The sequence below is a fragment of the Quercus robur genome, chromosome 5 (genome assembly GCF_932294415.1).
Source record: "Quercus robur chromosome 5, dhQueRobu3.1, whole genome shotgun sequence".
In the NCBI taxonomy this organism is placed as follows: Eukaryota; Viridiplantae; Streptophyta; class Magnoliopsida; order Fagales; family Fagaceae; genus Quercus; species Quercus robur.
This window is the reverse complement of record NC_065538.1, coordinates 19,592,777-19,647,885: the sequence shown is the minus strand read 5'-3', so window position 1 is coordinate 19,647,885 and position 55,109 is coordinate 19,592,777. Positions and strand designations below refer to the sequence as shown.

At 34.0% G+C, this 55,109-nt stretch overlaps 2 protein-coding genes and 1 pseudogene across 18 annotated transcripts; 1 reads left to right on the top strand and 2 right to left on the bottom strand.

Moving 5' to 3' along the window:
- The first annotated feature begins 11,406 nt into the window (after positions 1 to 11,406).
- LOC126725417 (uncharacterized) lies at positions 11,407 to 41,779 on the top strand. Of its 17 annotated transcripts, none has more exons than XM_050430140.1 (14): positions 32,518 to 32,668; positions 32,949 to 33,003; positions 33,735 to 33,879; positions 34,482 to 34,723; positions 36,711 to 36,748; positions 36,823 to 36,902; positions 37,123 to 37,190; positions 37,487 to 37,805; positions 38,270 to 38,385; positions 38,464 to 38,529; positions 39,046 to 39,136; positions 39,251 to 39,318; positions 41,217 to 41,254; positions 41,385 to 41,676. In XM_050430140.1, exons 3-14 carry the CDS (start codon positions 33,774 to 33,776, stop codon positions 41,569 to 41,571), a joined length of 1,419 nt encoding a protein of 472 aa, XP_050286097.1. In that variant the 5' UTR covers positions 32,518 to 32,668; positions 32,949 to 33,003; positions 33,735 to 33,773; the 3' UTR covers positions 41,572 to 41,676. The 17 variants fall into 17 exon arrangements, 16 of the variants coding, with proteins under 16 accessions (XP_050286099.1, XP_050286101.1, XP_050286102.1 ...); XM_050430138.1 differs by having other exon boundaries at positions 32,542 to 32,705; positions 41,440 to 41,676; XM_050430151.1 differs by having other exon boundaries at positions 32,542 to 32,705; positions 39,046 to 39,150; positions 41,440 to 41,591.
- Positions 22,936 to 44,374, bottom strand: LOC126725420 (protein JINGUBANG-like). The gene is made up of 2 exons (XM_050430152.1): positions 42,751 to 44,374; positions 22,936 to 23,057 (listed from the first exon to the last, which is right to left on the bottom strand). Exon 1 carries the CDS (start codon positions 44,269 to 44,271, stop codon positions 42,922 to 42,924), a length of 1,350 nt encoding a protein of 449 aa, XP_050286109.1. The 5' UTR covers positions 44,272 to 44,374; the 3' UTR covers positions 22,936 to 23,057; positions 42,751 to 42,921.
- On the bottom strand, positions 23,138 to 23,928 carry LOC126725421 (protein JINGUBANG-like; annotated as a pseudogene).
- Positions 44,375 to 55,109: the final 10,735 nt, after the last annotated feature.

Below are 55,109 nucleotides of genomic sequence, written 5' to 3'. Positions count from 1 at the left end.
TTTCAAGCCCAACACAATTAAGTTGCTAGAGAGTGGGTTTTTCGAGTCAATTGCAATGCTAAGTAAGATTCGAGCTTGATGTTAAAATGTATAAGACTTTTAATATGAACGGATGAAGCACAAATTCAGCATAAACACATCTTGGGGCTCGTCCAAGGATGGATTGTTCATTAACAGTCAAAGCTAATTTCTTTACAGTGAGATCCTTAGTTCTCTCTTTTTAGGTTCTCAAAATGCTCATCCCCTTTTCTAGAGGAGTTCCTTTCCCTATATAGTCTTTTCTATTACATCTCAGCCTTCCACCTGTATGTCTCAGGAGAATCACTTGGATGCTTGTTCCATCAGGACCCTTTTGGGGGTGGTAGAGAGAGTTGTGAGCTGTGGAGTCACTGTTTAGGTGTCTTTTCCTCATAAATGCGGTCAGCTTAATTGGTGTGGAGAGCATTGAATGTGGAGGAGATGGCCACCTTTCCAGATATTTCATTTTTTTTCTTGTTTGCACGACTCTAGTGTCTTCCACAGTGCTTTACTTTCTGGTGCGGGGAGCTGTATAAGGTATTCCCGAGGTGTATTTTTGATCCTTGGGCTCCTCGGACAACGGGCCTACTAGCCTCCTTTCCTTGGACCTCTTCTCATTAGTTTAGCCCGAGTCAGAGTGGTCTTCACGTCTTCTCTCCTCAGTCTTAGCCCACGTGTCAGACCTGGGTTGACACATGAATGGGCCTTTGATCATCCACGAACAGGGCCCACGAGCTTTAGAATGTCCTCAGACCACTTGCTCCCACAATAGCCTCTCAAAACTTCATTCCTTCCTTTTCTAAGGAGAATAGGGTTTTGATAAAAATCTGCAAGTTTCGCATGCTTTGGGAGCGTTCCCACTTGGTTACGTCATTTCATTTGCTCTGCACACGTTCCTGATGCTTAGGCATTTGCAACACTCTATTTAATGCCTAGTACGGCGCTGTGTCTCCCACGTTTTATGGTGCAATGAAGATCCAACAGCTTTGATTTCTCATGGGGTTTCAAGCAGGAATTTTCCCACTCATCTTTTCTTCTTATATAAGGTGGGTAGGGGGGTCCATCTCCTCCATTTTATCAATCTCCTTTAAACAAGAAGCGGTCTGAGGTGCCCCAATCTCCAGTTTTGTTTGTCTTTCAGCTTTCACACAACATTTAAAGTCCTTTCTTTTCTTTTATCTTCCTTAGAGGGATGGATAGATAGATTTGCTAACTTAGTTAATACACCCGAGAAGAGGCAGACCTTTAAAGCCAAATACAATATTGCTATCGGGGCAGAGATAGAACAATGCCACTTATGGGAGTGGCATACCAAAAGACCAAAAGGTATCGTAGTCATATCCATGATTGCCTTTATAGAGGGTGGGATGCAAATCTCTATGGGTAAAGTGACAAGAGATTTTTTAATTTTTTATAGGCTCTATCTGACCTAGTGTTCACCCAATTTATTTAGGATATTAGGTAGTGTAGATATGTTAAATCATAAGATGGGAGTTAATCTGACACATCACAATGTCAACTGGGTGTATAATTGCCAAAATAGCAAGGACACGGGGTATTATTTTAAAACTAGGGTTCCCTCGGTCAGGCTAATCTCCTGCCTTCCCAAAAACAAAGGCATGGATAAGGACTTTCTAATAATCTCGGGTGAATAGCATGAGCCATTTGTCTTACCGTTAGGCTCTAGCAACCATTTTGTCCATTTCCCGCTCTTTCTTTCTTTCTTTTTTTTTTTTTTTTTTTTTTTTGCTTATTGTCTTCAGGCTTCTCATTCATTTTCTTTTTTGTATTGCAGATAGACTATTCACTGCTCCCAACTTCAACTTGGTGAAACCGTGAGGATCTCAATAGAATCTTATAGTCCAAAATCTTCCTCCACAAGGACAGTCAGTTGTGGGCTGCCCACATTATCCTTAGGTATACTCCTATCTCCTCTAGCTTCCAATCTCCTAAGTATGTGATTAAAGTTAAGGATTCTTGACTGGTTCAGATCAATATTGCCATTCCCAGATTTCTCACTGGTCCCTCTCGATAGGAACTTATATCGTTGCTCTAACTAATCAACAAATAGCTAAGATCCTACAAGTCGAGGAGGAAGTTATTCCATTGGACGAAGAGTAAAAGGAACCTGTCTAAGAGCCAAAACCTACCAACTTAGAAGAGGACTTCAGCATATTTGATTAGCCCGAGTTTGTTGAATCCTTGGGTGCTAGCTCTAGGCGTCAATCCACTATTCGAGTAAATAGTGATGAAGAAACTACCGACATCCATGAAGCCGTGGTACTGCAAAGAAAGACCCCAAACCTGCTGGCCCTACTAGAGTCCCACGTAAAGGGTACAACGCCCAAGGTGGCAGTTAACCCTTGTCCCCCCACTCCTCTTCTGTCATGGGTTTCCCCTGTTGAGCCTTTAGAAAAGAAAAGGAAAAGGGACAAGAAGGCTGGGAATGAGACGTCCAAGGAGGGCGAGGTTCAGCCTTCCAAGGACCAAGAACCTCCTAAGGGGTCTAAGGCTGCCAAAGGGCAGCAAAGAAGAAGCTTTGTTGAGGGTTCTGGCTTAGAGGTCGCACCAGACTGCCGCCCTAAGGTTCCTGCTTGGAACCTACCATTAGAGTTGGATGGAGCCCCATTGCCTGTTGATTCCTCCATCAGGGATTTCCAGCAGGGAAAAACAAGTTATGTGGCCAATTCCTTGGAGCAAGCTCTACTCCTCCCCCAAGACATGCCCGATTTGAGGGGTTTGAAGAAGTATGAGGTCTTCTTGACCTTGAAGAGGGACCTTGCTATGGTAGGTGTTCAACGCCTTGTTCCCTTCTGAACTTTCGAAACCTTTTTTTTTTTTTTTTAACTTTAAACTAACTTTACTCTTCATTTTATTTTGTTTGCCTAGGTGGTCTAGTCAACTCATATTGTCAAGGAATGGATGGATCACACTCATACTAAGCTGAAGGATGAGAAGACATGTCGAGTCTCTACTGTGAAGACCCTAGCAGTCACAGAGAAAAAATGCAAGTATCTTACCCTTAAGCTAACTGAGACTAAGAAGGAAAAAATGAGTGTCGATGCGACCATGACTGGGGTAGAGAAGCAAGCCGAAGAGTAGCGCCTCCATCTTCAGAAGACCAAGAAGCAGCTAACCATTGCCCACGAGAAGATCAAAGCTTAGCAAAAGGAACTAGAAGGCAAAACCGAGGCAATTATCAAAGCCGAGCAGGCCGGGTATAACGTGGGTACTAAGGAGACCGAAGAGATTCTGAGGTCCCAAGTCACCGAGGTCTGTCGCAATTACTGTCTCCAAGTCTGGAAGGAGGCCTTAGATGCTGCCGGGGTGGATTCTACCTCTGAGTTAAGGAACCTTGAGAGGGTTTTTTTACCCCCTGGCTTTAAGGGAGATTGCTCTTACTACCATCGGAGAGACAAGTGCTACTACTTCGGTCCCTCAACCTACTAGGAAGTCCTCTGATAAAGCCATTCAACCCATTGATAAAACTGCCACGCCAACCCCCCAAGCCAAGGATAAGCCTATTACTCTGGTCTCCCAGACTGTTGAAGGGGGTGAGAATGGGAGGGGTGATGTTGTCCATAAGATTACTTCATAGAGAGGTTTCCTTCCACCCTCCTTTGATCCCTCCTTCTATCCAAGAGTAGCTTAAGTTTTCCCTTGCCCCATTTTTTTTTAATATATTGTGCCTTGTAATTTTTAGTGAAATTTTGACTTTAGTGGAATTGTGTACATAGTTTTCTTCTATTTCTTCCCTACCTTGTTCCCTTTAGCTGATTGTGCATGCATACATGTATTTTTGATTAATTTCTTTTTTTCAATTTTTGTTTTTGGTTACTTTGGATAAATAGTAACTTTTGAAAAATTAAAGGGCCCATTTGGTAGAGGAGTTTGAGTAATATTGTTTAAAATGGAAATGTGGTTTAAAAAGTGTTGTCAAAAATACGTATTTATAGTATTCATAAAGAGAAAAATGTGTTTGGTAATATGTTTAAAATAGATATTTTGGTGTTTAGAAATATGAAGTTGTGTGTTTGATATGTGTGTTATTTGAAAAAAAGGCTGCCACCGGTACTATTTTGGTTTGATTACACATCAGAGGAAGATAACACACACAATGTCCAACATCTCACACCACACAACACCCTACCCTGTTTCTCTCGCCTCTATTCCACATCTCTACCTCACTTTTCACTTCTCCCAAACCAACATTTTCGATACCCATTTGCATATTCAGCTCTAAGAGTGAATCCAATCATCTTTTTCCTAAATTCACTAGGAGCTGAGGCACAATGCAAGTGGCAACAAGATTAGCATGTTGCATACTCTTCTCTCATCTCTATTGACACCCCATTTTGTAATCCACATTTAACCTCACATGGGGGTAAAAGGGTAATTTCGCTTTGAAAATATGCATCTTGATTCTGGTCACTAGTCCTTAATCTCACTTCACCAAAATGATCTTGACGTTGTAACGATTAAATCAACTGGTCATAAGCTCTAATCGGACCATCAGATTGAAAATTATCATCAAATCAAGTTTTAATGGTGTCGAGGCCTAAAAAAGATCACAATGCCCAAGCCCAAAGAAGTGAGCCAAGCCTAAAAGAAAATAAGCCAAGCCCAAGGAAACAGGTGCAAGGGGACCACGAAAGAGAAGAAATGGTAGGCCCAAGAGGCTTGAAGCCCAAAGAAAAAAAGAAGAAGCATTAAGAAGGAAAAGAAACCCACGACAAGAGATTAAAGAAAAATAGCCAAGATCCTCAGCAACCACCAAGAGGTGCGGATCCTTCCAGGCGCATAAGTACAGTCAAAGGAAGATTAAGACAGTTCGAAAGAAAAGGACAAGAAAAGAAAATAAGAAACAAAGTAGAAGCCACAAGCGCTAAAAGACCCAGCAAAAAAAGAGGAAATAACCAGTGACCTCTCATGGCGCAAGTGGGAAACGCCTCGGGGAACCAGAATGGAGAAGTACGAAAAGGGGAATGGTGACGGACGACTTTCAAATCGGCAAAATGTGATTATGCCCGGATGGGAAAAAAGGCAAAAAGGGAGAACTGCCAAACGGTGAGATCGAAAAGGGCATGACCTCAGCACATCTCAAAATAGGTAACCAGCCATGGACTTTCAAAGGAATCAAAGCTGAAAAGAGGGGAAGAATGAAAAACAGGGAATAGAACCTGCTGAGTGATGGGCACGGTACATGCTCTGTTAACCATAAGACAAAACAGGGGAACCAATGGTTCCCCTAGGATTCCAGAATTTCACTATAAAAGGAGGGAGAGGTTACGAAGAAGAGGAGGAGATTTTTTGAGAGGAAAAACTATTGATAAAGTTTTGTAAAAGAAGAGAAAACTGAGGGAAATTTAATAACATTGTTTCCCAGTGTCCTGTGAAAGCCACTATTGCACATACTCGGATTAAAAAAGAATCAAACTTTGCAAGTCTTGAAAGTTGAAATAGCCATTCAAGACTATAATTTTTGAGCTTGCTTGAATCTTGTATCACGTCTTAGTGAGCATACTGTAACCACAACAAAGAAAATCTTAATGAAATATGTCTCACTGATTTAAGGATCCTTATAACATTATTTTGTGCTCTTTTGTTGATCCTGTTCTCTGCATTTACTTTGCTGTTTTGATATGTCTTTCAATACGAATATCCTTAGTTGTCATTTTACGTGTATTGTAGGAAATGTGTCCTGTGCATTACTTGATTTTTAAACAGCCTATTAGCTGCGGTGAATCAAAACCCGGTCCACCAAACCACAACTTATTTAGGCCCAGGATCCTTGGGCCTAAGTGTCACAAAAAAAGGCACTCTCACAAATGGCTAAGGTGCATTATTACAAATTGAGTCCGACTATGTGATTATAAACAATTGATTTCAATTGGTTATAATTATAATCAATTTGAGATTAATAATATGTCATGATTTAATTAGTCAGGACTACATTTTATGATGAGGTTGCATACACTAATTAATTAGATAGATAAACATTAATTATTCAATGAGTAATTTGTGCAGTTATCTTTTAATTAGGGTAACTTTGGAATTAATTAAATCTGAAATAAAAGTGATTGGAACCATTTAATGTTAATTGGGAGCTAATTTGAGACCTATTAATGTTAATTGTGCTGAAATAATTTTCTAACAAATGACCTCTGCTCACCATTTCATTGATATCTCTCAGAATATTTTGAATCTGTGAATGAGGTTAATTTTCCTAGAAACTAGACATCTGGGACTTCAATATGAGCATAAGAATGAGACAATTCCAATTAAAATTGAGTCAGATATGATTTTTCGAAATTGACTCTACAGGCTGTTACAGCAGCTACGGGAAAACTGAATTTTGACTTGCTCCTCACTCTCACTAATCTCCATATTTAATGCACCAAATTTCCCTAAAGGCTAAAATGAGGTCTAGGTTCATCATTCTTTGTCAACCCTCATTAAATGACATTTCATTCATATTTTCTCCACCACTACTATATAAATCCTCCTCATTCATTTCAAGGGACAAAAAAAAAACTCCTCTCTTCTCCTCTCTTGAGTTCTAGTGAAGTTGAGTAATCTTGTCATATCTTGATCTTCCTGAGACTCAAGGTATTGAGTGAGATTCACTTTACCTCTCCTAACTCTTATTTTCCTCCACCCTTATGACCTCCCTCAAGAGTCTCATTCTTCACCATATGGATCTTGCATGAAGATATAATCTTTTTCCCTAATTGTTTTTTTGTATTGCCATGATGAGAGTTTAAGATTAAAGCATGATAGTAATTATTTAAATTCTCTTGAATATGTTTGAATGTTCTTAATTATTTCTATATGTTTTTCACATGTTCTTGGTTGTTTATCACATGTTCATGTATAATACTAATTTTAATCTTAAATCCACATCAACAATATGAAAAAATGTTTGTTTAATAATTCTATCAAATCCTTGGATTTAGGATATCACCATCCACACACATTCACTAGAAATTTTTTTTCAGTTTAAATGACATGCTTAATAAATGGAATTAGGGTTTATCACATGCACATACGATGAATTCAACATGTAAATTGATGGATAACATATTAGATGATGTGATATGAATGTTGGCTACCATAGTCTAGAAGACCAGTTTCACCGGGTAAGGTGGGTGCCTAACACCTTCCCATCTTGTAACATAGCCTCCGAACTTAGATCAATGGTTGATAGACCAATCTTTATCCTTGTAATTTTCAATTTTTATATTATAACTAGGAAATAAAGCTATGTACTTTATCTTAGATTGTATCACGGACCAAAACCATGTAATTTTCCTATGATCAATGTAAATTCAATTGAAAATTAATAAAATGAGGAATTTTTCAATTTTGGTTTTCTTATTTATCCCAATAATTAAATAAGTGACATGCTTAATAAATGGAATTAGGGTTTATCACATGCACATACGATGAATTTAACATGTAAATTGATGGATAACATATTAGATGATGTGATATGAATGTTGGCTACTATAGTCTAGAAGACCAGTTTCACCGGGTAAGGTGGGTGCCTAACACCTTCCCATCTTGTAACATAGCCTCCGAACTTAGATCAATGGTTGATAGACCAATCTTTATCCTTGTAATTTTCAATTTTTATATTATAACTAGGAAATAAAGCTATGTACTTTATCTTAGATTGTATCTAGGACCAAAACCATGTAATTTTCCTATGATCAATGTAAATTCAATTGAAAATTAATAAAATGAGGAATTTTTCAATTTTGGTTTTCTTATTTATCCCAATAATTAAATAAGTGGCGACTCCATTATAAAACTTTTAATTTAAAGGGGAAAATATAGTAAGTCGAATTTCCATTTTGAGAGGTAATAACACGACTCACCCATTTACGTGGGTTTGGTTCAACATCCTATAAAACAGGCTGGGGCGCAGTCTCTCACAATCTCCATCGACACGATTTGAAGGCAGTTAAGGTGATTTGAGATAAATCCTATTGTGGGTTTGACAAAATCTAACAATAAACAGTGTTCAAGAGTGTGGCTGGGCTGTGGGAGTAAATATGGTAGGTGGGGAGGTTGAAAGGCCGTACGATTTAGGGAGATGTTTGTGGTGAATTTAGGGCTTTAATTTTGGGGGATCTGCTCAATGATTATGAAGGAGATGATGGTCGTTGGGACGAATTATGGTGGATTGGGTGGGTGTGTGAGATTAATGAAGGGTGTGTGAGTTATGGTGATGCGACATGGCTATGCGAAAGGGACAGGAGAAAAGTTTACACAGTTCCTTGCTGCACAGACGCGTGGGAGAGCCGTTGTTGAGAGGCCACATTGCATTGACGTGTGGGAGAGAAGAGACCATTTGCTTATACGCATGGGAGAGCACAGTGAATTTACGTCAAGTGGGCCTAGAGTGTTGGACTCTCATGTGAAACACAAACTCAAACAACGCTTGAACACTAAACTCAATCAGCAATAGTTAAGAACCACTTACCAAACACATATTTTAGCATGGCCTCACCTATTTAGGTGTTTAAACAACAAACAACATTGCTAAAGATGGGGTACCAAACGGGCCCAAAGTTTCTTGAGATTTGTATTATTAAGACTCAATGCTAGTGTTTGTTAGAAGAACAAAACACACAACATCCACGACTTAAATGCTTTGATGAAACTAATGAGAAAGAGGAAAATAGATCTCTTTATGTGTTACTCTCTATAACACCACACATTAATTAAATTTATATTACTTGCACAAATGAGCTCTTACTACCTTTATATAGACAACCAAAGTTATGGAGTGAGTTATTTGGGATTGACTATAAGATCACCCATTGGGTCTAAATTGTCCTCTCAATTGGTATCAAGGCAAAGATATACTCTAAATATTAGATTAATTTCTTGAGTGTGATTCTTGACTTTTGTTGTCATGAAAGAAAATTCAAATGTCTTAATAGCCATGGAGATTTTTAATGTGTCTTTGGGATTAAGCTTATAAGCTAGTTTTTTTCTTTTTAGCTTTAGTGTACAATTTTTTAAAACTTTATGATATGTGTGACAACTTTTTTTTCTTCCTAATTTTTTGTTTTCAACAACTATTTTCTATTTTGTAGAAAAAAAAACTTGTTTAGTAACTCAAAATAGACAACCAAAAAAAAAAGCAAAAATTGTTTCCAAATCTTAGGGCCTGTTTGGCAAGTAAGTTCTGACACACATTTTCACTTTTTATACAACATTACACACATTTCCATACACTTTTTCACTCACACGTATATCAAAAACACTCAAACAACATTACTCAAACTCCTCTCCTAACAAGCCCTCAATTTCCAAAGGAAACTAAAAACAGCTACTGACTTGTTTTCAGTCTTGAAAACACGGAAAAACCAAATTCACTTAACAAGATCTAAACATCGAATCTTGGCTGTAACAAAAAAAAATAAAACCAAAAGCACGAGAACAATGTTTGAAACATGCGGCCAAACCCAAACCCAAACCCACCACTCTCTCTCTCTCTCTCCACTTTTTCTTGTCATCCATGAAATCCTCTTTGCTGCACCGCCATTGTTAAACCAACCATTGTGTGCACCACCAAAAGCTCACACCTGTTTCTTCCTCTCGATCCAAACTCCAAAGAACCTCTCAATGACAAACCCATCTTCTGTCAACCATACTCAGATTCTCTAAATTTCTTTTGCGTCATCATCTTCATAACTCTTCGTTTACCTTTTCTCCCTCAATCCCTCTTCATCTTTCCCTATCTCTCTCTCTAAAAATGTCGAAGCTGTATTGTGTAGGCTGATAAACATTGGTTTGTCCACCCAATGCACTTTTTTTTTTTTTTTTTCACTTTCTACTTTCTAGAGCAACCTAGCCATGTAATTGTCTACTATAATGTACAAATTTTAAGGGTTTTTTTTTTCTTCGTAGATATTGGTTTATAGATTAGCCTAAAGAACAATATATATTGGTTCATCACTTATGTAACAAGCCCAAAAATAAAATATTCACTCTTGTTTTGAACTAACCGAATGTGTTTTTAATTTTGGAAACACAACAAAACTGTTTTTTTCTTAAAAACAAAAATTTGAAAATAGAAAACAAAAATAGCTAACAAGCATAACTTTAATTTTCTCACTTTTTCATGGTACAAATATATTTTAGTAAGCTTAATAAAATTTTCCCAAATGAACACTTAAATGTCTCATTGATTTAGAAAATATTTTTTTAAAATTTTGATGGGAAAAGAAAAAATAATTAATTTTTTGCCTGCTTTTTATATTCCTAATAACAATGAAATCAAAACTTTCTTAGAGTAATTTATTAATAATTACCTTAAAAGCAATTCTTAGAGTAATTGAGAGCTCCATCAATTTTGTGCTTCATCGTCATGCTCTCTATTTTTTTTTTTTTTTTACTTGATTCCAGAGGGCATTATGGCAAAAGTGCCGGGAGAGCATTTTCTCTTCAGGCTTTTCCTCTCGATTTGGGAGGAAAAAATTTGTGGGCCCGGGAGAGAAAATTTTCTCCCGAGTTTTCCTTCCTCTCTATTTTCTCTTGTTTGCCAAACAGTGGAAAACAGTGTTTGTCAAACAGTGGAAAACACTGTTTTCCACTCTATTTTCCATTTTTCTCCCTATGTTTTCCATCCTACCTAAATTCACCACAACCAAACACAGCGTTAGGTTCCTTCCTAATGATATCTTTGAGGTCTCTCTTCAAGTACATAAGATTCAAAATTTTTTTCTTTTTGCTTTTCTCGAGAACCAAACAAGGTTTAAGTCTTGAGTTTTTTTAGTTAAAGAAGTTTGCATACATAGCACTTTTAAAATAACAGCTTTTAAAGACATTTCTAATTATAATAATTGGACAAAGTTTAGCTACAAAATCGGTTATAGCTTAAGGCTACAAATTCACTTAATAAAATAAATACTACAACATATTTTGAAAATCTAACTTTTCAATTGCATGTTCTTTACGCCCTTAATACACATGTTAAATTTTGTGTCAATTGGACATCATTTACCATATGATCTATAAGTTTATATTTTGTGCATAATTTTAAATTACAAAAACTTGCAATTTAAAAAATTTATTGATGACATAGCTATTGATCTTTAATTTTCTTGAAATTTTGCAAGCATGGAGGATATAAGAAGAAGATGTAATTCAATGGTGGATTTGTCAAAATTCACATCCAATAAAAAGATATTAAATAAGTTTGTAGCATAAGGCTACAACTAATTTTGTAGCTAAACTTTGTCCATAATAATTTCAATTTCATGGTTAGAAATGTTAATTTTTTTTTATATAATTATTTGAGAGAAAAAAAATGGATATATTATTTTGTTATGCAATTGTTGCAGAGTGGACTGTGTGTTGAAATTTTATGTGGTGACCAGGCCAGTAAATTACTTTCAGGTTTTTGAACTTTGATTTTCTGTGTTTCAATATTCAATTATATTTGAATTATTATTAAATTTTATGTCTTAATTTGGTTAGCATTTTGTTAATTGTAAGTATAGAAAAATGTGAGTTAAGTTAAATAGGGGTTGTTTAGGACCATATATGATAAAAGGTTGGACAAAAATGCATATATAATTTATGGGAGGGTGTTTGTTTAATTTCATTTTAGGATGCAAAGCCTACTAACAATCTCTTCCAGTCTTCCAGACCCATTGCTCTTGCGCATGAGCATAAACTGCTAAAGTCTGTTAGGGGTGAATGCCCTAGGATTACCTGGCAAGTGGTTCTGGCGGGTGGGGTTAGTTACCAATAGATTTTACTGGTTAGAGGCGAGTACAAAGGGCCCTTTTTTAGAAAGGTTCTCTTTATGTTATATAAAAGAAAAAAAAAAAAAAAAAAAAAAAACTCTTCCAAACCCCACAAGAGGGAAAGCCTTGTACACTGGGTATGACATATTAGGAAATTTGGGAACACAATTTTTGTCCTACATAATTGATTTTTTATATTTATTTATGGCTCACTTGAAAACCATTTGTTGGGAAGTTGGGATTAAAATGTCTATCATGAAATCAATCTGGTCCTGCCTTGAATTGCAAAGAGATATGAAAGTGATAATGGTTAGAGAAGTGTATGTCAAACTCTGACTGTAATGTTATTATGGCTCTCTTTAGGCCAAGGAGGGAGGTGTTGTTGGACAAAACTGCTTCCCATGATGCAGCTAATTCAGAACTAGATTTAGATTCATTGGGGGTAGTTGTGAAGCTTATCTAAGTCAGCCATAAGCTTGATTTTGGTGACACCAATTCACGTGACAGGGATGTTGTGCCTATCCTAGACACAACCTTGGACAATTTACTGGGGTGTTTGAATTTGAACAAAGAATGGTCTTTGCAGTCTAGAAGAAGAAAGAAAAAAAGAAAACAGATATATAGAGAGAAGGAGACTCTGGAGAGACAGAGTGGTTGGTCTATGTAACTATGTTGGAATTTGAATTTTTTATTTTAATTTTTACTCAACGAGTCATTATTGTCATTATCCAATGAAAGTTTCTTTTTCTTTTCTTTTGAAACTTTCCAATTTTGACTGCTTTATGGTAACGACACCAGCTCTTTCTTCTTTGATAAATTACAAGCAGGAATTTGAGTTCAAGCAACTTGACAGGGAAGATAGTGACTTCATTCTCCGACCTCACAGCACTGCAGTACTTGTAAGTAATAAATAAATATGGGATTTTATTTTAGCACTGAGTTCCGCTGCCAGTGCACGTGTGATTATTAAATTCAACGTCAAGGAAAAGTTAGAAAAACTAGTCTTTGATCAACAAAGTTGGACGGAGATGAATTCCCCCTTTTTTTTTTTCACCAAGGTTTGAGCTATAATTTTAACTAGCCGCGAACCTGCGCGTTGCGCATGATAACTGTATTTATGGTGGTTTTATTAAAATTTTTTATACAATTTAAACTAATTTAATAAAGAGTAATGTATTTTGTAATTATATATTTATTTATTATAAGAATAATCATAAATGTAATAGAAGAGCAATCATAAATCATAAATTTAATAATTTTTGTCATACTAAAATGAAAAAAAACACAATTTTTCTCAGAAATTCAAAAGGTAAGTTAATGAAAATATTTATTTTTTAATAAAAGTTATTTATAACATTTTGTGAATCATTAAAGAGAGTATAAAATTTGGAAATTATTCTTTTAGTTTTAAACAAACTTTCTCAAACTTATTTTTTCTGCCTACAATCCAAAACACTGAAAAAAGTAACTAAAAAAATTAATAAAACTTAACTATGATTAATTGGACCAATTAGGAAAACAATTTGTTGTTTATAATCTACTAAGGTTATTTTTTTTTGCAGAAATTGTAATTTCGTCCACCCAAAACATATTATCAAATAAACAATTATTAGAAAAATCTAAGAATTAGCTTTCTATATATGCATTGTTATAAAATAATAATAATAATAATAAAATTAAAATTGTGAAAGATAAAATTTGTCTCTCATCCAATAATTTTTGTTTAGCCAACCTTTGCTTTCCTCTAAATAAATGGCATTATAAAGTACTTCTAATACTATTAAGAATACTTTGTCCACCACAAAGGATTAAAAAATAAACAAAATTTATTAAAGTTTTATAGTTTAACATCTAAATTGAGCACTATAAAAATCATGCTATCAAATTATAATAACTACCAAATTAAATTATCCAAATCATATATAGTAGAATAATATTATATTTTTATATTTAATCCTTTATAACGCAATAGGATAATATTTAACAATAAAAAAAAAAAAAACAAAAATTGAATCACATTAACCTAAAGTAGATTAAAGAATATAAAAAATTATCAATCTAAAGCGAAGATGCAAGAAAAATAAAAAATAAAAATCCACTCAAATTTTTTTTGTGTGTGTGTGTGTGTGAGAGAGAGAGAGAGAGAGGGAGAGAGAACCCTTTTTTTTTTTTTTTTTTTTTTTTTTTTTTAAGGGAAAATTATGCATAAAATGAAATAGATAGTGGCAAATTTATAGTAGGAGAGTGTGAGTAAAAAAAGACAAAAATAGAGGAAGATGAAAGGAAAGATGAATAATGATATTAATGTAGAGGGTAGTGGGGAGATGAGAAGGTGAGGGAAGGAGAAAGGTTAGAGAAGTAGTGGAAAGATGAAAAGGTAAGGGAGGGAGAAAGGTTGGAGAAGTGTAAATATGAAATAAAAAAAATATATCAAAAAAAATTATAAAAAAATGGAAAGAAAAAAGATTATGACATGGACGCTGACGTGACTTAACGTGAGCGCAGTAGCATTAAACATTCTGCTTCAGGTTTTAGTAATATATAGATATGGGTGGTGGAAAGGAAAAGCAAAGTGCTATGGACCAGAGCAAAAAGCTCAAAAAAGTTACTCCTATATGGAGACCAGTCTGTACACAAGCCGTTTCCGATGAAGGTTGGTTATCTTCTTACACAATCATAATCTATGAGCTGGATTGATAGACTTGAAGAGTTAGTCTGGTTCTTTTTCTTTTATTTATTAATTTTTTATAATCTATTTTCTGTTTATTAACCCTTCAAGTTATGATTTTATATAACAAACTCAGACAAAGATAATCCACAGATTTCGTAAAGTTGTAGATTTATGTCATCACATCTTAATCAATTTATGGAGTTTTTGAATTGAATCATAGTGATTTGCTTGTAGTAAGATTTCTCTTTGTTTCTAAATTATGCACCCCCCCCCCCCCAAAAAAAAAAAAAAAAAACTCTGTTTCTCCAAATGAGCTTTACCTCTACCCCTGTAAGAATCATTAACTGTTTGTGCAACTTATAAAAAGGTCTACTGCCGGATCATTCATGATAAATAAAACCTTGTTTTTATCCTCTTGTTGTAATGTTCTCTACGTTAAGAATTGGCTTTTATAAAATCAAAAACCCGTCAGTTTGGATCATTGTACTCTATTGTAACAATAGGCTTATCAAAGGAAATTTGATGATATACTACCTCTGCTGTTGCCTATGAATTAGCGTGTAAATTTGCAGAATGCTTGGTAAAGGATGTAATAGTGGAGTCAGAAGATGGAAGTCAAGTTCAAGAAGTGCAGTGTAGCACATCTAGCATTGTTTCTAATGTTCAACATGTTATGAAGTCAGCTGAACCGGTGACTGAAAAAACTGACTCAAATATCAGTTCCAGCACAGTGCAGTATAGTGATGAAGATAATAAAGTCTTGGAAGGAGAATCAGAAAAGCATTCAATTTCAGCTGAGGTTAGATGTTAATAGTTTAGTTCTTGTTGTTGCTTCTTCTTCTTCAAATTGTCTATCTATATGTGTGTATGTTTATCAGGCCCATTTGCTAATTTTTCTGCATGAATTTGTCGGCTATGCTTTTCAATGTGCCCATTCTCATTGGCCTTTTTTCTTGTCAAGGTGTTGGTTGGTGTAAAGAACTGACTTTATCAAACAACAGGGTTCTCTATTAATTTTTTACTTCTAAAGCACATTGGACCTCATTGGCAGCAGTTGTATTGCACTTTGGTGGCATGCTTTTCTTGTTTATTGCAATGTAATCGTTTATTATTATTATTACTTTTTTTTTTTTTTGGGGGGGGGGGGGGGTGGGGGTGTTAACTGTACACGTTATCCTAACTTCAAAATTTCAGTTGCTTTGCAGTCTAAAATCTATCAGTAGTCAACATTTATTTGCGATTTTAAGGAAAAAAAACTGGTACTTGTACTGCCTCTAAGTTCTGTATTTATATGCAAATTATATGTATGGTTTTTCAACTTCCTCATTTTTGAAGATATTAGTCTATCATGTGCCCATTTTAACCTTCATAACTCTTCATGGAAGGTTTTTTTTTGGGTGCGCTCTCTAATTGAATTAGTAAGTAAATCATTTCCAATTGCAGCAATATATATTGCTGACAGTTGTCAGATCCTTCTTTCTATACTTATCTCTATGGCAGTGTAAAGTACTTCCCGAAAAATTGCTAGTTAATGGGAGATTCTTTCAATAGAAAATTACACTAAGATGGTGTAAAATGGTTTATGCCTTCAAAAAGTGAAACATTTTCCAGCCCTCACTTCTCCATGCCATGTCTATCACCTCCCTCCCCTCTGTGGCGTCATCCAGACCTTTCTCCTCATGTTGCTACTACCAGCTTAGTTCATTCCTCCGCGTCACCACCACCACCCTCCACTACCCACTCCCCTTGCAACTACCACCTTTCTCCCCTCCCTGCCGATACCAACCTTTCTTCCTCTTACTCCCTTACCACCTCTCCTTTCCCCCCTCCCACTGCCGCCCTTCATTTCCACGAGCCCCCCCTTCCCCAACCCCCAAAAAAAAAAATCCTTCCACCACCACTGTCTACCGACTTTTTGTGAGTTTTATTGTTTTAACATGGAGATTTTCAGTGCAACTATCAGAGTAAATATTTTTTACAGATTCTCAACCAAACAATGGAAAACAAATCATTTTCCCTGAGAATATTTTCTACTATATATAGTTTTGCCGGGAAATGTTAAACGCCAAAATTGATGGTTCAAGAAATCCTGCATGGATGCTCTAAAATTTGGTTCTGGAAACGTTAGTACTTTGGCATGGAATGGCTTTAACCAATTTAGAAGTGTTCCCCAATGCTGGATCGATTTCATGCTTTTGGCAAAGCTGCAGTAAGAAATAATATCAAAATTTTATTGACCTTATCCTGGTTATCTGGTTACCATTTTGCTCAGTTGTTCCTCACTTTTTGGAATACTTGATAGCCAGCTCCTTCAAACTTAAGATTTTAATATTTCATTCTTTTCAAATTGGTCTAATGCTCTATATTTGATATGCAGGTTGGTGCTTCTCTAATTCGATTTATAGAAGGAAAAGGGTACACAATTCAGCATGTAAATAATTTTGTACTACAATAAAACATTCAATTCCTTATAATTTTTTTTTCCTCAGAGGATCTACACAGAGAAAGATTGAAGAAGAGATGGGAGTTAAAATTATATTTCCGTCATCCAAGAAGGATGATTCTATTAGTGAGTTTGGGTTTCTTATAATCTATGTGAATCTTGTATATGGTCATTATGATAAATTGTTGCTTTAAAGCCTTCAACCGTGCTAAATTTCTTCCATAATTGTATCATAACATATATTATTTACAGCTGATTATTATGCAAAATTTCTACTACTTTTTAGAATATGTGAATGTGATGTTTTTATTGTCCTTTGATTAATTTTTACATGATAATCTTGCAGCCATTGAAGGCCCTTCAATTGAAAGTGTCAATAGTGCTTCAGAAAAGATACGAACTATAATTGATGAGGTCAGTTGTCTATTAATATGATTTTTGAAAAGATGTTATGAGGAATGCAATATTTTTTATCCTTCTAGAATATTTCATGTCAATGACATTGGCTTGAATTGAGTTTTTTTTTAGATCACATTCTTAATTATTTTATACACTATTTGTTAAATGTTTTCTTCAGCATTATTTTCTTGATTTTCAACTCAAACACATAATATTGTATTAATCACTAACTTTTTATTTCTTACACATAATGTTGTATTAATCACTAACTTTTTTTTTCCTTCTTCTTCTCTCCTTTCAAATACTGGCAGTTAAAAGCCCAAATCTCGAATACTCTCACTTCATATCACTTCCATTGGCTGTAGACCCTGAACTGGTTAATAAGCTTCTGAATTTTCAGAACTCCATATTGGGGAATAGTGATGGTTGCCCAGATGGGAATTGGGATAATGATTCACGTGAAGATGCTACTCACAATGAAGTTGGGCACCGGCAGTTAGATAAACAACCTGATGTTGCTGTTGAACTCAAAACTGATGATGACAATGAACATGTTAAAGTGAATAGGAGTAAAATACCTCCTGTCAGTTATGCCCCTAAAGCATCAAAGTCTTCTCTTTTATCTGGTATGCCAACAATTATATTACATGATGCCTAAGGAGCTTAAAAAATTTATATCAAGAGATTGTGCAGTGGCCTTGTTCTTTAGCTGGTCAGCTGTAGCATGATTTAGTATTGTGCGTGCGTGCGTATGTGTGTGTATATTATATTTTTCTTACTACTTGTCTAGTCATGGTGCCACCTAACATCCCTTTTCACTTACACAAGTATTTATTTTTTGTTTGTGATTGCATTGATTTAAAGGCTTATATATGGGGTTTTATAATGCAACTGCAAATGTTTTTTTCCCCCATGTCATATTTATGTTACCTTGTTATTTATCATGTGTGTTTTCATGATTATATTTGTATGTATCTTTCTTAAGACTCACAGATGATCATCTGTTTGCATTTTTATCATCAGAGAATCAATTCTTTTATTTTCTTTCATCCTCTTCCTCCTCTAACAAACACTGCTGCATGCTGCACTCAGCCGACTTGGGAATTGACAAATCCATATTCACTAAACCAAAAAGGTTTCACTTGACTGTACTCATGCTAAAATTGTGGAACAAGGACCGTGTTAGTGCAGCTGCTGAGGTTTTGCAGGTAACAACTTTATACTGAATAAGGTAGATGTGGCTGAAGTGGCACTGCTTGACATCAATGTGTATTATTTCTTCCCAGAGTATCTCCTCAAAAGTGATGGATGCTTTGGATAATCGACCTGTCTCTATAAGGCTTAAGGGGCTGGTAAGATCTTTTTCTATGTCCAAAGGGTAAGATAGTTGTGTCCAATACTTATAAAAAAAAAAAAAAAAGATATTTGTGTCCAATATATGTTTTGAATATGCATTGAAAAGATATCATGCTTCAAACTTCTTGACAACAGTGGTCACCAAAGCTGAAGTGCATAGATATGTGTAAGTACATGTACACCAGTTGTTAGATAGTTAATGTATATCTGAATTTGTTTAGGTTAAGGTGTGTCATATGCAGTTTATACCTTAATTGTGAATGATCTTGTTAAGCATTGGGAGGTGTGTTTAAGTTGAGATATGTTATATGCTGACCAATCATCTACTTTTTTTTTTTTTTTTTCGGTGAATTAAGTAGAAAATAGTTTAATGTTTGAGCTCTTTATTGAAAATCACATTCATGGATTAAAAACCCTCTAGATTTTGGCATATTGGAAGGTGGTTTTCATTGTTATGTTTGCAATGGGTGAGGGAAGATGATATTTTCCTTGACCAACTCATTTCATGTCCTCGTAGGATTGCATGAGAGGTTCTTTGGCCAAAGCCCGTGTTCTTTATGCTCCTGTGGAAGAAATTGGCAGTGAGGACAGACTGTTACGTGCTTGTCGTATCCAAAATTTTGTCTGTACTAACAAATGAGAAAGACTAATACTATCTTCTTTAATTAGGTTAGAGTTGTTTCTGTGGAAGAAGTATTTTTGAATTTCTTGAACTTTCTCAGAAGTCATTACTGATGCATATGTTGAAGCTGGACTGGTCCTTGAAAAAGATGCTAATCAAAAGTTAAAGGTATAATATATTACCTTTTTATATCCTTCCCTTCCTTTTTTTTTTTATTTTAATTATGCTTTATGCTTTTGAGCTACGTGTGCTGCCCATATGATTCTTTTGCTGTACTTGAAGTTTTAACAATGCATGCATATGTGACTGTACTTTGGTCACTGCATGAACTTGAAGTTCTTAATGTGAGAAGCATGTATGATAGCTTTTGAAACTTTCTCAGCCACTTAAGTACTTATTCTTCATGCATCAGTGCTACTATTTCCTTAAACAAATTCAAGTTTTCCAAAAGTGCCAGTGCCTAGGAAGGTGGTCAATGGGTGCTCGTTTATGTTTATGTATTGATGTCAACATGTAACCTGGAAAATAGAGAAAGTGTCAAAGGAGAGGATTTTTTTTTTTTTTTTTTTTGAGGTGTGTGTGTGTGGGGTGGGAGGGGGTGGTGCGTGGTGACGAAGGGAGAAGGAGAGGATTAAAAAGTTTTTTGTTAAACTAATGCATTTTTCTCTCTCTGAAATTATGGGATATACAAATTTTGAGATAAAAAGTAAGGAGGCCTTGAAATATAAATTAATTATTAATTTCTTAAAAAAAAAAAAAAAAAAAAAACAGCTGTGAAGTTTCAGAGTTTTCATCTATAGTTTTAATGAATTCATTTGACCTTATCATCTGAACAAGACTTATTGAAATTTCCCAAAGTTTTGCTAAGGTCAAAATGCAGTTTTTCTATGCCTCAGTATTTGCTGTTAATGCTCATATCATTTTTGGGGAATACTTCTTTGTCTTCTAAGATTTCTAAATATTCACATACATTTCATGAGATTTACGTAACATGACGTTGTCCTTTGAGGTTCTGATATACAATCCTTAGCTTGTTACTGGACGAACCGTTTCCAACTACGTGTTTTCAGATATGAACAAATATTTGCTGATGTCCTTTGAGGTTGTGATATACCATCATTGGCTTGTTTTCATGCTGAGTTCTCTTTAAGTAGCTTCTTGTCATATAAGTTTTCTTGACATATACCAAAACTTTTCTTCGTGTGTTTTGCTTTTGGTCATTGCATTAATTGATGGTTGTTCACTTTGCACTGTAATATTGAATTTAGACCAGTTATTTAACTGTACAGGTGGTGGGTCAATATTTAAATGAGCCAAACTGTGGACCCATTTTGGTGATTGGAGATGCCAAAAAGAAAAGTAATATATATATATATATATATTTACCATATAATTTGAATTGTAATGTAAACTATTGAGTAAAATATGTGTATAGTAAGATACAAAATCAAACCCAATAACCAGTTTTGTTATGTTCAAAAATTAAAAACACCAGCTTGAACTATTACGTGCTGGTGAAAGATTACATTATTTTAGTGCATTCTTCTTCAATTTATACTTCCTGACAAAGAACAACAACAGAAACAACAAAAGCCTTTGTCCCAAAACTTTGGAGTCAACTCTAGATCCCTTAATAAAGCCTTACTCCCTTACATAATTCCTGCGTATTTAGTGTCCGTTGGGAAAAAATTATTTTTGCCAACTTATTTTATTATTTAGCTTATTTTTTGTTACTATTCATAGGTTCCACTGCACTTTTTAATACTATTCATGGGTCTTATTGTATTATTTCAACTAACTTTTACCTTTATTTACAGTGCTTTTAGCAAAAAGTTTTCAATTTTAACAAAATAAACGAATCCCGAACAGATTTGTAATATATAAGGCATACTTGGTTTTTTGGGTGTTCAAGAGTGTTGTAAATTGTAATTGTATGTTGTTTCAAAATTAGAGTTTGTTTAGAATTTTATGGCCATATGAATTCCCCCTTATAAGAACTTAAAATAGTAATAGTATCATATGAATCTTGAAAGTGCAAATAATGTGGGTTTTCTGTTTCCTTGAATTGCAGTTGCATGCCACTGTGATGAATGTGAGCCATAGAAAAAGGTGTGACTACCATTTCTTTTTCCTTTTTCCTTTCTTTTTCCTGGTACTTATTAGATGCTCCCAGTGTTGCAGTTGTGTTTGTCTTCTCTTTTCTCACAGCTGTGACTAACATATGGAACTTACTGTTTAGGAAAAAATGGACTAGAAATGCTGATTCTTTTGATGCACGTGGTATTTTCAAACAGTTTGGATCAGAGGAATGGGGGGAGTATCTTATCCGTGAAGCTCATCTTTCGCAGAGATTTACGACTGATGAAAATGGTTACTATCATTGCTGTGCTTCAATACCTTTTCCTGAAAATATGCAAGTGGACTGAACCATTTTCCTAGATATCAATGTGCTTTTCTTTTTAGTAGCAAACCATGAATGCAAAAGTTATTAAGTTATTCTTTGGGAATTATTTTAGTATATTCTTTTCGTATGTGCTCTCTTACTTGACTGCTTTCAGACTCCTGGTTCCAGATTTGTAGGTCTTCAATGAATCTATATACCAATTTCCTCTAATAAATACTAAAAATTTTTAACTTTTGCAGTATGTTACCAAAGTAGTGTATACAATGATTTGAAACTTGGAATTATATTGCATAAAATACTTGGTGTTTGACATTGAGCTCAGGGCCTCCTCAAAGGGCATTGCATAAACAACCAAATTTGAGTGAGAAATTCAAGTCAAAGTAGAAACTAAACTCTATCTGTACCCGCATGATAAATCTTGCTTGAATTGTGTATTGGAACTCATCATCTTATAGTAGCTCAAATAAGATGCCTACAGGCTGATTATGATTATTAGACTTAATTCTTTGCCGATTGTGTATTGGAACTCATCATCTGATAGTAGCTCAAATAGAGACTATATTCTTGGTTATTGATTTTTTCCCCCTTCCTTTGCTTTGTCTGCACATTTTCCTGCTATTGTAATTGTAAAAGGAAGAGAAAATTTGCGTTTCATTTTTAAATCATAGAGTTGGAATTATTCAACCCGCCAGGTATCACCATGCAAAGCATGTCTTGCTCATATTTTTCACGCTGCCAGTATCTAAATATCCCAAATGTTGGTGGTAATTACTGACTAAAATCCTTGAAGAATTATCGGCCTTATAGCGAGTGTCCTACACTATCCCCTGTCAAACACCCCAAAGAAAGAGGTATTCTATTATTACAGAATGTTCTCAGCCATTTTGCTCAACTTCTGTGTTTCTATCCACCAGTTTTATTTTCTTTTGATATTTCATATTATAATATATTCTGGTGTGTGCAGAAGTCACACTCCTTATTGCTTCAAGTAATTAGCAACAATCACAAATTTTCAAAAAGACGCACTTATTAAAAAAAATAAATAAATAAAAAAGAGGTAAAAGCTAATAGAAAATGAAGTTAAATGTGATGAAGTGTGTAAACAAAGTCTTTAATTGCAAATGGTGGAAGTCTTGAAAGAATCTACAGTGAAATAAACGCTTATAACTGTCTAATAACTGTTTATAAGCCATCAGTCAGTCACATGTGCCCCACGTATGCATATGATGAATTAAGAATGATGTGAATGGAGTGCCAAATTTCTCTATTTTACAAAAGTTGGTCCCAAATTTTTATTTATTACCGGTGCAGCTGGTGAGTGCACATGGACAATCCCAGAAAAAACTAGTTAAAACTTAAAAGCCTCTTAATTGAACCTCTTCAAAATTCATTAATACAAGTTGGGTGGAACAGCTAAACTAGGCTGGTGGGTTAAATAGAAAGAAGATTTTGTAACTAGAAAATAAATTAGATTCAATTTTATTAACCCCAAAATCATACTAAACTAAACCTTACATGGCCTGGATTGTTTCCAGCTACTGCCTCTCCTACTGAAAATGATCTCCTTGAAGCTTCTTCTCTACCCATGATGGTGACAGAACTGGACTCATCTCAAACTCCACAGCTTCTCTTTGCTGATCTTTCACTGGGTCCTCCAAGTTTGCCTTCTCAATGGGATAAATTTTGATCCTCCACACCTTAAAAGTTTGATCCAAGCTAGCACTATAAATCAACAAACTCTTAACCACATTATCTGACTCTAAAGAAGCAGCTAAGCATCTCACTGGCCCATGATGTCCTTCAATGACTGAAAGACATGAATGTAAGCAATTTCCTTCCTCTCTCCTCCATACCCTAATAGTTGAATCCTCGGAACCAGTAAAGACTTAAGTCACCTATGGCTATTAAGCAAAGAATAGCAAAATGATGACCTTGTAAAAACCCTCCATGGCTATATCTCCCAGACATCTTTTCCTTCTCCCAAAAGTTTATAAGCCCATCTGAGGAGCCAGAGTAGAGCAAGCAAGTGCTTTGTGACAGGCTCAAAGCCAAGGCATTAACTGGTGAAAGTTGAAACTTTAGCGTCATGGTGAGAATATGAGAGCTTTCACCAAACACCCTTCTCCATATCTTCACTGAACCATCAGAGGAGCAAGTGAAAACACACCCATCATGTTCATTGATAACAATTGCGTTGACATGACCATCATGAGCCACAAATGAATCCACACAATTGTGTCTCCGGGCTCATTGGTCGTATTGGGATTGATGTTGCTGAAGCAGAAGATGGCCTTGGAGAAGTAAACTGCATTCTAGGCTCAGCTGAATTTTGCTGAGCACCGAAAGAGAGTCTCCTAGCTAGGTAAATTGATGTTCTTCCTTTCTTCATCCATGAAGCTCCTTAGGTCTACTTCACCATGAGATTCCATGGTAGATGATCATAGACAAAGGTCCTATGTTGTGAAAATTGAATGGGGGTTGTTCAAAATCTGGTTAGGACTGTCAAATATTTAGTTGAGATTGTCTGGGGACCAGTATTTTAGGCTCTTTAGTACATTGAACTTTGCTATAACAATGTAGAGCCAAAACTAAAGAAAGAGAAGGAAAACAAAGTATAAACAGGTAAGATTTAGGACTAGTGGGCCTAGTGACCAGTGTGATTTGATATTCAATAAATTTTCTATTACCCCCACAAGCAAACACCACTAGAATATGCAGCTCATATATGTCAGGCTTGTAAAGCAAATAATACTTCTATGAGAAGCAAACAATAAATGAAAACTCAAGAATCACAACAATTGATAACTATAATAATCTAAGAACTCATAAGAGAGAAATTTTGGATTTGAATAAGGTTCCAATTTAATTAACTTCGTTAATAATGTTTTGAGCTACCAGTCAACACAACATATATAAAAAAGGAACTTTTGGGATAGTTGGCCCAAGCACCTCCTCAGTGATAGTAAATAAACCAAACTCCTAGACAAGAATAGTAAATGAAAATGATATTGCAAGTGTAAAATTGCGTTTGATGTCATTTCTGAGTACATTTTCACTGTCATGCTATCCAGTTTTCTATATGATATCATTGATATGTATGAGTAGGTCACAATTCTCAAATCTCAAGCCTATATGTATATACAATCATCAGATAAGTCTATACATTGTGCATACATACAAAGTTCACGGTAATTGTCATTATAGTTTTTTTCTTTGTCATCATCACCATATATCAATATATTTAAACACAAATTAGGGAGAGCCTAGAACATACTACTATTTTGATATGCTACTTCTGACCCAATGGCTTTCAAAATCTTTCTTCAGTCCATAACTAAGATTAATGACTCATCCTCCCTACCCACCCATATACCTTATTGCATAGTTTTATGTTCTTCATGCCACTCAACTAGATAATAATGATTATACATATAGGTTCAACCTGCCATAATTATATCAGGATATACTACAAGAAGAAAAAAAAAATGTAAAAGTCGGTATAGAAAAAGTAAAATAATACTGAAACTATGAATTTGTCGATATAACTTTCACATCATTGTTTTTAAGCCATCTTTCTTACAAGCTGACATGTCCTAGCCAACTTTACAGTGTTTTCAATCACAAGAGACAAAATCATCATCTTAAGAAGATAAGTTATCTCCCATGTCTTAGTAGCTAAGGAGCAAGACCATATATATACATATAGATATAACCTGGGTGATATCCTCTTGATCTTCTCCACTTCCATCACAATTCAATTCACAGGTCAAGTTAGAGAGAATCTTTGGCCTAAATAAGTTAGTCTTTGTAACTAGGCAACAAATTTTTACATGTTCTTCACAATAAAAACTCAAATTTTATTTGCAACTCTTTAAAGTTTCTAGAGATGCTTCCACCACAGTTGCGCTCTTGCCTTGCTTGCTTTAAAGGCTGTGCATGCGTGGAGGGAATTTAATTGTTCTGTTCGAAACATGGTGTAAGCACTTTCAAGTGTATATTGTCCTAAAATGTCCCTAATCAAATTAAAACATCTTTGTGAGTTAAAAAATTTGATCTTTCGATGATACTTGCTCAAAATAAGCGCCAGGGTCAATAATAGTCTCCACGTCCGCAATGACCTTAAAAGAAGTAGGAATGGGTAAAAACTGTTGAACACATACACTTCCACACACGACCACACAAAACAATTGAAATGCACGTGTGTGTAATGAACACTACTCTTTTACTATATTGTTTTAGTTTCCAAGATATTCTTCCAAGTGAGGAGCAAGAAGAGTGAGTGTAAAATGAGAATTTCTTTTGGAAAGGAGGGTTAAAGTAAAACATAAGATTAAAAAAAAAAAATTATTTTTCAAGTTTTGGTTAGTGTAGTTTATTTTAAAAAGTATGGGCACTTCAACCTCATTTCACACTCTACTAAGTTGTTAACCTATGATGAGAGCAACATCACTATCACATAAATGTATTAATAATACTATTTTTATTATACATCCAATCATAAGTTAACATACTAGTTGGCCTGGGTGTGAAATTTGGTGATCCTAGACTTATCATTTGTCTTGTATAATTGTTTGGAAGATTTGCACCCACCCACAAAAACTATCTTCTAAGACAATAACGTTTGAAGAATTCTCAAGAATTTCTGAAGACCAGTAACGAGGGGCCCATGTGCCTTCTTCTTTGAGATGGACTCCTCCTGATGGAAGCAATCAAGCTAACACCTACAACAATTGGGGTGAGAATAATTGTGTGTGATCATAAATGCCTTAGGACAAAGATCAGTATGCTCTTGAACACTCCCCCCTCCCCCCTCCCCTCCCATATTAGGGGTGAGTGTTCCTTACTTGATGTTTACCATAATAGTATCCTAGCCGTTAAATTCGAATCTAGGAGCAGGTAACTGGTGAGCCATAAATGTTATTCCAACCTCGTGAGTAGTGGCAACTCCATGTTATGGTTAGGGTGTTCAGTGATCTTGAAAAAAATTATATATAATTTTTTTTTTGTCTACTATAAATAAAAAAATGAGCACTCTAAAATACAATTACAAAGACTAATAAGTGTAAAAACAGTTACAAAAATCAAATAAGTTGAGTTACAACAAAAATAATGATGTGGACACAAGAAAAATGTAGCAACAAAAAAATGAAGTTGAGTTAAATTGTTAATAGAGTAATACCATATTACGATGGAAAGAGAAAGACATGAAATTAGAGTCAAAGTTCATCTTGCCTAAGCCCTTGAAACACCATATATAATGGCAAAACCCAATGGCCCCAACCACAACACAATATGTTAAATCAGTTTATCGTCACCAACGGTAACTAACTCCTAATTCATGTCGAGTAGACTATGGGTCCGTTTGGATTGAACTTATTGTTGCTGAAATTGAAAACTGAAAGTACTGTAGCAAAATAATTTTTAAATGTGTGAATAGTATCGTGGGACCCATTTTTAATATTTTTTAGTGTGTGAACAGTGATGAACAGTGCTACTACAGTGCTGGTTGTCCCCTGGAACGCGTGAAGTGAGGAAAAAAAAAAAAAAAGAGGAAAAACTCAGCTTTGGATTTAGCGGAAAACGTTGAATCCAAACGGCACCTATGTAAAAACAGCAGGAGCTTGAGGGAAGAAGCTCAAAAGGTACCTATAACATGCGAGAAGCCCATATCGAGATCCATGATTCCATATATTGTTCCTTCTCTCAGAAGAGGCTTCATTCTACCCATTTCATTTTCGAATTAAAAGTTGTGCAACCCATGCTCAAAAAATGCAAACTCACATGTACCAATATTACTCTTTAGTCTTTATTTAGTAAATGACCTCACCAGGTTACTATGCTCACACATTATCCTCATAAGGATAGACATGTTTCTCGATGCATATATATGTTGCCCACTCTCTAGTGACGTTAGACTTAGTTAATATTATTTGATTTTTTTTTTTTTTAATTTTTAATGTGAGTTGGTGGAATTCATTGAAACATGTATATAATTCATATATATATATATATTTAAAAGTTGAAGCGTAGTATTAATTGTTGCTGTGCTCCAGTTGAGCTACATTAGCATCCACGTCATTATCTTTTTTCTTTCCAATTTTCCTATGATTTTTTTTAACGTTTACTTTTTTTTTTTTTTTTAATAATTATACTTTCTCCAACTTTTCTCATTCTTTTACCTTTTCATCTCCTTAGTCCCCACTACCCTCAACCTTAATATTACTATTCATCTTTCCTTTCATCTTCCTTTATTTTGTCTCTTCATCTTTCCCTCCCTTATCTTTTTATCTTCCCACTATCCTCAAACTTAATATCACTATTCATCTTTCCCTTCATCTTCTTTTATTTTGTCTCTTCATATTCACTTCATCTTACTATAAATTTGTTATTCTCTCTTCTATTTTTTGCATAGTTTTCCCTTATGAAAATGTCATCTCTCTCTCTCTCTCTCTCTCTCTCTCTCTCTCTCAATATTGTTTGGAGTATTTTTTTATTTTTCCTGCATCTCTACTTTAAGTTGATACATTTTTGTGTTCGTTATAACTTTGCTTTGGGTTGATACGATTTAGTTTTGTGTTTTAAATTTTTTTATTCTCTTTGATTGTTAAATGTTATCCTATTGCGTTATAAAAAATTAAAGATAATACATATGAATATAATATATATTATTCTATTACATAACATGATTTGGGTAATTTAGTGTTTATTGTTGTAAGGATCGGATTTGAGTCCTAAGCCCAAAAGTTAAAAGGATCTAGACCCAAAGAGCCCAATATAATGAATTTGTAAAGAATGGGTTGGAAAACTAGGCTCTAATGAGTTGGGTAGCAATTCTCGTGGATCCAAGTGACAATAAAGTAAATATAAACTGGATGTATCTCATAAAAATCATCCTCGGCACAGTCCGAGGAGTTCAGCTCTTGTATATAATTCTTGAAGTTGGTTACAAGTATAGTTCTTATTGCTACAGTAATTCTCTCTTAATTCTCCGATCCCCTCCCCTTAGGGTTTTCTTTCTATTTTATACTATCCTCCTCCTTCATCTCTACCCTTCATGTGTAGATTAGATTGCTAGTGTTGATCCTTGTCCCATCAGCACCTTCTTGAAATCTTTGGGGAGTAGCTATAAGGCTAAAAGTTACTGTTCAGGTATCACTTCCTCATTAATAAAGCTAGAGAGTTAGCTGCAGAGTATTTAATGCGGTGGTAGCAACTTTCCCTTTAGATATTTCATAGCCTCCTCTATCTTGTTCATTTTTTATACTTATCATCATCAGTGGAATTGTCTGGAATGTTGCTCTTAACGTCAGACTGCACCTTCTGACCTCAGCTATGCTCAACCGAGGAAGCATTCCTCCTGAGATCACCTCCCTAGAACATCATGCCTAGATCCCTTCCTTTAATTATTATTGTTGACCTCTATAACATGTTTATCCATCCTCAAACTATGAGGTGTCCTCAGACTGGGGCACCGGCCCAATATATTCTACTGGGCCTAACATCCCTACAATTATTATATATATATATATATATATTTTTTTTTTTACATTTTTTTATCTTATTTTATTCAATATTTAAACTCAGCCACATCTTCCATATAATTAAATTATTTTATGTTTTCTTATTTTTTTATTTTAAAAATTAAACACGTAATATTTTATTTAAATTCAAATAAATGAAATTGTAATATAATTAATAGAGATAATTAATTTGGTGTTTATTGTTATATATTTTATTTTTACTTTTTTTCTTCTCATATTATTTTATTCAACATATTGCATTATAAAAAATGATAAAACTAATTAGCCACTATCATTATGGAGTAGTAGTCTATAGTTTTACGTATATAAAGAAATGGAATATATAGAGTTTATATATGTAAACATTCACATTAAGTAAATAATATATATACTTAATGTGTATGGTTTTGTGTATGTAAAGAAATGGAATATATAGAGTTTATATACGTAAAGATTCACATTAAATAAATAATATATATACATACACACATCTATGTTTTTATGTATATAAAGAATTGGAATATATAGAGTTTATGTATGTAAAGATTCACGTTAAAAAAGATATATATGTATGTATAAAGGTTTAAGAAAAAGTATATGTATGATTTTTATTAACTTAAAAGATAATGAAAAATCAACTGATAATAAATAATAACTAAAACAATAATATTATTAAGCGCAACGCGTGAATTTGCGACTAGTATTAATAAAGACGTAATCACTAAAAACTTTACATCATGGACATAAGCCATCAAAACAAACCAAGTAATTAATTTTGCTTTTGCCTCTATTCCTCTTTCTCTATAACTCCCATTCTTCCAACATCAATTTTTAAGCATTTACACCCATTATTGATCTTCATTCTAAGTCACTAATATGTGCCCAAATTCTATCTACCAATTTTCTACCTAAAAAGAAAAAATTAAAAAATAATTCTACCCAATCAAACCTGATCAAAAACTTATCAGTCTATAACTACAAATGTTATGCCCTTTTGTAGTTGTACTATAGTTAAAAAATGTATTATAAACCCAGTTTAAAACACTAATATTATTATTTTCGTGTGTGTTTTAATAAGTATTACTGTTTACTCAAAAAGAAAGAAATGATGTTTATCTCACATTGGTTGTGTGTGCTTAGTATCCACTGTTTATAACCCCAATCTACAACTACAAAGGTTAGGCCCTTTTGTAGTTGTACTTTGGTTAAATAATGTATGATAAACCTGATTTAAAAAATTAATATTACTATTTTCATGTGTATTTTAATAAGTATTACTATTTATTCAAAAAAAAAAGGATGTTTATCTTACATTGGTTGTGTGTGTCTAGTATCCGCTTATAATCATTCTACAACTACAAATGTTAGACCCTTTTGTAATTGTACTCTGGTTAAATAATGTATTATAAACCCAATTTAAAACACTAATATTACTATTTTCGTGTGTGCTTTAATAAGTATAACTGTTTACTCAAAAAAAAAAAAAAGATGTTTATCTCATGGTTTTAAAAACCGAACCGGTCAAAGAACCGTTTTTTTTTTAATTTCCGGTTCAACCCCGGTTTTTGGCCGGTTTTTGGCCGGTTTTCCGGTTATTGACCGGTTATTGACCTTTTAACCGGACCGGATTGGCCTCCGGTTCCCGGTCGGACCGGCCGGTCCGGTCCGGTTTTTAAAACAGTGGTTTATCTTACATTGGTTGTATGTGTCTAGTATCCGCTTATAATCATTCTATAACTACAAAGGTTAGACCCTTTTGTAATTGTACTCTGGTTAAATAATGTATTATAAACCCAATTTAAAATACTAATATTACTATTTTCGTGTATGTTCTAATAAGTATTACTGTTTACTCAAAAAAAAGAAAGGATGTTTATCCCACATTGGTTGTGTGTTTAGTGTCCGCTATTTATAACTACAGTCTACAATTACAAAGGCTGGACCTTTTTTGCAGTTCTACTCGGGTTAAATAATGTATTATAAACTCGGTTTAAAATACTAATATTACTATTTTTTGTTGTGTTCTAATAAGTATTACAAAAAAAAAAAAAAAAAAAAAAAAAAAAAAACACTCACCATGATCAGTCACCCTCACCATCGAAGTACTATGATTATATTGTCTTTCCAATTCCATGATGTACATCACACATTTATTGCGAACAATGAGAAGCTGTTTACTCAAAAAAAAAAAAAAAAATTCACCATGATCAGTCACTCTCACCATTGAAGTACTACGATTATATTGTCTTTCCATGATGTACATCATACATTTATTGCGAACAATGAGAAGCGCACTATATACTACGCTAGTCGGCTAGTGTGAGATAATTCATTCGGCAGCATGACATAAACTTATTTTGTGGCATCGCATACATATAACATAGATAACAATTGGTTTATATCGATTCTCAAAAAAGAAAAAAAAAGAAAAGACAATTAGTTTATATCATACCAATAGTTACTTTAATTTGACATCACAATTGCGTTTGTTATTGCAGTATTCATACTACATAAACATTGTGAAAATAAAAGAAGTGTGTACCACGTTCCAAAAGTTAGGTTTTGCATAAATAGATACGTGATAAAAATTAGAGAAACATTAAAACTCAATGTCTAGAAGTTCGAGAGGTTTAAAATTCAAAATATTTGTTATTTGGTACTCTCATTTGATTAGTGGTTTATAACAAGTAATTAAGACGGAGCACGTGATGCTTCAAGATCATGTTCAAGGGCATTGCCTATTTGCCTGTGACTCCAACACAATTAATCTGATTTGAGAATAGAAAAATGGGTGCAAAAGCTTAATCAATTATCATTTCTTATTATTACTATTTTGCTGAAAAGAAAAAGATAAGATCATAGAGGTAAATCACATCTTATTAAAAAAAAAAAAAAAAATCTTACCAAACAATATATACCACAAGATTTCCTCGTTAGCTTGCGGCCACAGCGCTAATGAGCCCAGAACTATTCAAACCCAAACATTATAACGAGATGAACTAAGTGCTTGACCATTACACCCTACACAACTAACTCAATTATTCAATCATGTAAAAGAAATTTATGGAAAAAGAAAAAATAATTAATTTTTTGCCTGATTTTTTATATTTCTAATAACAATGGAATCAAAACTTTCTTAAAATAATTTATTAATAATTATCTTAAAAACATTTGCCACCTGCTAACCTAACCCGTCATCCCAAATCTCTAAAAATCTATAAGAAATCCCAAAAAAAGTTAAAAATATTAGGGTTTGTTCGGTTTTTTTTTTTGTTTGTTTAAGATTTAAACAACTGCACAACAACACTTAATTAGAACAACATTAGCAAACGCCTAAAATTGCAAAGTTGGATAAATCATCAACCAATAGCGTCCCATTTTCGCACGGTGACAAGACACGTGTGCTCTCCTTTCTATTCGCTTCTCGTCTCTCTCAACGACAAAAAGAAAAGAAAAACAAAATTCAGGTTCCTTCCTAATGATATCTTTGAGGTCTCTCTTCAGGTACATAAGATTCGAAATTTGTTTCTTTTTGCTTTTCTCGAGAACCAAACAGGGTTTAAGTCTTGAGTTTTTTTAGATAAAGAAGTATGCACACACAGCACTTTTAAAACAACAGCTTTTAAAGACATTTCTGATTATAATAAGTCTAATTTCATGGTTAGAAATGTTATTTTTTTTTTTTTTATATAATTATTTGAGAGAAAAAAAAAATGGCTATATTATTTTGTTATGCAATTGTTGCAGAGTGGACTGTGTGCTGAAATTTTCTGTGGTGACCAGGCCAGTAAATTACTTTCAGGTTTTTGAACTTTGATTTTCTGTGTTTCAATATTCAATTATATTTGAATTATTATTAAATTTTATGTCTTAATTTGGTTAGCATTTTGTTAATTGTAAGTATAGAAAAATGTGAGTTAAGTTAAATAGGGGTTGTTTAGGACCATATATGATAAAAGGTTGGACAAAAATGCATATATAATTCATGGGAGGGTGTTTGTTTAATTTCATTTTAGGAAGCAAAGCCTACTAACAATCTCTTCCAGACCCATTGCTCTTGCGCATGAGCATAAATTGCTAAAGCCCGTTAGGGGTGAATGCCCTAGGATTAAAAAAAAAACCTCTTCCAAACCCCACAAGAGTGGGAGAGCCTTGTACACTGGGTATGACCTTTTAGGAACTTTGGGAACACAATTTTTGTCTTACATAATTGATTTTTTATATTTATTTATGGCTCACTCGATAACCATTTGTTGGGAAGTTGGGATTAAAATGTCTATCATGAAATCTATCCGGTCCTGCCTTGAATTGCAAAGAGATATGAAAGTGATAATGGTTTGAGAAGTGTATGTCAACCTCTGACTGTAATGTTATTATGGCTCTCTTTAGGCCAAGGAGGGAGGTGTTGTTGGACAAAACTGCTTCCCATGATGCAGCTAATTCAGAACTAGATTTAGATTCACTAGGGGTAGTTGTGAAGCTTATCTAAGTCAGCCATAAGCTTGATTTTGGTGACACCAATTCATGTGACAGGGATGTTGTGCCTGTCATGGTTTGAGCTATAATTTTAAAATGGGTGGTGGAAAGGAAAAGCAAAGTGCTATGGACCAGAACAAAAAGCTCAAAACAGTTACTCCTGTATGGAGACCAGTCTGTACACAAGCCGTTTCCGATGAAGGTTGGTTATCTTCTTACACAATCATAATCTATGAGCTGGATTGATAGACTTGAAGAGTTAGTCTGGTTCTTTTTCTTTTTCTTTTTTTTTTGATCTTTTTCTGTTTATTAACCCTTCAAGTTGTGATTTTATATAACAAACTTGGACAAAGTTAATCCACAGATTTGGTCTTATCATTTATATGTTCCCTAGATGTAAAGTTGTAGATTTATGTCATCACATCTTAATCAATTTATGGAGTTTTTGAATTGAATCATAGTGATTTGCTTGTAGTAAGATTTCTCTTTGTTTCTAAATTATCCCCCACCCCCCCCCCCCCCCCCCCCAAAAAAAAAAAAAACTCTGTTTCTCCAAATGAGCTTTACCTCTACCCCTGTAAGAATCATTAACTGTTTGTGCAACTTATAAAAAGGTCTACCGCCGGATCATTCATGATAAATAAAACCTTGTTTTTATCCTCTTGTTGTAATGTTCTCTATGTTGAGAGTTGGCTTTTACAAAATCAAAAACCCGTCAGTTTGGATCATTGTACTCTTTTGTAACAATAGGCTTATCAAAGGAAATTTGATGATATATTACCTCTGCTGTTGCCTATGAATTAGCATGTAAATTTGCAGAATGCTTGGTAAAGGATGTAATAGTGGAGTCAGAAGATGGAAGTCAAGTTCAAGAAGTGCAGTGTAGCACATCTAGCATTGTTTCTAATGTTCAACATGTTATGAAGTCAGCTGAACCGGTGACTGAAAAAACAGACTCAAATATCAGTTCCAGCACAGTGCAGTATAGTGATGAAGATAATAAAGTCTTGGAAGGAGAATTAGAAAAGCATTCAATTTCAGCTGAGGTTAGATGTTAATAGTTGAGTTCTTGTTGTTGCTTCTTCTTCTTTAAATTGTCTATCTATATGTGTGTATGTTTATCAGGCCCATTTGCTAACTTTTCTGCATGAACTTGTCGGCTGTGCTTTTCAATGTGCCCATTCTCATTGGCCTTTTTTCTTGTCAAGGTGTCTGTTGGTGTAATGAGCTAACTTTATCAAACAACAGGGTTCTTCATTAATTTTTTACTTCTAATGCACATTGGACCTCATTGGCAGCAGTTGTATTGCACTTTGGTGGCATGCTTTTCTTGTTTATTGCAATGTAATTGTTTATTATTATTACTTTTTTTTTTTGGGGGGGGGGGGGGGGGCGGGGGTTGTCCAGAAGTGTTAACTGTACACGTTTTCCTAACTTCAAAATTTCAGTTGCTTTGCAGTCTAAAATCTATCAGTAGTCAACATTTATTTGTGAATTTAAGAAAAAAAACTGGTAACTTGTACTGCCTCTAAGTTCTGTATTTATATGCAAATTATATGTAAGGTTTTTCAACTTCCTCATTTTTGAAGATATTAGTCTATCATGTGCCCATTTTAACCTTCATAACTCTTCATGGAAGGTTTTTTTTTGGGTGCGCTCTCTAAGCAATGACAACAATTGAATTAGTAAGTAAATCATTTCCAATTGCAGCAATATATATTGCTGACAGTTGTCAGATCCTTCTTTCTATACTTATCTCTATGGCAGTGTAAAGTACTTCCCGAAAAATTGCTAGTTAATGGGAGATTCTTTCAATAGAAAATTACACTAAGATGGTGTAAAATGGTTTATGCCTTCAAAAAGTGAAACATTTTCCAGCCCTCACTTCTCCATGCCATGTCTATCACCTCCGTCCCCTCTGTGGCGTCATCCTGACCTTTCTCCTCCTCCTTGCTGCTGCCACCAACACCTTCCTCCTCTCCCTCCTCCACACTGACACTACCTCCTTCTTACTTTCCACTCCCTCATGTTGCTATTACCAGCTTAGTTCATTCCTCTGCATCACCAACACCACCCTCCACTACCCACTCCCCTTGCAACTACAACCTTTCTCCCCTCCCTGCCGATACCGTCACCTTTCTCCCTCTTACTCCCTTACCACCTCTCCTTACCCCCCTCCCACTGCTGCCCTTCATTTCCACGAGCCCCCCCTATCACCCCCTACCCCCCCCCCCTTTTTCCCCAACCCCAAAAAAAAAAAAAAAAAAATCCTTCCACCACCACTGTCTACCAACTTTTTGTGAGTTTTAACATAGAGATTTTCAGTGCAACTATCAGAGTAAATATTTTTTACAGATTCTCAACCAAACAATAGGAAACAAATCATTTTCCCTGAGAATATTTTCTACTATGGGTCCGTTTAGATTGAACTTATTGTTGCTGAAACTGAAAACTGAAAATACTGTAGCAAAATAATTTTTAAAAGTGTGAATAGTGTCGTGGATCCGTGAACAGTGCATGAACAGTATATAAACAGTGTGTGAACAGTGTTTTTTGTCCCTTACACAGTAAAATCATGTGATTTTACTGTTCACTAGCAGGGAAAAAAAAAAAAAAAGCTTGAAAACGCAGAACTGAAAACGCCACTTTCAGCCCAATCCAAACGGGTACTATATATAGTTTTGCCAGGAAATGTTAAACGCCAAAATTGATGGTTCAAGAAATCCTGCATGGATGCTCTAAAATATGGTTTTGGAAAAGTTAGTACTTTGGCATGGAATGGTTTTAACCAATTTAGAAGTGTTCCCCCCTCCTTAGTTGTTGTCATTGGAAATGCTGGATGGATTTCATGCTTTTGGCAAAGCTGCAGTAAGAAATAATATCAAAATTTTATTGACCTTATGCTGGTTATATAGTTACCATTTTGCTCAGTTGTTTCTCACTTTTTGAAATACTTGATAGCCAGCTCCAAACTTAAGATTTAAATATTTCATTCTTTTCAAATTGGTCTAATGCTCTATATTTGATATGCAGGTTGGTGCTTCTCTAATTCGGTTTATAAAAGGAAAAGGGTACACAATTCAGCATGTAAATAATTTTGTACTACAATAAAACATTCATTTCCTTATAATTTTTTTTCCCTCAGAGGATCTACACAGAGAAAGATTGAAGAAGAGATGGGAGTTAAAATTATATTTCCGTCATCCAAGAAGGATGATTCTATTAGTGAGTTTGGGTTTCTTGTAATCTATGTGAATCTTGTATATGGTCATTATGATAAATTGTTGCTTTAAAGCCTTCAACCGTGTTAAATTTCTTCCATAATTGTATCATAACATATATAATTTACTGCTGATTATTATGTAAAATTTCTACTACTTTTTAGAATATGTGAATGTGATGTTTTTATTGTCCTTTGATTAAGTTTTACATGATAATCTTGCAGACATTGAAGGCCCTTCAATTGAAAGTGTCAATAGTGCTTCAGAAAAGATACAAACTATAATTGATGAGGTCAGTTGTCTATTAATATGATTTTCGAAAAGATGTTATGAGGAATGCAATATTTTTTATCCTTCTAGAATATTTCATGCCAATGACATTGGCTTGAATTGAGTTTTTTTTTTTTTAGATCACATTCTTAATTATTTTATACACTATTTGTTAAATGTTTTCTTCAGCATTATTTTCTTGATTTTCAACCCAAACACATAATGTTGTATTAATCACTAACTTTTTATTTTTTACACATAATGTTGTATTAATCACTAACTTTTTTTTTTCTTCTTCTTTTCTCCCTTCAAATACAGGCAGTTAAAAGCCCAAATCTCGATTACTCTCACTTCATATCACTTCCATTGGCTGTACACCCTGAACTGGTTAATAAGCTTCTGAATTTTCAGAATTCCATATTGGGGAATGGTGATGGTTGCCTAGATGAGAATTGGGATAGTGATTCAAATGAAGATGCTAATGACAATGAAGTTGGGCACCGGCAGTTAGATAAACAACCTGATGTTGCTGTTGAACTCAAAACTGATGATGACAATGAACATGTTAAAGTGAATAGGAGTAAAATACCTCTTGTCAGTTATGCCCCTAAAGCATCAAAGTCTTCTCTTTTATCTGGTATGCCAACAAGTATATTACATGATGCCTAAGGAGCTAAAAAAATTTATATCAAGAGACTGTGCAGTGGTCTTGTTCTTTAGCTGGTCAGCTGTAGCATGATTTAGTATTGTGCGTGCGTGCGTATGTATGTGTATATTATATTTTTCTTACTACTTGCCTAGTCATGGTGCCACCTAACATCCTTTTTCACTTATATAAGTATTTATTTTTTGTTTGTGATTGCATTGATTTAAAGGCTCATATATGGGGTTTTATAATGCAACTGCAAATGTTTTTCCCCCATATCATATTTATGTTACCTGGTTATTTATCATGTGTGTTTTCATGATTATATTTGTATGTATCTTTCTTAAGACTCACAGATGATCATCCGTTTGCATTTTTATCATCAGAGAATCAATTCTTTTATTTTCTTTTATCCTCTTCCTCCTCTAACAAACACTGCTGCATGTTGCACTCAGCTGACTTGGGAATTGACAAATCCATATTCATTAAACCAAAAACGTTTCACTTGACTGTACTCATGCTAAAATTGTGGAACAAGGACCGTGTTAGTGCAGCTGCTGAGGTTTTGCAGGTAACAACTTTATACTGAATAAGGTAGATGTGGCTGAAGTGGCACTGCTTGACATCAATGTGTAATATTTGTTCCCAGAGTATCTCCTCAAAAGTGATGGATGCTTTGGATAATCGGCCTGTCTCTATAAGGCTTAAGGGGCTGGTAAGATCTTTTTCTATGTCCAAAGGGTAAGATAGTTGTGTCCAATACTTATATATATAAAAAAAGATAGTTGTGTCCAATACATGTTTTGATTATGCATTGAAAAGATATCATGCTTCAAGTTTCTTGACAACAGTGGTCACCAAAGCTGAAGTGCGTAGATATGTGTAAGCACATGTACACCAGTTGTTAGATAGTTAATGTATATCTGAATTTGTTTAGGTTAAGGTGTGTCATATGCAGTTTATACCTTAATTGTGAATGATCTTGTTAAGCATTGGGAGGTGTGTTTAAGTTGAGATGTGTTATATGCTGACCAATCATCTACTTTATTTTTTATTTTTCATTGAATTAAGTAGAAAATAGTTTAATGTTTGAGCTCTTTATTGAAAATCACATTCATGGATTAAAAACCCTCTAGATTTTGGCACATTGGAAGGTGGTTTCATTGTTATATTTGCAATGGGTGAGGGAAGATGATATTTTCCTTGACGAACTCATTTCATGTCTTTGTAGGATTGCATGAGAGGTTCTTTGGCCAAAGCCCGTGTTCTTTATGCTCCTGTGGAAGAAATTGGCAGTGAGGAGAGACTGTTACGTGCTTGTCGTATCCAATTTTTTGTCTGTACTAACAAATGAGAAAGACTAATACTATCTTCTTTAATTAGGTTTAAGTTGTTTCTGTGGAATAAGTATTTTTGAATTTCTTGAACTTTCTCAGAAGTCATTACTGATGCATATGTTGAAGCTGGACTGGTCCTTGAAAAAGATGCTAATCAAAAGTTAAAGGTATAATATATTACCTTTTTATATCCTTCCCTTCCTTTTTTTTTTAATTATGCTTTATGCTTTTGAGCTACGTGTGCTTCCCATAAGATTCTTTTGCTGTACTTGAAGTTTTAACAATGCATGCATATGTGACTGGACTTTGGTCACTGCATGAATTTCAAGTTCTTAATGTGAGAAGCATGTATGATAGCTTTTGAAACTTTCTCAGCCAATTAAGAACTTATTCTTCATGCATCAGTGCTACTATTTCCTTAAACAAATTCAAGTTTTCCAAAAGTGCAAGTGCCTAGGAAGGTGGTTAATGGGTGCTCGTTTATGCTTATGTATTGATGTCAACATATAACCTGGAAAATAGAGAAAGTGTCAAAGGAGAGGATTTTTTTTTTTTTTTTGAGGTGTGTGCGTGTGTGTGGGGTGGGAGGGGGTGGTGCATGGTGACGAGGGGAGTAGGAGAGGATTAAAACGTTTTTTGTTAAACTAATGCATTTTTCTCTCTCTGAAATTATGGGATATACAAATTTTGAGATAAAAAGTAAGGAGGCCTTGAAATATAAAATTAATTATTAATTTCTAAAAAAAAAAAAAAAAAACAGCTGTGAAGTTTCAGAGTTTTCATCTATAGTTTTAATGAATTCATTTGACCTTATCATCTGAACAAGACTTATTGACATTTCCCAACGTTTTGCTAAGGTCAAAATGCAGTTTTTCTATGCCTCAGTTTTTGCTGTTAATGCTCATATCATTTTTGGGGAATACTTCTTTGTTTTCTAAGATTTCTAAATATTCTCATACATTTCCTGAGATTTACGTAACATGACGTTGTCCTTTGAGATTCTGATATACAATCCTTAGCTTGTTACTGGACGAAATGTTTCCATCTACGTGTTTTGTGATATGAACAAATATTTGCTGATGTCCTTTGAGGTTGTGATATACCATCATTAGCTTGTTTTCATGCTGAGTTCTCTTTAAGTAGCTTCTTGTCATATAAGTTTTCTTGACATATACCAAAACTTTTCTTCGTGTGTTTTGCTTTTGGTCATTGCATTAATTGATGTTTGTTCACTTTGCACTGTAAGATTGAATTTAGACCAGTTATTTAACTGTACAGGTGGTGGGTCAATATTTAAATGAGCCAAACTGTGGACCCATTTTGGTGATTGGAGATGCCAAAAAGAAAAGTAAAAATATATATATATATATATATTTACCATATAATTTGAATTATAATGTAAAGTATTGAGTAAAATATGTGTATAGTAAGATACAAAATCAAACCCAATAACCAGTTTTGTTATGTTCAAAAATTAAAAACACCAGCTTGAACTATTACCTGCTGGTGAAGGATTACATTATTTTACTGCAATGTTCTTCAATTTATACTTCCTGACATAGAACAACAACAACAGCAACAACAAAAGCCTTTGTCCCAAAACCTTGGAGTCGGCTCTAGATCCCTTAATAAAGCCTTACTCCCTTACATAATTCCTGCATATTTAGTGTCCGTTGGGCAACGATTATTTTTGTCAACTTATTTTACAATTTTGCTTATTTTTGCTACTATTCATGGATCCTACTGCACTTTTTGGTACTATTCATGAGTCTTACTGTACTATTTCAACTAATTTTTACCTTTATCTATAGTACTTTCAGCAAAAAGTTATCAATTTTAGCAAAATAAGCGAATCCCAAATGGATCCGTAATATATAAGGCATACTTGGTTTTTTGGGTGTTCAAGAGTGTTGTAAATTGTAATTGTATGTTGTTGCAGAATTAGAGTTTGTTTAGAATTTAATGGCCATATGAATTCCCCCTTATAAGAACTTAAAATAGTAATAGTATCATATGAATCTTGAAAGTGCAAATAATATGGGTTTTCTGTTTCCTTGAATTGCAGTTGCATGCCACTGTGATGAATGCGAGGCATAGAAAAAGGTGTGACTACCATTTCTTTTTCCTTTTTCCTTTCTTTTTCCTGGTACTTATTTGATGCTCCCAGTGTTGCAGTAGTGTTTGGCTTCTCTTTTCTCACAGCTGTGACTAACATATGGAACTTACTGTTTAGGAAGAAATGGACTAGAAATGCTGATTCTTTTGATGCACGTGGTATTTTCAAACAGTTTGGATCAGAGGAATGGGGGGAGTATCTTATCCGTGAAGCTCATCTTTCGCAGAGATTTACTTTTGATGAAAATGGTTATTATCATTGTTGTGCTTCAATACCTTTTCCTGAAAATATGCAAGTGGACTGAACCATTTTCCTAGATGTCAATGTGCTTTTCTTTTTAGTAGCAAACCATGAATGCAAAAGTTATTAAGTTATTCTTTGGGAATTATTTTAGTATATTCTTTTCGTATGTGCTCTCTTACTTGACTGCTTTCAGACTCCTGGTTCCAGATTTGTAGTTCTTCAATGAATCTATATACCAATTTCCTCTAATAAATACTAAATTTTTTTAACTTTTGCAGTATGTTACCAAAGTAGTGTATACAATGATTTGAAACTTGGAATTATGTTGCATAAAATACTTGTGTTTGAGCGCTGGGCCTCCTCAAAGGGCATTGCATAAACAACCAAATTTGAGAGAGAAATTCAAGTCAAAGTAGAAACTAAACTCTATCTGTACCAGCATGATAAATCTTGTTTGAATTGTGTATTGGAACTCATGATCTTATAGTAGCTCAAATAACTGAATAAGATGTCTACAGGCTGATTATGATTATTAGACTTAATTCTTTGCTGATTGTGTATTGGAACTCATCATCTGATAGTAGCTCAAATGGAGACTATATTCTTGGTTATTGATTTTTTCCCCCTTCCTTTGCTTTGTCTGCACATTTTCCTGCTATTGTAATTGTAAAAGGAAGAGAAAATTTGCGTTTCATTTTTAAATCATAGAGTTGGAATTATTCAACCCGCCAGTATCACCATGCAAAGCATTTCTTGCTCATATTTTTCACGCTCCCAGTATCTAAATATCCCAAATGTTGGTGGTAATTACTGACTGCAATCCTTGAAGAATTATCGGCCTTATAGCGAGTGTCCTACACTATCCCCTGACAAACACCCGAAAAAAAGAGGTATTCTATTATTACAGAATGTTCTCAGCCATTTTGCTCAACTACTGTGTTTCTATCCACCAGTTTTATTTTCTTTTGATATTTCATATTATATTCTGGTGAGTGCAGAAGTCACACTCCTTATTGCTTCAAGTAATTTGCAACAATCACAAATTTTCAAAAAGAGGTAAAAGCTAATAGAAAATGAAGTTAAATGTGATGAAGTGTGTATACAAAGTCTTTAATTGCAATTGGTGGAAGTCTTGAAAGAATCTACAGTGAAATAAACGCTTATAACTGTTTATAAGTCATCAGTCAGTCACATGTGCCACAGGTATGCATATGATGAATTAAAAGCCTCTTAATTGAACCTCTTCAAAATTCATTACTACAAGTTGGGTGGAACAGCTAAACTGGGCTGGTGGGTTAAATAGAAAGGAGATTTTGTAACTAGAAAACAAATTAGATTCAATTTTATTAACCACAAAATCATACTAAACTAAACCTTACATGGTCTGGATTGTTTCCAGCTACTGCCTCTCCTACTGAAAATGATCTCCTTGAAGCTTCTTCTCTACCCATGATGGTGATAGAACTGGACTCATCTCAAACTCCACAGCTTCTCTTTGCTGATCTTTCACTGGGTCCTCCAAGTTTGCCTTCTCAGTGGGATAAATTTTGACCCTCCATACCTTAAAAGTTTGATCCAAGCTAGCACTATAAATCAACAAACTCTTAACCACATTATCTGACTCTAAAGAAGCAGCTAAGCATCTCACTGGCCCATGATGTCCTTCAATGACTGAAAGACATGAATGTAAGCAATTTCCTTCCTCTCTCCTCCATATCCTGATTGTTGAATCCTCGGAACCACTAAAGACTAAGTCACCTATGGCTATTAAGCAAAGAATAGCAAAATGATGACCTTGTAAAAACCCTCCATGGTTATATCTCCCAGACATCTTTTCCTTCTCCCAAAAGTTTATAAGCCCATCTGAGGAGCCAGAGTAGAGCAAGCAAGTGCTTTGTGACAGGCTCAAAGCCAAGGCATTAACTGGTGAAAGTTGAAACTTTAGTGTCATGGTGAGAATATGAGAGCTTTCACCAAACACCCTTCTCCATATCTTCACTGAACCATCGGAGGAGCAGGTGAAAACACACCCATCATGTTCATTGATAACAATTGCGTTGACATGACCATCATGAGCCACAAATGAATCCACACAATGCTTTTCAGAGATATTCCAGGCCTTAACTGTTCTGTCCCATGAACCTGTATATAACAGCTTTTCTTCATGGTTGTATGCTAGGCAAGAAATAATGTTTCTGTGTTGGAGTGTGCTCTTTCTTGGAAACAAGAAGAATGATTTTCTTTGAGGCAAGGTAGTGATCTTCTTTGGTCGAAAATTGTCTGTGATCGACACATTCCATACGCGAATTTTGCAGTCACTATGTGTGGTAAATAGCATTCTTCCACTAGCCAAGATGGCACGAACTTGACCAGAATTAGCCCTTATGTAACCCATTTCAGTGCAGTCTGGTTGCTTCCAGACATGGATGCGTTTACTTTCAGAGCCAGTGAATATAAAATCTTTTGTGAGTGTGATAGAGAAAATGTTACCTTCATGGCGATGGAGAGAGGCTATGCAATGATAAAGAAGAGGTTGAGTGGGAGATGTTCGCACCGGGGAGAGTGTCCATGGTGTCTCTGGGCTCATTGGTCGTATTGGGATTGATGTTGCTGAAGCAGAAGATGGCCTTGGAGAAGTAAACAGCATTCTAGGCTCAGCTGAATTTTGATGAGCACCAAAAGAGAGTCTCCTAGGTAAATTGATGTTCTTCCTTTCTTCATCCATGAAGCTCCTTAGGTCTACTTCACCATGAGATTCCATGGTAGATGATCATAGACAAAGGTCCTATGTTGTGAAAACTGAATGGGGGTTGTTCAAAATCTGGTTAGGACTGTTAAATATTTAGTTGAGATAGTCTGGGGACCAGCATTTTAGGAGTAGTGGGCCTAGTGACCAGCATTTGAACTTTGCTATAACAATGTAGAGCCAAAACTAAAGAAAGAGAAGGAAAACTAAGTATAAACAGGTAATATTTAGGAGTAGTGGGCCTAGTGACCAGTGTGATTTGATATTCAATAAATTTTCTATTACCCCCCACAAGCAAACACCACTAGAATATGCAGCTCATTTATGTCAGGCTTGTAAAGCAAATAATACTTCTATGAGGAGCAAACAATAAATGAAAACTCAAGAATCACAACAATTGATAACTATAATAATCTAAGAACTCATGAGAGAGAAATTTTGGGTTTGAATATGGTTCCAATTTAATTAACTTCGTGAATAATGTTTTGAGCTACTAGTCAGCACGACATATATAAAAACGGAACTTTTAAGATAGTTGGTCCAAGCACCTACTCAGTGATAGTAAATAAACCAAACTCCTAGACAAGAATAGTAAATGAAAATGATATTGCAAGTGCAAAATTGTGTTTGATGTCATTTTTGAGTACATTTTCAGTGTTATACTATCCAGTCTTCTATATGATATCATTGATATGTATGAGTAGATCACAATTCTCAAATCTCAAATCTATATGTATATACAATCATCAGATAAGTCTATACACTGCGCATACATACAAAGTTCATGGTAATTGTCATTATAGTTTTTTTCTTTGTCATCATCACCATAAATCAATATATTTAAACACAAATTAGGGAGAGCCTAGAACATACTACTATTTTGATATGCTACTTTTGACCCAATGGCTAGACATGGCAAAACGGGTCAGAATTTTCTGACCCGACCCGAAAAACCCGACCCAAACCCGATTTTTTTGACACGAAGCAAAACGGGTTGACCCGTGACCCGACCCGTGTTTTGTGCGGGTCAACCCGACCCGACCCGACCCGAACCCGAACCCGAACCATTTTTTTAAAACTTTTTTTTTTGGTAAAAAAAAATAGTGAAAATAAGACAATATTAGTTTAATTGTTTATTGTGAGCTTTAAGGAAACAATTGATACATTTACATAACTGCATGCAAATTAATTGAAAAATAAATGGTTGAGCATTCTGTAATGAGTACAGATTTTTAGATATCAAATAGCAAAGTACATACCAAGATAATCTGGTTACAGTAAAGTTAAAAACAGATTTAAAATTGTAGATATGTGTGAGACACATTCACGAGTGTGAAAATAATAAAGCCAAAGTATCAAATTAGCATAAACTAGTCGCTAACCCGTGCGATGCACGGGATAGTTAAACAAAATTTATACACATTTACTTTTATTGGTACAATCATTTGAAAATAATTCTAACTAATACCCAAATGTAAGAGACACATTGACTTACTATTTAAAGTAGCCTTCTGAAGAATTTACACATATTGTGCAACTGAGCCTTAATTTCTCATCAACAATAAAAACATGGAAAGAAAATAAAAATTACAACAATTAATTCCATTATCTTTCATACTATACTTTGTAATTGTACGGAATTAAGTCAACTCAATTTAAGAAGTTGTAATAAAATTGGCTTCTACTATTCTCTATTCTATAGAGATATGAACATATTGGATTTCTCAAACAATTACCGGTATTGCAATAAAATGATTTATTATTGAAAATAAGAAACAAAGAAAATCTGTCTATAACTTAAGAAACACAATATACTAAAATTAAAGAGATAAAATTTTCGGAGGACAAAATATTATAGATAATTTTAGAAACAGATTATATACTTAAAAGGGTTAGTAATTTATAGCACTTACCCCCCACTATTAGTATACAGACACCAAGTGCGGTATTCGTAACCCTTTGAAAGAACCTTCCCCAATTGGACCCTAAAAAAAAAAAAAAAAAAAAAAAAAAACACCCAATTAACAAAATTGATCCAAAAGGGTCTAAAAAGCACACAAAATCAATTCAAAAAAAAAAATATGAGACAAAATAATCACTTTCCGCTGCCAATGAAATCGTATTATAGATAATTTTAGAAATAAATTATACACTTAAAAGGGTTAGTAATTTATAGCACTTACCCCCCACTATTAGTATACAGACACCAAGTGCGGTCGTCATAACCCTTTGAAAGAACCTTCCCCAATTGGACCCTATCAAAAAAAAAAAAAAAAAAAAAAAACACCCAATTAACAAAATTGATCTAAAAGGGTCTAAAAAGCACACAAAATCAATTCAAAAAACAAAAATATGAGACAAAGTAATTACTTTCCGCTGCTAATGAAATCGTTTTTTGTATTGCTGTTCCAAACTGCAACACTTATCTCTCCAAGGCCTTCAATTAACGAAAACACAAACTTCTCTTGGAATACCGGAGTATTATGACCATCTATACACACACACACACAAAAAACAAAATCAGCATAACTCACTATAACTCTATAGAAGCCTCAAAAATATAAAGAGAAATTAAAGGGGTTGAATTTGATATTTACGTTTGGAGAGAGCGAGAGTTTGCAGAAACTGTGGTTTTATATTTCTTAACTTGAGAGAAGGGTAAGTTTGCTAGGGTTTTGAGGTGTTATAATGTTTTTATTTTTATTTTTTAAATATTGTGCTGACGTGGAAAATTGTGGTGCTAGCAGAGGTTTCGGTTTTATATATATATATATAGATTATGAATGCTTAGATCTATTTTTTAACAATTTATGTTCAAAATAAACAGCTTTTCAAAATAAATTATGATATTTCCTAGAGTGTGTGCTGCTTAACAATGATATGATCTTCATAAAAGAGACTAGGTATAAATAAGTAAGCAATCAAACTTTAATGTATATCTCAAATTGAAATAGAGTGTCAACCACAATTGATAATAGATTATAAAATTAATTTTTAAAATTATAACTTTCTTATATGTTTTTATTCTTTATCAAATGAGTTATCCAATAAGTCATTTGTAATTTTTTTTTTTGGAATGTTGATATTGTGTAAAAATAAAACTTGTATATTTGTTTTACTTATCTTTGTGTTGTTTTGTTTTAGATAGCAATGTTAGGATTTGTATAATTTTAAAATTATTGAATAAATATTAATAAGTTTAACTGAGTTTATTCTTGATATAAGTAGTGAATGCAAAATAATGCATTTTATATCAAGTAATATGTTGCATAACTATCCAAATGGCAAATACATATTGTTTTCTTTATAAAAAAAATAAAAAATAAAAAAATAAAAAATTTCATGTGAAAAATACGGGTCAACCCGACCCGACCCGTAACCCGAACCCGAACCCGATTTCAACCCGCTTAAAATGACCCGTTTTTGACCCGTGACCCGTTTAACCCGTGACCCGACCCGACCCACCCGTTTTGCCATATCTACCAATGGCTCTCAAAATCTTTCTTCAGCCCATAACTAAGATTAATGACTCATCCTACCTACCCACCCATATACCTTATTGCATGGTTTTATGTTCTTTATGCCACTCAACTACATAATAATGATTATACATATAGGTTCAACCTGCCATGATTATATCAGGATATTTACTACAAGAAGAAAAAAAAAAAAAAAAAAAAATCATGCTAACAAGTGTCCTTAGGGCACTAATTAAGAATTCAGTTAAAGAAAATTTTGACATTACTTTTATGAGAAATGAAAAAAGTTGTCAAAACATTAATTTTTTTTTCTTTTTCCATAAAAAATTTTTTTAATTAACTTAACCAGTTCCCTAAAGGCATTCGTTAGTATTTTCCAAAAAAAAAAAAAAATGTAAAAGCCGGTGTAGAAAAAGTAAAATAATACTGAAACTATGAATTTGTCGATATAACTTTCACATCATTGCTTTTAAGCGATCTTTCTTACAAGCTGACATGTCCTAGCCAACTTTACAGTGTTTTCAATCACAATAGACAAAATCATCGTCTTAAGAAGATAAGTTATCTCCCATGTCTTGGTAGCTAAGGAGCAAGACCATATATATACATATAGATATAACCTGGGTGATATCCTCTTGATCTTCTCCACGTCCATCACAATTCAATTCACCGGTCAAGTTAGAGAGAATCTCTGGCCTAAATAAGTTAGTCTTTGTATCTAGGCAACAGATTTTTACATGTTCTTCAGAATAAAAACTCAAATTTTATTTGCAACTCTTTAAAGTTTCTAGAGATGCTTCCACCACAGTTGCGCTCTTGCCTTGCTTGCTTTAAAGGCTGTGCATGCGTGGGGGGAATTTAATTGTTCTGTTCGAAACATGGTGTAAGCACTTTCACGTGTATATTGTCCTAAAATGTCCCTAACCAAATTAAAACATCTTTGGGACTTCAAGTACTCCATTGATAACTGAAGCTTTGTAAGGTAAAATTTTTTGATCTTTCGATGATACTTGCTCAAAATAAGCGCCAGGGTCAATAATAGTCTCCACGTCCGCAATGACCTTAAAAGAAGTAGGGATGGGTAAAAATGGTTGCACACACACACTTCCACACGCGACCACACAAAACAATTGAAATGCACGCGTGTGTGTAATGAACACTACCCTTTTACTATATTGTTTTAGTTTCCAATATATTCTTCCAAGTGAGGAGCAAGAAGAATGAGTGTAAAATGAGAATTTCTTTTGGAAAGGAGGGTTAAAGTAAAACATAAGATTTAAAATATATATATATATATATATATATTTCAAGTTTTAGTTAGTGTAGTTTATTTTAAGAAGTATGGGCACTTCAATCTCATTTCACACTCTATTAAGTTGTTAACCTATGATGAGAGCAACATCACTGTCACATAAATGTACTAGGAATACTATTTTTATTATACATCCAATCATAAGTTAACATACTAGTTGGGTGTGAAATTGGTGATCCTAGACTTATCATTTGTCTTGTATAATTGTTTGGAAGATTTGCACCCACCCACAAAAACTATCTTCCAAGACAATATCATTTGAAGAATTCTCAAGAATTTCTGAAGACCAGTAATGAGGGGCCCATGTGCCTTCTTCTTCGAGATGGACTCCTCCTGATGGAAGCAATCAAGCTAACACCTACAACAATTGGGGTGGGAATAATTGTGTGTGATCATAAATGCCTTAGGATAAATATCAGTATGCTCTTGAACACTCCCCCTAGAGGTGTTTACCAAACCGCAAAAACCGCACCAAAACCGCCAGCAAAATGGCATAATTGCACTGTACTGCAAGTAATAATGCATCACACTGCACCGCAAGTAATAATGCATCACACTGCACCGTATGGTGCAATGCGGTTTGCAGTTTTATAATAAGAAAACCGCACAAATCGCACCATCTCTATATATTAATATATATATATATATATATATTTTTTTTTAATATTAAATATATTAATTATAGTTTAATAACCCTAGTTTTTTTAAAAAAAAGAAGTTTAATAACCCTAGCAAGTATTGACTAAAAAAGCCAACTCAAAATAAAGAAAAACTAACTCAATAATTTAAAACTTGGCCCAAAAAAGGGAAAAATTAGTTTTGGGCTAAGTAGGAAAAGCCCAAAATTTGAAAAATATATCAACTTCAAACCGCATCTTATATAGTATCGCACATGTGACCGCAAAAATGAGGTGTGGTGCGGTTATGGTTTTGGCCAAACTCTAAATCGCACCACACGACACATGTAACCGCAAAAACAAGGTGCGGTGCAGTTATGGTTTTAGCTAAACCGCACCGCAAAGTGCGGTGCTAAAAATGGCCCAAAACCGCACTGCACCACACCGCGAACACCCCTACTCCGCCCCTCCTCCCATATTAGGAGTCAGTGGTTCCCTACTTGATGTTTACCATAATAGTATCCTAGCCGTTAAATTCGAATCTACGAGCAGGTAACCGGTGAGCTATAAATGTTATTCCAACCTCGTGAGCAATGGCAACTCCATGTTATGGTTAGGGTGTTTAGTGATCTTGAAAAAAATTACATATAAATTTTTTTTTTGTCTACTATAAATAAAAATGAGCACCCTAAAATACAGTTACAAAGACTAATAAGTGTAAAAACAGTTACAAAAATCAAATAAGTTGAGTAACAACAAAAATAATGATGTGGACACAAGAAAAATGTAGCAACAAAAAAATGAAGTTGAGTTAAATTGTTAATAGAGTAATACCATATTACGATTGAAAGAGAAGGACATGAAATTAGAGTCAAAGTTCATCTTGCCTAAGCCCTTGAAACACCATATATAATGGCAAAACCCAATGGCCCCAACCATAACACAACATGTTAAAACAGTTTATCGTCACCAACGGTAACTAACTCCTAATTCATGTCGAGTAGACTATGTAAAAACAGCAGGGGCTTGAGGGAAGAAGCTCAAAAGGTACCTATGACATGCGAGAAGCCCATATCGAGATCCATATATTGTTCCTTCTCTCAGAATAGGCTTCATTCTACCTATTTCATTTTTGATTTATTAAAAATTGTGCAACCCATGCTCAAAAATTGCAAACTCACATGTACCAATATTACTCTTTAGTCTTTATTTAGTAAATGACCTCAATCGACATGTTTCTCGATGCATGTATATGTTGCCCACTCTCAAGTGACGTTATCCATAACCAATGCAATCATCTATAGGATTAATCTAGAATAAGCTTAGACTTAGTTAATATTATTGGATTTTTTAATTTTTTTAAATATTTTTTATATAATGGGAATTGGTGGAATTCATTGAAACATGTACATAATTCATCATATCTATATATATTTAAAAGTTGAAGCGTAGCATTAATTGTTGCTGCGTTTCAGTTGAGCCACATCAGTATCCATGTCATTATCCTTTTTCTTTCTAATTTTCCTATAATTTTTTTTAATGTTTACTTTTTTCTTTTTCTTTTTTATAATAATTATACTTTCTTCAACCTTTCTCATTCTTTTACCTTTTCATCTCCCTAGTCCCCACTACCCTCAATCTTAATATCACTATTCATCTTTCCTTTTATCTTCCTTTATTTTGTCTTTTCATCTTTCCCTCCCTTATCTTTTCATCTCCCCACTACCCTCAACCTTAATATCACTATTCATCTTTCCCTTTATCTTCCTTTATTTTGTCTCTTCATATTCATTTCATCTTACCATAAATTTGTCATTCTCTCTTCCATTCTTTGCATAGTTTTCCCTCACGAAAATGTTATTTCTCTATCTCTCCCTCTCTCAATATTTTTTGGAGTATTTTTTTTTATTTTTCCTGCATCTCTACTTTAAGTTGATAAATTTTTGTGTTCATTATAACTTTACTTTGGGTTGATGCAATTTAGTTTTGTGTTTTAATTTTTTTGTTCTCTTTGATTGTTAAATGTTATCCTATTGTGTTATAAAAAATTAAAGATAATACATATGAATATAATATATATTATTCTATTACATAACATGATTTGGGTAATTTGGTGTTTATTATTGTAAGGACCAGATTTGAACCTAAGCCCAAAAGTTAAAATGATCTAGGCCCAAATAGCCCAATACAATGAATTTGTAGAGAGTGGGTTGGAAAACTAGGCTCTAATGTAGCAATTCTCGTTGATCCAAGTGACAATAAAGTAATTATAGACTGGATGTATCTCATGAAAATCGTCCTCGGCACAATTTGAGGAGCTCAGCTCTTGTATATAATTCTTGAAGTTGGTTACAAATACAGTTTTTATTGCTACAGTAATTCTCTCTTAATTTTTCGATCCCCTTCTCTTAGGGTCTTCTTTCTATTTTTTACTATCCTCCTCCTTCATCTCTACTCTCCACGTGTAGATTAGATTGTTGATATTGATCCTTGTCCCATCAGCACCTTGTTGAAGTTTTTAGGGAGTAGTTGTATGGCTGAAAATTACTGTTCAGGTATCACTTCTTCATTAATGTGGCCAGAGAGTTAGCTGTAGAGCATTTAATGTGGTGGTAGCAGCTTTCCCTTAAGATATTTCATAGCCTCCCTCTGTCCTATTCCTTCTTGATACTTATCCTCATCAGTGGAATTGTCCGAAATGTTGCTCTTGATGTCAGACCGCACCTTCTGACCTCGGCTTTGCTAAGCCGAGGAAGCATTTCTCCTCAAATCACCTCCCTGGAACATCACGCCTAGATCTCTTAATTTATTTATTAGTGCTAACCTCTATAACATGTTTATTCATCCTCGGACTATGAGGTGTCCTCGAACTGGGCCCCTGGCCCAATATATTCTATTGGGCCTAACATCCCTACAATTATTATATATATATATATATATATTATCTTATTTTATTCAATATTTAAACTCAACCACATCTTCCATATAATTAAATTATTTATGTTTTCTTATTTTTTTTTATTTTTAAAATTAAACACATAATATTTTATTTAAATTCAAATAAATAAAATTGTAATATAATTAATAGAGATAATTAATTTGGTGTTTATTGTTATATATTTTATTTTTACTTTTTTTTTCTTCTCATATTATTTTATTCAACATATTACATTATAAAAAATGATAAAACTAATTAGCCACTATTATTAAGGAATAGTAGTCTATAGTTTTACGTATATAAAGAAATGGAATAGATAGAGTTTGTATATGTAAACATTCACATTAAGTAAATAATATATATACTTAATGTGTATGGTTTTGTGTATGTAAAGAAATGGAATATATAGAGTTTATATATGGAAAGATTCACATTAAATAAATAAATAAATAATATATATATATATATATATATATTTATATATATGCAGGGTCTCGATTTACAGTCCAAGCCCAAAACGTATGGGATATTGGCCCAATGAGCCCAATACAATAAATTTGTAAAGAGTGAGTCGAAGAACTAGACCCTAATGAGTTGAATACTGAATTAAATGACAATCAAACACTAAAGAAGAGATTTTGATATTAGTGGATTTTCAAACCGAGGAAGTCACACTTGTATATATTGATTACAATTGAATACAAAGACAATTTAGATTGCTGCAGTCTTCTTTCTCTGCTTTTTCTCCCCCCCCCCCTTTTCCTCAGGGAGAGTCTCTCACATTATATAGCTCCTTCTGGAACATCTTGATTCTACACTTGTTGATTATCTGAGCCTCCATTTGAGTACCTATCTCATCAGACACCCTCTCTGACTTTCTGTGAGTTGTGGTAACTAAGGTAACACTATTCAGAGGTCTTTTCCACATAAATATAGCCAGAAAAGTAGCTGTCATGCATTTAATGCAGTGACAGCAGCTTTCCCCTAGATATTTTTGGGCTTCTTGCCTTCTTGTATGTTCATGAAGTATGTTCCTGTTATCGCAACTTCTTGGAGGGTTATTCTACTTGCTGGAATACATATTTGAGCTGCACACGCCACATTCAAGGAGTAATTCCTCCTTGGATTACCTTTCATTTGTTTTTTACTCATGAGACTTTAAATTGGAACCCTAAATGACTATTTGCCCCTCCTCGGACCATTCAGTGTCCTCAAACAAAAGCCCAAGGCCCAACATATTATCCTAGGCCTTTATCCCTACAATATATATATATACACATCTATGTTTTTATGTATATAAAGAATTGGAATATATAGAGTTTATGTATGTAAAGATTCACATTAAAATATATATATATATATATATATGTATGTATGTATGTATGTATGTATAAAGGTTTAAGAAAAAGTACATGTATGGTTTTTATTAACTTAAAAGATAATGAAAAACCAATTGTTAATAAATAATAACTAAAACAATAATATTATTAAGTGCAACGCGTGAATTTGCGACTAATATTAATAAAGACGTAATCACTAAAAACTTTATATCGTGGACATAAGCCATCAAAACAAACCAAGTAATTAATTTTGCTTTTGCTTTTGCCTTCTATAACTTTACATCGTGGACTTAAGCCTTTACACCCATTATTGATCTTCATTCTAAGTCACTAATATGTGCCCAAATTCTATCTATCAATTTTCTACCTAAAAAGAAAAAATTAAAAAATAATTCTACCCAATCGAACCTAATCAAAAACTCATCAGTCTACAGCTACAAATGTTAGGCCCTTTTGAAGTTGTACTATGGTTAAAAAATGTATTATAAACCTAGTTTAAAACACTAATATTACTATTTTCGTATGTGTTCTAATAAGTATCACTGTTTACTAAAAAAAAAGGATGCTTATCCCACATTAGTTGTGTGTGTCTAGTGTCTGCTGTTTATAACCCCAGTCTACAACTACAAAGATTAGGTCCTTTTGTAGTTATATTTTGGTTAAATAATGTATTATAAACCCAGTTTAAAACACTAATATTACTATTTTCATGTGTGTTTTAATAAATATTACTGTTTACTCTAAAAAAAGAAAGGATGTTTATCCCACATTGGTTGTGTGTGTCTAGTGTCCGCTATTTATAACCCAAATCTACAACTACAAAGGTTAGACCCTTTTGTAGTTGTACTCTGATTAAATAATGTATTATAAACCTATTTTAAAATACTAATATTATTATATCATGTGTATTTTAATAAATATTACTGTTTACTCAAAAAAAAAAAAAGATGTTTATCCCACATTGGTTATGTGTGTCTAGTATCCGCTATTTATAACCTCAGTCTATAACTACAAAGGTTAGACCCTTTTACATTATAAATCCAATTTAGGTTAAATAATGTATTATAAATCCGGTTTAAAACACTAATATTACTATTTTATAATGTGTTCTAATAAGTATTACTGTATATATATATAAATTCACCATGATCAGTCACTCTCACCATC

Excerpts from the sequence above, each read along its gene's own strand:
- LOC126725417 (XM_050430136.1), top strand. The coding sequence starts at position 32,680 with ATGATATCTTTGAGGTCTCTCTTCAG. Across the intron at positions 38,386-38,463 it reads CAGCTGCTGAGGTTTTGCAG|AGTATCTCCTCAAAAGTGAT; the intron begins GTAACAACTTTA and ends ATTTGTTCCCAG. Across the intron at positions 38,530-39,045 it reads CTATAAGGCTTAAGGGGCTG|GATTGCATGAGAGGTTCTTT; the intron begins GTAAGATCTTTT and ends ATGTCTTTGTAG.
- LOC126725420 (XM_050430152.1), bottom strand. The coding sequence starts at position 44,271 with ATGGAATCTCATGGTGAAGTAGACCTAAGGAGCTTCATGGATGAAGAA.